We start from the raw sequence: 72,089 nt of genomic DNA on the forward strand, positions 1-72,089 counted from the left end.
ATTTAAATTTGTGTCATCTTGCTTGAAAATATTTTTAAATAATAAGATTATCTCTGAATAATTGTTTTGGTATTTATGAATAAGTTTGAGCTAAAATCAAACTATCCCTTTATGTCTTCTTCTAGTAAATTTATCTCTAATTATTTTCTGATTTTTGAGAATGAAGTCCTCAAAAACTAGAACGGAATTATCTTCACATTCATCTAACAGAATAATTTCATCATTATTTTGAATGAAAATAACAATTCTTTCATTAATTTTATCTTAATTTTTTTCGCACCTTTTTATAAATTCTTGATGTTTGGGTTGATTTAAACTTTCTGAATAAACATCCAAGTGCTTAATTTTATTCCAGTTCAATCATGCTGGAGACGGAATATAATTATCAATCATTAATATTGTTTTTCCCTAAACATTTCACCCTATGGTTGCACATCGAATAGTCTTGGTAGAAGCTTAACATGATTATTTTTTCATTTCTTTTCTGGAATTCTTATTTTTCGTTCCCAATTTGTCATTTATTTAAATAAATTTTTGTTAATATAAATGGAAGACCTATTTTAGTTGAGTGGTAAGTCATCGATTCTTTAAAAATGATTAACCATTCCAATAAGAGGAACATATAAAAATGTTTCACTAGTTGCATTGTATCCAGCTTTTTTAACTCCAAATATTATATGAGAAACAATAAATTATATTGTGAGAGAGAAACAATAGAAATTCCTGTAGGTCCGTATAGTTTAAAAAACTTAGAAAAAAATATTCATTCGAAAAATCCACATATTCAAATTAAAGTAGATGAAATTTAAAATCGAGTTGTTATTGAGAGTTATATGAAATTATACATGAATATGAAAGAAGATAATATAGCAAGTGTGCAAGAATTTAATAATCAAAGTATTGAAGTTAAAAAAGGCTGCTGCTCAAGATGTTCCTAAAATCATTCCAGTTGAATTAATAAGCATGTATTTTAATTTGGCTGATGGAATGTTTGTTAATCATACTGATCATTTTCATAAAGAAAGCAATATTATTACTTCAGTTAAACCAAATGCAGAATTTGCAAGACCAATAATTTATGAAACACTTTATCCTGTAGATATTCCTATTTTTGATCCTATTCAACGTTTAGAAATTACTATAACTATTAAAAATGACAATCTAATTGACTTTAATGGTACTTGTGTAACATTTGTTTTTAAAATTTTTTTAATAAATGTTATCATTAATAAATCATGGACAAAATCGAGGGTTATCAGTTTCACACATTCCCTGTGAATGAAATTAATAAATTACTTTAATGCACCGAACAAGGATACTGAGATTGAAATAAATATTGGTGATCAATGGCTTCATCCAAATCACACACAATTATGCATGAAGTTTAGAATTGTTACAGCAAATCTAGATGGAGCAGAATCAGATTCTCCAAGATATGATGGAAAATCCAACAAAAATTAATTGATGTGCGACAAAACTGTTTGATTTTGTGACCATAAAGAAAGGAAATAATATTTTATCTGGAATTACATTCTTTTATTTCATCAACAGCTAAGTTATATTTGACTCCATCTGTTACTGATGAAATAGGCTTAGAAAGATACATTCTTAACAATGGAAAAATAAGGAGTAAGAAAAATGAAGTGCTTTATCCATCATCAATGCTTGGTGAATTCTTTAAAGATTATGAAGAAATTATGTGTGAAGGACTTTTAAAAGTAATTTTTACTAGGTCTTCTAGTTCTGGAGATGCAATTCTTATATGGCCTGATTGTAATGATGCTGAGGTTGAAATGAAAAGTACGCTGCCTAAGGAAGAAAACATTGTTATAGAAGTGGTGGAAATTCGTGTATCAATTGTTAAATATGAAGCAACTTACGACTTAAAACAACGAGGAAGTATTCTGAAAAGTCCAAGAGTTCCAATATCGTTGTATGAACTACAAACTGTAGAAGTTGTAGGCTTGAGTGTAAGAAAAATTTCGAACTTCATATCACAAATTACTATAACTCCACAGAATGTAATATTCCATATTTCGTAGTTGGTATATTTCAGACAAATAGTAAAAATAATCAGTTACTTGACGCTTCATTATTCAGGCACATTAATCTGCAAAATATATACTTGAAAAATGGAAGAAACGAAATTTTCCCATAGGAAATGTGGAATATTAATCCACCAAATACTCTTCTCAAAGCATGTGATGCATTTCTCGATTTTAAATGAGTTGCACTTCTCTGATCAGACACTGCCATAACTCCATATAATTTCATAATGAAAGAATATTGTAAGTTCACAGAAAACGAGTATGAGTTTTTAATGAAAAAATGCCTGCAGATACTTTAGCATATGTAACAATGAATGGTAACAAAAATGTAACTTACGATGGGGAGCACAGAATACTTTCTGATAATTTTGAACTATAAATGAATAAAAAATTAGAAAAAGTTAAAGAAATCTTAACATAGTGTTTGCATTTCATTTTGATGCACTTTCAGAAAGAAAGAGAAAATAAAAACTGGAAAATTTAGTATGTCAATTAGAAAATGATACCCAATTGTCATTTTTATGAATAACTCTTTTATATAGATTATGTTAGCATTTTGAATTTTCAAAATTGGTTAATATTTGTGTGAGATTGATGAGACTTTACAAACTGTATCTATCCAGCAGCACTTTCTGTTAGTGCAAGCAAGGTTACACGTTGAGTGAACTTACATAAACATTCTCTCAAGCTGTTCTCGGCCTGACTTACATTAGAGATTCTCTCATGCTGAACTAAACAGTTGTAATGGCGCTGATGTACACTCCATTGAAAATAATAGGGGAACATGTTTCATGTTAAACACAAAGTAATGATTTTTTAAAGTTGTTTTCAGTATTCATACTAACTTTGAAATGTTATTTACATTTCACCACTTCAAATAAAATACGAAAATGTGAAGAAAGTAATTTATTTACATCTGAAATAACGTGATGAAAGTTGTGCTTTTAGAATGTCCATTGTCACTCGAATACCAACTACATATATAGTCTTCGAGCTTCTTTACTCTGTCAAACCTCTAAACTGAATACATAGAATAAAGTATTTTACTCATTATCTCATGAAGTCATCAAAGCGTCAGTGGTTGGAGGAGAGCTAGCCATTGACGAAACGTTTTCTGTCCTCACTTGTGTATGATTTATCACCATCCCACAGGCAGTTTTCGGACCTGTCCTAAAGAGTGGGTGGTGTGTTTAAGCCCAAAATAATGGAGTATCTGTAAGTTAGAGGCAAGTCTCCATGAAGGTCAGAGGCCAGAATCTCAGTCTACAGGATTAACCAAGTGGAAGGTGTTCAATAGTGAACACTATGCACTTTTTGAGAATAAATTTTATTTTTTCCTATTATATTTTATAATATTTATATGGACAGTACCAAATAGATAAAGTGATGTGGTGAATGTCTAGGGAAAGAGAATAATATCGAATTTCGTAACGATACGAATGGAAACGATTAATTTTGTTGGATTTGTGAAGAGTGTATCGAGACAACAGAAAATTAAAGTTCCACGCGAATGCGGTAGAACTGTTGGTAAAAAAAAGCACTAAAGAATCATGTACAATCATAGTTCATAAAAATCTTATGGCTACTCTAGAAGAGGGGAATTAGGAAAATTTTTGGCAAGGAATAGATTTCTTACATTCATCACTATACATTTTATTTATTTTTATGCGTACACTTTTTATAAAAAATATAAAATTTTATTTTCTTAGATTCACTTTTCCTGTGAAAAAAGAAGTTATTTTGAAAATTGGTGAATGTAATACGAAAAAATACTCATTTATATTGATTTTTCTAAGTAATTTAAATGAAATTAAGTGACTTACACCTGAAAGTAGGGTGTTTTGGTAGGTTCTAGGTAAGTTGTAATGAGCTAGGTGCGAGTTAGGTACTGAACTAGAACCAAAACGTTCTACTAACCTTTAATCCATTCTGCCCCCTTGCGATGGTCAATTGATGTTTTGCAAATCGATCAGTTCTCTAAAACACGCCCTAATCTCAATGATCTGAAGTTCACTTGACACTAGCGCGAATTCCTAAGTGTCAGATGCCACAGAACATTCAAAGTCCTGACTGGTTTGAAGACAGTTAAAGTTCAGTGACATTGTTTCAGAATCAGTCACCTAAATGTGGTGAAAATAATTGGAGTCCAACCTGACCGTACCAGAAATTAAGTCGTATTGGTATCTCAAAACACAGTTCGGAATGCCCAGAAATAAATAGTCCCACAGAAGCTCTTCAGCAGCTAAGTGTGCCAGCACTAGAATGGAGTCCCGCAGCTACTATTTTGCATCGATTGGAAACAGACTCCCACAGCTACGATTTTGCAGCAAAGTCCTGTTTGCATACAAAAACAATCACCAAAAGACACAACACGTGAAAAACACAAGTCGCTACTGCTTCCACACCGAAAATATTCGAAGTTCTGATTCTTCGTGAGTAATCGCGCATACGCGAAATTCGGCTAATTTCATCACTTCTCGAAACGCAAAAACTATCACCAAAGTGTCGCATCGAGCAACACGGTCCGAAGTCGCAGAACTCCTGGATCTTTGTGTCAGTTCTGCTTATAGTGCGTTTAAAATAAATTGTGAGTTTTGACAGTTCAGTAGGGAACCAGTAGAGGGCTGCGTAGTAGCCAGCGTGTGCTGGACGTGTCAGCTGGTGACCGCAGTATAATGCCAGGACTACTAGCTGCGGAACCTGTCAGTCTCCCTTGACACCGTGAACAGAAAATTGCGCAAGCCGACAGATCTGCGACCTTTCTCAAATGTGTATAAAAAAGAAACTATTCGGTAATAAACTCTAATTCTCGCACATCTTATACTTCAATTCGTCGGCTTCATGATGAACCAGCTATCATTCCGTTAATGGTCATAGTTATTGTGATACTTCGACAGTAGGTAAACTACTGCAGGAAATTCTTAGTTTGCGTGATAGGTTATATGGTGCTGTGTGTAAATGTGGATGATATATTGAATTATTCTTTAAACTTGTAAGGATATCGCCGTTTGTTTCAAATTTCGAGAAAATTTAATGTATTCAAAGCGCTCCATGACGAACTCGTGCATCAGTGAGTAAATTAGAATAAAATATTAATAAATTCCTCGTATCTCATAAAGGGTTTGAGATGTCGAAACAAGATTTTGTCAAATTATACCGCGCAAGGACGAGAGTGTTTTACCATATGATTAATATGCGAAACGTCCATGTCTACTGTGATAATCATATGACTACATATTTTTTTAATAAAATAATGTAATTATTGAGAGTCATCGATAGCTGGTGAAACGAGAACTGCTGTGGGTTTTGTGACAATATAAGTGAAGAAATTACAAGTTAATTTTTATACTAAGAATGGGATGTTTCATAAACTATTGACCTGACTAGCACTCAGTTTAATAATACACTATTTCAGGGTTCTGTCGCAGTTTCAAGTGCGTTGGAATGTTGGTGAGACGAATATTTCTGCACTCTGCTGTGTTTTGACAAAAGAAGCAGACTTTAACACACCAACAAGAGAAGTTACGTATGCATCCAAATTCGCCACAGTCCTTCATGAATCAATGTCTCCTGAACTGCATTCTTGATATGACTGACAAATCAATGCCAGTTCTGTCATGCAACATTTTCAGTGCCTCCTTTGCTCAGCATTTCATTCTCACTGAGCGTAAACTTCTTGTTGTTTGTTGCCACATTACTTTTAACCTAGATTAGATTTAAATAAGCATGATATGGAAGAAACCCGATAAAATTATTCTCTTTACCACTAGCCAGTTCGGCGACCCAGTAGCGTTAAGTTTTGGCTTGTATAGCACTACAAGTTCCATTACCTTCGCCTTATTCATTCTAGGTTCACCGTTATTTGATGGAACATTTCTTTGTACCCGCAAAAATCCTCATTCCTTCTGTGCATTGTTGGTGCTTTATGCATCACAACAGAGTGGTTATGTGTTTTGTCCATTACTGTCGTCGAATTCCGAACAATGTTTTGCAGCAGTCCAAATGATTTTCGTGTCACAACCTTCGCAGAATATAGCAATAGCTCCAAAAAAGAAAACTGAGCCTTATAGCTTTGTTACCATCTTGGCAATTTTATGTGAAGTATTAGAAAAAAAATGAATATTGCGTATGTAGACATCCGCGAGGGGCACCCCGTCTTGGAACCTGAGTACAGGCTTCCAGTCCACTACTGGTCTAGTAATCACTTTCTGCAATGTCACTGAGGGCAGAATCGATATTGCTGTGTGCAACTGTGATTTTAGCAATCACTATATACCTAGGGAACTACAACTTTTCCGTCTGGATTTACTTATCTACGATCATCATTGAGTCATTCTCAAACAATCAAGGGATATAAACACTTTTGTGAACATTTTCTAGTTATATTTCATAGTTCATTGGATATCCTCATTTAAATCACGTAAGGATATAAGATCAAATTGTTACATCAAAAAGGTGGCATCCATATGCATGGGAAAAATACAAAAAGTTCTACTGTGCATACAGTACTGAAATATGCTTACTATTTTAATTGTCAAATTCATAGTCCTAAAATATATTAGTTTGATACAACATAAGTTCAAAATAAATGGCTCTGAGCACTATGGGACTTAACATCTGAGGTCATCAGTACCCTAGAACTGAGAACTACTTAAACCTAAATAACCTAAGGACATCACACACATCCATGCCCGAGGCAGGATTCGAACCTGCGACCGTAGCGGACGTGCGGTTCCAGACTGAAGCACCTAGAGCCACTCGGCCACTCTGGCTGGCCAACGTAAGTTCTGTAGAGTTTTTCTCAAATTTGGGTTTTGGATCTCTACACATTGTTAGATGCACCTCATCAGTTACACAAATAAAGGCAATTTTAAAATGTTGCCACTCTTGGATACAGTTCTGTGGACGCCCATGACTGCAGTCTGAGAGTATAGATAGAGCAGCTGCCCACTCTTAGGGTAGGCGCTTTCAAACGCAGCTACCAGCAGAGAAACATTCAACAAACTGCTCGATAAAACTTTCGAAATTTGTCGAAAAGACGAGCCATCGACAGTGAAATACCAAACACGTGAATAAAAACTGTAAAAAAGCACTGTGGTGAGCTCTTTGAGGGTAACAAGCTGCTAGAGACAGCGGCTACACAGGTGCACAGTGACACTCGTTTACCCAATGACTGACAGCATTTATTCGCAGCTCAGTCCATAGTTTCGAGGGAAGGAGGACGTTGTAGATGCACACAGACCAATAAAATCTCGGTTTATATCTGCCACCTATGAGAAAGACTGGAAAAAGAAGCGCTTGAGTTACCTACGATATTTCCTGATGATGTTTCTCCTCCGTTTTCAGCCCAGCTGCTGTTTCTGAGAAATTCATTTAAAATAAAAATGTCCAAACTGTCTGGAGTGCAAAGTTCAGTGGTAAAACATACCACACTGGTAGTAACATACCATGACATCTGTGCAACCATCCTGGGGTACCTAACAGTACCTGTGACCACTTTCTTTTATTACAAATCTAAATACAGTAAAAATACTTACGTTCTCCAATGAGTCACCAAGGTCTGCTTGGACAGTAAAATCAATAGACAATAAAAAAATCACAAAAGATTTTTTCTAAAAAAAAAGACAATATTGTAGATATTAAAAATCAGGGGGGAAATTCTTTTAGTAGGACTACAACTAAGGTCACGAAACACAAATCTTTGATAATCAGTTTTCATTTTAATATATGTACTCATGTATTTGTTTCCTAATGTTTTTAACATTTTTGTTTTGTCTTACAACATATAAATTCAATTTTTTGTAACATCCTCATTTGTAATTAAATAATTTTTACTGTTTTCATTTGTAATGCAAGGAGGTTGAGTTACCACTTACTACACATTTTTCTAAAGAACGTTTTTTCTATATTTAACTATAGTCATAGAACTGGCGAAGAAAAGGAACATAGAGAAACGCTGACAAGTAGGTAGAGATGGGCAAAGCTGTTCTTTTCAGAGATGGGATAAGAACTGATCACTCACTGCAATGAACCAGTTCTCTCCCATGACTCACCACTCACCATTTGCTCACAAAACAAGTTAAAGGAAGGTACATTGCCGTTTTAATTTAGATCACTGAACCCATGTTTTTATCTGATTTAGTTCTATTTTGAAAAAATATATGAAGAGGCGCAATAACTTTGTCTTATGTCCCTAGTAATTTTCAGATACAAAAGTTTTAAATTTCTTCAACTGCAAAAGTTATAAATGATAAAAGAAAATCCTAAATACTTTTCATCAACTAGAAAAATTTTAAGAATGAAGACTAATTCTTGGTATATTTTGATATTTTTATTGGAAAAAGAATACAGTATAAGAGTTATAACAACTATAGCTGAAGTGCACCTGCAGTCATCATTTACAGTCGGTATTACCATATGTGTTCCCATAGAGGAAAAATGAATCAGTATTGTCATTTATGAATAAAATTTGACCCATTTTAATCGATGTGAGTCTCTTTCTCTTCTCAGCGCATATTTGTCCTGCTTTTCAAAATATTCGTTCGCAGGCCACTGATATTGCTATGATACACAATACTTTTAGAACTAATTGATACAACGGTGGCCACTGCAATTTCTTTGTTTCCCACCAGTTTATGGGGTCGCTGTTTCTAGGCAAATATTGCACCACTAAATATATGTCCAATTCGACAATTGCTGCATTTTCCAGGCTGTGACTTGCTAGAAGCTGACTAATAGTTCCACTGAACTCCTGCCAGATTGAAGAAGTCTCATGTGTAATGATGGTAACTGGTTGAGAAATGAGCTCTGGCCGGCCGTGGTGGCCGAGCGGTTCTAGGTGCTACAGTCTGGAACCGCACGACCGCTACGGTCGCAAGTTCGAATCCTGCCGTGGGCATGGATGTGTGTGATGACCTTAGGTTAGTTAGGTTTAAGTAGTTCTAGGTTCTAGGAGACTGATGACCTCAGAAGTTAAGTCCTATAGTGCTCAGAGCAATTTGAACCATGAGCTCTGTTTTTTTCTTATTGAACAATCAACGCTTTCATTTCTGCAACAGCCTTCATGTAGGAATCCTCAAATGTTTTGTCGTCTGAAAACCGTTACCTTTGAATCAGTGGTCTAGTAATGTTGCCTGACAAATCATTTCGTTGCTGGAGATAACACCAAACCACTCTGATAATTCTTTAAGAAAATTATCAACCAGTGACTTTGTTTCGTCAGGATATTATTTATTTTTGCCATTAAAAAGTTTTAGTTGCCACCCATTAAGCTTGGCATGATTTTCATTACTGAAACTGAGAATATTTTCTGTGAGGGCACCTCTTCGCTTACCGCATCAAAAACTTTCAAAATCTGTAAAGCCTGTTGCATTATCTCCCAGTCTCTATCTTTTATGGGAGGTAGGACGTCAAAGAGGCCGACTTGGAGCAGGAGAGGCACCACAGGACATTTTAATTTTCACTGTCTATAATTTTTCAAATAAGTTCATAAAACTTTGTCAGGATGACCAGGAAGGATTCAGGATTCACACTCATAGCAGTGAAAGTTCAAAAACATAGAAATTTAATATTTTTATATGTGAAACTTCATCATTTTTTCACTTACTGTTGGCTGCATTTGTTGCTATATGTACACTTTTCTTCATAAATAAGAGAGATTCTTCGATTAATTTTTCACAGCATACAAACCATACTTACTGGTGTATGAAACTGTAGAATATATTTAATTTATGAAAAAATGAATGAGATGTTACATTTTAGACTTCATTTTACAGTTAATTACCTCAATTTTTACCACAGTTTTTAATAGATTTGGAAAATTCTACAGTTTTGCATTAAGGAGTTTGTGCTTATTAAGCATACGAAGTTTGAAAGTAACAAGATATTTTTACATGCACCTAAATACAGAAATTTGTGTTTTGCGGAAAATGGCCATTAAAGTTTCTGCTTGTATTTGGCATCCTTTTAGAACTGTCCAGTACCATAAGCAGGGTGTTTTTCATTTTCTAAATCCGTTTTCTTCCTTTTCACACTCATATGATGCACTCTTCTTGATTTTGTCACCTCCAAAAATGATTTATCTGCTTTCACTACATGCTCTCTGTGTATCACACACAAAGCTTTGATGCCGTTCACTTGGGGCTTAATTACCATTTCCTCTAAAACATATTTCCTGCTTGACATTGGTTAAAACTTTCATTTGGGTTTTGGGTACCACCAGAAAGAAATTTCTTCAATAAGTTTTCACTTGCAACATATTGAATTAGTTTTGATTGCTTCTATTAGAGCTGTGGTAGAGAATTACTGTGATGATATTCTTGATATATATATATATTCTTTGCTTCATTGCTTCATATTTTTAAAGTTCCCTGTGTTCCTTCTTATTGTCAAGCCATAATATGTCTATAGCTTGTCAATTTCTGCATCTGTCAGTCGCCATCTCCCTTTTATTCCCTTCCTGACGAATCTTGTCTCAGCCTTCTAAGTCTAATGCAAACTCATTTCTGTACATGTCTCACACATTCTAACTTCTGCACTTCAGCTCCATATGGAGCACATTTTTGAACCTCAAGGAAAGCTTTACTATCATCATCACCAAGGTACTTTACATATCACAGGCCATGGGAGGCAACTTACACTCCTGGAAATGGAAAAAAGAACACATTGACACCGGTGTGTCAGACCCACCATACTTGCTCCGGACACTGTGAGAGGGCTGTACAAGCAATGATCACACGCACGGCACAGCGGACACACCAGGAACCGTGGTGTTGGCCGTCGAATGGCGCTAGCTGCGCAGCATTTGTGCACCGCCGCCGTCAGTGTCAGCCAGTTTGCCGTGGCATACGGAGCTCCATCGCAGTCTTTAACACTGGTAGCATGTCGCGACAGCGTGGACGTGAACCGTATGTGCAGTTGACGGACTTTGAGCGAGGGCGTATAGTGGGCATGCGGGAGGCCGGGTGGACGTACCGCCGAATTGCTCAACACGTGGGGCGTGAGGTCTCCACAGTACATCGATGTTGTCGCCAGTGGTCGGTGGAAGGTGCACGTGCCCGTCGACCTGGGACCGGACCGCAGCGACGCACGGATGCACGCCAAGACCGTAGGATCCTACGCAGTGCCGTAGGGGACCGCACCGCCACTTCCCAGCAAATTAGGGACACTGTTGCTCCTGGGGTATCGGCGAGGACCATTCGCAACCGTCTCCATGAAGCTGGGCTACAGTCCCGCACACCGTTAGGCCGTCTTCTGATCACGCCCCAACATCGTGCAGCCCGCCTCCAGTGGCGTCGCGACAGGCGTGAATGGAGGGACGAATGGAGACGTGTCGTCTTCAGCGATGAGAGTCGCTTCTGCCTTGGTGCCAATGATGGTCGTATGCGTGTTTGGCGCCGTCCAGGTGAGCGCCACAATCAGGACTGCATACGACCGAGGCACACAGGGCCAACACCCGGCATCATGGTGTGGGGAGCGATCTCCTACACTGGCCGTACACCACTGGTGATCGTCGAGGGGACACTGAGTAGTGCACGGTACATCCAAACCGTCATCGAACCCATCGTTCTACCATTCCTAGACCGGCAAGGGAACTTGCTGTTCCAACAGGACAATGCACGTCCGCATGTATCCCGTGCCACCCAACGTGCTCTAGAAGGTGTAAGTCAACTACCCTGGCCAGCAAGATCTCCGGATCTGTCCCCCATTGAGCATGTTTGGGACTGGATGAAGCGTCGTCTCACGCGGTCTGCACGTCCAGCACGAACGCTGGTCCAACTGAGGCGCCAGGTGGAAATGGCATGGCAAGCCGTTCCACAGGACTACATCCAGCATCTCTACGATCGTCTCCATGGGAGAATAGCAGCCTGCATTGCTGCGAAAGGTGGATATACACTGTACTAGTGCCGACATTGTGCATGCTCTGTTGCCTGTGTCTATGTGCCTGTGGTTCTGTCAGTGTGATCATGTGATGTATCTGACCCAAGGAATGTGTCAATTAAGTTTCCCCTTCCTGGGACAATGAATTCACGGTGTTCTTATTTCAATTTCCAGGAGTGTATTTGGTAAACAAGCTGACAACTCCCTGCACTTCCATACCTCCACCTGAGCCTTCATGGTTCATATTACATTCAAGATCTGGAATCCCTTTTACACAACTATGACAAAATTTACTCAACACTTCAACATCTAGTACTTTACCAGTGTCAACAGATGTTGTTGTAACAATGCCATTCAATGACATGTGCCCTCTTTTTTGCCAGGTACCATCAAAAGCGGCCACTATGTCACTGTCACCATTATTTTCGATAATAGATTCTTCTGCAACACTTTTCATTGATGATTCTGCAATTTCTTTTACATCCACAAGCAGTAAGCCATGTCATCTCTCAAACTTTGCTGGAGGAGGTGGAAGATTCATACTGCACAAAGTGTTCATGCTGCCTTGTGTCCCCTACCAATGCAGCATGTGCCATATGCTACCCTCAAATTCACATCATAACCTTTGTTTACGTTTAGATATCATACAAGACGCACCAACATTGCATTTGCTGCATATCACAGATAAGTTTGCAGACAGGCCTTTCCTGGTACTCTTATCTTCCACCACAGAAACACACTACACACCAAAGCAATGCTTGCACATATTGTCCAGTATTAACTGTGCCAGTATGTTAACATCAACAACAATATCACACGGACCTTCAGATCTATTGCCTCCAGTTTCATTAGCATCAAAAAGAAGTTTCCTTCTTTAGCCACTCGATTGTGGTTTGTTTACCGGCTCTGAGAGGTTGCAGTCTTGAGCAACTGGTGTAACATTTGTTGTAGCACCCTTTATTGTGTATGCGTTGCCCTGGTGACGTTGTTTACCGTTGAAGCAACGAATTCTAGGCATCTTGTGTGATAGCACGCCACAAACGAACGCAAAACAACACAGCCAAATGAAAATCGTTTCGAAATTCACAACACCACACTGCAAGCCTTTCAAAACAAAAAGCAGACAAAATCAGCGATCAAAACCATGCATGTCGATAGCAGCAGAGAAAGTATCGATATCAATAGACCTTTGGTCCACATATGGCAATGTCTGGTGCAAATATAAACATTCGAATTCTGCAGAGCGAAATACATACATATGAAAGGAGAATGCTATGCAAAGAGGTGTGGCCCTGCATCTTGGTACACATAAGACCAAATAATGTGCCTTATAATCTCTCAAATATATATGTTTTATACATCGAACTATTCAGAATGATGTATGCTACAAAATAGGTATAATTTTTAAAATCGAATTTTTTAAAATTTCTTACTTACTATCCCCCTTAAGTTTAAGGTGATCGATGTTGCGTGTAAAATATCAAGGTAAGAACTTATGGGAAACTTGTCAACATTTCATAAGCAGTTCCATCTGGTTGGGACATCTTGCTTCAATTTCAGCTACTCATTTTTAAAATTTTCTTGCATTTCAGCAAGTTTGCTTAAAACGAATGGTTTATCATTGAGAAACGCAACAACTTATTTGAACTCATCAACGGTTTTCTGCATGGACTTCTGAATTGCATGTTGTGCAGTGGGATTTAAAGAATGTGCAAAGCATGGGATATGTGGAAGTTTCAAATGCATGGCAGTTAATTTCGTATTTGATGCATGAGAGTGATTTTAAAAATGATATTGTATTTGGGATAACAGACTTTGCCCAGTTTGAGATGCTTCCTGCAATCTGTCTGTATTCGAATTGTGAGCACTCTAAAAGGTATGATTTTAGCTCACACTTCTCAGACTAATGTCACTTACACTTATCTATGCACCAGAAGTACCACAGACTGACTTTATGGTGGCCAAAAAGTTTTAATTTTTACTTCAAATCATTTTTAAAAGTTGTACATCTAATGGCATACATTTACATAATGTGAACGGCTTTATAATACAAAAAATAGTTATTTATTCTTGTAAATGAAAAGCAGTTGAGGGTGAGGCACCACAAAGGAGAAAAATCAGGACTTGGTCCAGAAACTGACAACACTGATGGACTGGATAGTGCTTGATACACAATTTGCCCTTTTGGAAGGATACCTTCACCTGAAGTGGAAGAACTGTTCAAAGGCATCACAGAAGTAACAGATGCGGAGTAGTTGGAGTAGTGGCATACAACACTTTGACTAGTTACCGACCATGCTACTCAAATCCAATACTAGTGAAGACAAACAAGACAAATATATGTTCGTAAATATCAAATTTCTTTAAAAAAATTGCCTAATGTGCGTCTTCTACAGACCTCCGAAAGTAGCTGGGATAGCTTAACTGACCTTCCAAAATTCGATTCGACTTAGGGATCATAGAGATAATGCTAGGAACACTAACATAAATGTTCTGCCCCTTCACTGTGAAATACAAGTCTGTGGTTTCTTCTTCAAATGCGAAAGTATTTTAGCTTGCATCCACCCATAATGCAGCTGTAGTCAGGCCCCTATACATATATTTGCCACGAAATCGACAAGCAAAGAAATTCGTACCTGGAATATCAGTTCACAACCTCATTACCAAACTAACTCTGTTCCATAATAAATATGCTCCCCCAAAGACTGGAAACCTGAAGGGATAACCTGCACCTTGGCTAGCGGAAGACCTAGAACAGTCCATGAATGTCGGACACTGCACATCAGACTCACAAACGACCTCCTACCTCTGAAAATAAAATTGATTACATGCAGAAATAAATCAAACTGAGAGAAACGATAACTCAGACATGCCAATTCATTCATCTAAAAATAAATATCAGATGCTCTGCGGAAAAGCTTGTGTGATCTAAGGAAGGATAGGCAAAGTAGAAGCTGCAGCTGATTCCCATATGATAACCAAGGAACTAAACCAGTACTTGACTTTAATAATAACCTTCACTGAACTGTAGACAAGACATAAACTTACTGATTATTTCGCGGAGGTAAATGACAGTAGTTGCGAAAAATTCTTTCTTGAGCTGACAACTCTGTGAAAAAATTCTTCAGCTCAGCATTTACTATACAGGACAGCATTGCAGTCCAAATACTCAAGCTCGTTGTTGATCTACTACTGTTCATAATAACTACTGCTCCCTAGATCTTGAATCTCTTTCAAGAACAACACAATAGAAACACTCGTTCCCATCGGAATACAAGCACTAGAGATCCTATTGCTAAGAAGAGTAGCTGGGTACATCCAGTCAGAAAAGAACTGAGAGTGAAAAACTTAAATGAGCAGATTAAAGAATACAGAAACGACTGGAAGGATTATGTCAAAAGAATGGATGATGACAGATTACCAAAATTGGTGATAATTATTACCCAGTGGTCAGAAGATGTTGAGGAAGCCCAAGGAAAATCAGCAGTCAAGATGGTGTAACAGACAAATGCCTACGATGTGCAAAGAGAAGAAGAAGATATATCATATTGAAAATATTATGATTTTTTAAGTAACTGTGATTTTAATAACTTTTGTAATCACATATAAAACTCTGGTCCAATGTATAAGGAGTCCTGAGGGCATTAATCTGTTCAGGTTAAACGAATAAATAAAAAATGAAACATAATATACAGGATGTACAAGGACAAATGGTCAATATTGAGGCATATGAAACAAGTGATCATTTGAAGCAAGAAACTTCAAATGGACATATGCACTCTTCTGAATGGTTTCCAAGATAGAACGTTAATTAGTACATTGTCATTGTTTACAATGTACCAAACTAGTGTAGAAGAACTCGAGACAAATAATTTGATATAGGACATGTGGTCTATGAAATCGAGAAATCCCTCAAACTTCAATTGCGCAAGAATTTCCATATTCTCTCGCTCTCTTCACGCAACTTAAAAGTCCTTGAGAAAAAATGAATAGGACCCTTTTAAAGGAAATTTAATGTAGTTTAATTTTGTACTGCAACAAGTTTTCGCTAGACACCGCAGATTTCATGTTATTCAAGAGAAACATACAAAATTAACTTTAAATATGTTTCGTCTCAGAAACCGTTTGGAACAGGGCATATGCTGACATTTACTTTTTTGCCTCTAATAATCGTTCCCGTTATATCTTTGAATATTGACCATTCCTCCTGAGACAATGTGTATACATGGACTATCAAGTATGTTAAAATAATCGTTACATTTAATATCGTATCCACCCAAAGTAATTAAAAGGTGCAACACACCAACAAAAGCAACTACAAATGCAACAGACATAGAAGAAGACATAATAGTACACTTAACTAAAACTCTCACACAACAATAAAGCAGAAGAGCAACAACAAAAGAAGATGACGATTAGAACAGATCAAATAATGGTACAAAGAATTAAGAGCCAAGCTCGGATGGAGATCTGCTCTGTCTCAAAAGCGAGTTTCAAGTTGTCTCACTGTGCCAAGAGCACAGAGGACAGAGTGACGCCTCGAGCTGCAAGTCGCTGTGTGCTCTGCTCCGTGCGATTTCGTCTGCAAGAGCTAGTTGCTTTGGTGAGGAGCAGTGACCTGGTTTGTAATCTGATCCTTAAGAATGATGAGGAGGAGTGAGCTGGTGAGTTATCTTCCAATCTGATCCCTGAGAGTGGTGGGGAGCAGTGAGCTAGCGAGACAGCCAACGATCCGAGCCGTGAGAGTGGTGGAGAGCGCTGAACTATTAGGAGGAGAGTGATGCCTGGATTGCTATGCGACATGCTTTGACCACGCAGTGGCTGAAGGCCGCAGCTTTTATGATTGCTGGTAACACCTTAAGAGTGCAATGCTAAGTCAAAGGATAAGCAATAACAACTCGCTCAAAAGCATGTGAACTTTTATTGAGCTTCTGAAATTTGAGATATTCTTTTGAAATCAAGACTGGAAACATGTGGGAAGTGTTTTCTGCATTTATGTATCGTTCTGAAGAGCTGGATTTTTCGTTTGCCTGGATAGCTGTGTAGTTAGCGCAGCAGATTCTGTCGCGAAGATTCTTGGGTCGATTCCCAACAAAGTCAAACTATTTTTTTTTCCACTCAGAGCCATTACTATTAAAATGACTGACTGGATACTGCCCGGTGGCCAATAAATTGGAAAGAAGACGGAGATTTCTTTATTTTCTATTTTCATGGACGAGGAAAGCTTTATGTACTAATAAGGATTGCAAATACACATGGTCTATAACACATTTTTGTAGCTTGGGAAACTTTTTCTTAAGGATGTGATGTGAGGCGCCATTGCAGCAGCCTAGTGCAGAATTTTCTTCCAGCTCATAACAGCCACCAGAAACGCATTTTGAAATCAGATGAGCTACCATTCATTTTTTCCGAATTATCCATTATCCACTCTTTCGAAAGATCTGGCTCTTTGAGTCGATGTAGGACCACAGTGCCAGATCTCTGCAAGGAGGGACAAGCAGGATGGTAGGAGATATGTTTAGCCGTCAGGGAACTAACTTCCCAATGAGCTAGAGATTTGAAGCTTCAAACATAGCTCAGAATTGGTTGAAAGTGCAGTATTAACTGTATCTCTTGTCCTGAGCTTGGCACTTTCTGTTCTTTTCAGTTACCAGACGCGAATGATTAGTGGGAAGAACGATTGTTGGTGAGTCCCCGTGTGGCTTCGCTTCTTTGTGGCATAGGCAGTGCAGAAATGCGACCACCCGACCACGCCAGTCGAGAGAGAGAGAGAGAGAGAGAGAGAGAAGAGAGAGAGAGACGGCAGTAAGAGTGTATGACGATGGTATCTGTTCTTTCGGACATGTGCGAAAGAACAGATACCATCTTCATACAGTTAAGGCTAACCGGCCATTGACCTTCTTCTGTGCTGGATGCACACGCATTTCCCGAACTCTTACAGGACTCGGTAAGATTGTCTGCCGTGAGTAATGAGTGTAATGGGAAGTTGCACTACGAATGTCGTGTGTGGACATCCCTGCAGTCCCACACTCCTCTGTGCCCTCGGTGGCGTAGATGGATAGTGCGTCTGCCATGTAAGTAGGAGACCCCGGGTTCGAGTCCCGGTCGGGGCACACATATTCAACTGTCCTCAGTGATGTATATCAACGCCTGTCGACAGCCTAGGGCCGTGATTTCATTACCATTTCGCAATAAGGGTGGCGTCTGTGCTGAGAAATGTGCACAGAAAAGCGAAAGTGACAATATTAGAGCAGTCCAGAGACTGTGACAAACTCGTTCCAGAAACTGAACGCGTTTAAACGGCTAGCTGGACAGAGAATGAGAAGCTTGTAAGTTTCGATATGGGTGTGTGGAGTGAAAAAGAAGCGTTTCAGCAGTTTACAGCTAGAATAAGCTGTCAGGCGATGACCTAAGCAAACACCAAAAACACCACCGTGGGACCGAGAAAGTGATCAACCTCTCCTTACATATGTGTCCGAGCACACCTTAAAGTATGGGGATACTGCAAGAAGGGGGTGGCCTATTTCGAGCTAACGAAAACAAGCGTGCAACTGTTTCGCTTGCCGAGTGTTCTCGCTATGCATGGATCTCTCGTAAGTCTGATTTGGCTCTAGGCTGCGACTGGGGATTATGCAGAGGCCGGAGAAAGCTAAAACGAGAAGTGGGGCCAATGATCAGTGGGGCAGCTGATCAGAAAATATAAACTTGTAATGGCGCAAATCAAAAAATACGCTAAACAGAAGTTCAGCGATGGAAAATCTTTTAGACTGAAACAGCGTAAGAAAAGGGCAGTATCGGAACGACTGTTACATCACGTAATCGAAGCGATTCTCTTTTCTCGCTGAAGGTTTAGCTTTGAGAGGTCATAGTCACTTAGTCGGAGATTGTAGAATAGGGCATCTTACGGTTTTGGCCAGCTTTGATCCACCTATAAAAGAGCATTTAAGAAAAACTGATGCGTCATAATAACGAAGGAAAATGCGTGGTTCATAATCTATCACACGATATCCAGGAAGAATTTATTGAAATAGCTGGAAAGTGTAAGCCAGACTCTCTTAACAGAGATAAAAAGTAGTGAATTCTTTTCTGTTATGGTGGATGCGACTCCCGGTGGAGCACAAACAGAGCAAAATGTTTTTTGTACTGAGCTACGTTACCCTCGATAAAAATATAGTATTAGAGAGCGTTTTCTCGACGTTGATGACTGACCGGAAGACGGGTCAGTCAGTCAGTAATGTGACTCGCTTTGAGCTGAGACGTTATTGTTTATAGCAAGGTTACAACAGCTGGAGCTGTATAAATGGCACCTAGCAGAGAGCTCAGGCGTTTGTACTGAAAGAAAACCCACTGACAACTTCTCTCCTCGTGCTGCTCAACATTAAATCTCTGTGGCGTCCATGTCACGGAAAGTTGCGCCGATGAAGTTACTATCTTCGGAATAATTTCAGAATCTATTATTTTCATTCTAGTCTCCAAAGATGAAAAGTTTTAAAATGAAATATTGGATCACCCGTTCGCGGGACGTCGGCAAAGAAATCGTCGGTGCGGATAGCTGCTATGCGTCCATTTGCTGAGCATTTTGCCAACATTACAAAGGGCAGCTGAACTTTACAATAACTTCGGCTGTGGGGGCGCACACTGAGATGAAAAGCGTTCAGAAGTATTTGAAATCATTTCAGTGTGTCTTGATGTCTTCAGTGTCGTACAAGTTTTTACCTGGAAGAAACATACGTAGCATTGTGCCTCAAGCGAGAGAACAGCAATATGTGACCTAATTTCAATTATTAAGATTATGATGGAAGTATTAAAGCAAATGGGAAAAGTTGCGATACTATTTACGTCGAAAGTTGGGAAGTAGCAGAATATATTGAAATAAAACCTGAATTGAATATAACGATTCACGACACAGAGAAACGGAAAGGCAAAAGGAAATTGCTTGTAAATGAGACACCAGAACAAGATTTAAACATGACCCCAAGAGACAGTTTTAAACTAAGTATTTAGATTGTATTATGCAGTTGCGTTTCCTACAACTATAAGGTATGCTGCCATAGACAACAAGGACAGGTTTGGATTCTTATGGAACTACATAAGTAAACACCTTTGTCCACTATCAGAGAACACAGAAAATTCAAAATCTTTATACAGCATAGATGTTAATATGCAGGATTTGAAAAAAGAAATTTTGCGGTTAAAAAAGATTCATGCAGCTAATTTTGGGTTTGAGTGACTTCTTCTTCTGTAACTTCTCAATGCTCTTCATAAGTGCAATTTTAATAACATACTGCAAAAAACAATAATGGTGAGCAGACAGGTCACTGAGTACTCTTGCAAGAGTTAAGAACGCTTACAGGACGACAGTGGGGCAAGAGCTGCTTGGTGGATCAGCTACGATCACAAAAGGGTCAGAGTTTGTCTGCTCGTTATGTTCACCAGGATTATAAAAGCGTTAGCTTATAAAAAAACTAGAGAGGAAGTACAAATTGGTAACATATCGAATTAAGGAAGTTCCTTAAAAAAAGGAGCTATTTGCATTAAAATTTTCTGACATTATCCAAATTAACAAAGTTTAAAATAAAAAATTTGTAGGAGGGGCCTAAGAACATTTACCCAGGGCCTAAAAAGTTTAGTGTCAGCTCTGGCTGTTGATACCTGTGTCGATATGGAACAGTTGCTATTTTTAAAAAATGCTGACGAATTATTAGAACTTAAGATCTGTTTGATTCCGAAGACAGTGACCTCATCGGCGCAACTCTCTGCAGCATGGGGGCCACAGAGATTTAATGGTGAGCACCACAACAAGAAAAGTTGCCAGCGGGTTATCTTACAGTATAATGCGTGAGCTCCCTGTCAGGTGCCGATCATACAGTTTCCACTGTTGCAATCCTGCTATAAACAATTACGCCTCAGCTCAACGCAAGTCAAATATCAGGGAATTGAGTGACATAATAGTAATTCAGTTGTCAGACATACACTGTTCACGACACTTATTACTCGACTGCTGACTCAATGCTAATATAATTTTATTACCTGCACTTCCATGACTTGCATTACGGTCTCAGCTGTATTATTCTGACTGATGAGTGTCGGGATTCGTGTGCGACATTGTGAAATTTGTTTTGTGGTCTTGTGTTGAAATTTGACCCTCAGTGTTCTGTTTCAAACAGAATTACAATTCCTTTGGTTGTTGTAGTTTTTTACATGCAGTACAGACAACAATAGTATAAGGACAGAATTTCCTTTACATTTCGTATGTAGTATCGTTAATTTCCAACTATTTTACTGTGTCTAGAGACTGTTTTCCGCTATAATCAAAACCCTTCTTTTGTGTTGTCGTAGATGAAATGTTCTACACTCAACTATCTGTAAATTTTGCAGCTACATTTCCTAAGTCTTAGCAGGTTTATATTATATTGCTGCTGTATGGGAGCCTCAAAGTTACGCTGTAGGGGCCATTTGGTACTCAGCTGTAATTTGGTGTTTAACCATTGGGACTGCTGGCCATATTGTTGCCTTATTTATTTTCACAAATTGTGAAGTTCTTTCTACGTGCATAGTCATTTCATGGAATAGAACTAACACCTTTGGTTTTCGTTCTTTAGTAGTGGAATAGAAGTGACATTCTGGTGTGGGTCACAGAGTCGGTGAGAGCCGTAGTTCCGCAGAGCAGACCGCCGTCTGGGGCAGTGAGCGGGCTGGCAGCAAAGGCGCAGCGGGTTGCGTGGCGGCCCCTGCAGCCGCTCAACCGATGCAGCGCCTGGCTGAGGGAAGTGCACTGCAGACCGACAGGGGGGAATGTGGAAAAAAGAGGGGAGGTTTCCTGTGTTATCCTGTAGTATCAGAGTGAAAATCCACATCATCTGATTGATGGTGATGCGTTTTGCAAGAGCAGCATTACAGCTGTGTAGGAATTGTAAGATATTAGATATTGCTTTGTTTCTCTTCAGTTAAATGTGGACTGGCTGTATAATTCCTGATGATAAGTGCTTGCTACTAAGTTCACACCATAATGAAACACAGGAAGTACAGTACTGTCAAATGTTTGCTCAATATACAGAAGTAAATTGAGTCTGATATCAGACATGAAAATTCTTCTGATAGAACTCATATAGCAGAGATCTCTGTATACTACTAATTACAATAGTCTGCTGTAACACCTTGTAGGCTGGTGTGAACTACTTTTGAGTCTTCAGATGTTATGAAGTAGTGGTATTTATTTGTAATGAACTGAGTTATTTTTCAGTTCTTGCTGACATTTGCAAAGTTTAATCTAGGAGTGTACTCGAGACATTTTTCTTGAGAGAAAGGTTGCATGTTGTTACTTGAATTAATTTACTCTTATCTAACATTGTTTCAAATTTACCACAGTGTTAGTATAGTATTTGTATATAGTACTCTACTAGAGGAGAGGTACAATTAGTGAGTGAGAATAGGATTGACGTTTTGAATTCTTTATTTAAAAAACATCAAGATGTGGAGAGCCTGTTTTAGTTTTATTGCAGAGGGAGTTTTTTGGACTGGCTGCCTGATGACAGCATCTCGATCAGCTGCCGCCTGTTACACTGCCTGGCGATGTCCAGGGCTGTGTCCCCATCATCATTTCTGGTTTCCTGGTCGGCCCCCGCCTCGAGCAGTGCAGCTGCCACTTCTGGGCTGCCACCTTGAGCTGCAAAGTGCAACGGCGTCCACCCATCCACATCCTTGAAGTTTGGGTCGGCGGAGGCCGATAGCAGCAGCTGCGTCACAGCTGCATGGCCCCTCTGTGCAGCACAGAACAGAGGCGTCCTCTTCAGACCGTCGTCCCAGGCGTCCACTGGCGCCCCGGCCTCCAGTAGGCACCTCGCCGTCTCCACATGTCCCTCCCATGCTGTCCAGTGCAGGGCGGTCCACCCACCTCCACCCATCGCCCCCACGTCCGCCCCCACTGCGAGCAGTGCCCTTAGCTCCCATACTGCCCCCTGCCGAGCCGCCTGGATCAGCCTCCATACTCTCTGCTCTCCAGAGAGGCTCCTGCACAAAACACAGACATGCCAACTCCCTACTCCAAACACCAACACACATATAATGAGGAAAACTGCGATACAAGAAAAAAGAACTGTTCTGAATACAGATCTGTCCTGGAACAAATCTAATACATCCCACTTCTACAATACAAAACAGTCTGGAACTCTGTGTGTATTAAGGTGCAGCAATTTTAGCCCACTTACAAAAAATCTTCATTCATCGTTCATTAAAAATTGCTGTATACAACCACTGAAGTAATTATGTTGTCACATTTTATCACATTGATTCCTGGAAGTCACCTTTGATCTCAGAATGCTGTAGCTAACCCATCACTCACATCCACTATAACACATGCTTCTTGCAAATAATACTAATTTTCTGTGAGCAGCTTAGCTGCCAGAGGTCATACATAAGAATAATCCCATCTCCCATTTTGCAGAGAACCACTTCCTTGATATGCAGCCAAAAAAATTTCAATATAATTATTGGCCAGTTTCTTGGCACAGCCTCACCAATACTGAAAGTTTCTTACACGCTGACGAAGATTTGGTCGAAACATTTCAGACATAACAAAGAGGGAGTTGACCATACCTCCGCCATAAAAAACTGTGTATGTGTGTGTGTGTGTGTGTGTGTGTGTGTGTGTGTGTGTGTGTGTATGTGTGTGTGTGTGTGTGTGTGTGTGTATGGTTGTATGTGTGTATGTGTGTTTGTGTGTGTGTGGATGGGTGTGTCTGATACCATATGCACATGTGTTTAACATGTTCTGTCAGGGTCAAAGTATCTGAAAGACCTGAATTGTATTTTGCCTGATTTGTATGCAAACCACAAAACACAGATCCTCTGCTCTCTCTTCAGTACAGTTGCTTACCTATTCAAAATGGCTACTGCAAGAGGGCACAAGAGACAACTGCTCTGCATGGCTATCAGTCTAGAAGCAAAGTAATACCACGAGAATGCAAATACCAGAAAACATGTTATTAGAGATTACGCAGCCATTACGTTAGTAAATTCAAATTTATTACTATAAATGCCATTGCAAAAGGAAATTTTCACCTTGAAATTATACGACGAAATTTTTTTTGCTGGGAATACAACTAAAAACAAAATATTTTAAATATGGTCACAAGTAACAAAGCATGTGCATGTTTAAACTTGAAATGAGGTGGCATGAAATTTGTGTTGACCGAATATTGGAACTGACCACTTAATCGAATGGTTAAATAAGCACAACCAAACGCCAGAAATGGTCATTTTTAAGCAGTAGCACGATGACAAAGTGCGAAGAGTATTGGTGTATCTAATGCACGACAGTAGATTTTACTTAAAAAAACTAGAAATGGGCGAGCAGAGCTCGTGCTCTGAGGGTTCTGTCAAAACTTAGATTATGTTCGCATATAATAGTAATAATATTATAATAAATAGTACTATTATTTATTCGGGAAGTTTATCTGTTTAACTTGGAATCCGAAGTCAAGACAAGATGAGACGGGAGACTGAAAAATCCGTGACCTGTCCAAGACCCGATCCGGTGACTTCTCTGTTTGCAGGCACGCACTTTGCAGCTTTTTTCCATATTGTGCGTCACTGTTCTCATAATTTTGTCTGTGTGGACACCACGCCACAAACCTTCAGCGGTCTAAGGCGCTGCAGTCATGGACTGTGCGGCTGATCCCGGCGGAGGTTCCAGTCCTCCCTCGGGCATGGGTGTGTGTGTTTGTCCTTAGGATAATTTAGGTTAAGTAGTGTGCAAGCTTAGGGACTGATGACCTTAGCAGTTAAGTCCCATAAGATATCAAACACATTCGAACATTTAAAACCTTCAACTTCATCGTTGAATACTTCAGCCATTTTCTTTTTTTACGGAGATCGGCCAGCCACCTGAGCAAGCACTCTGAGCTACCATGGAGACCCCCTAGGCCACCAACACCGACATCTATGTACACTACAGGCCATTAATATTGCTACAACACGAAGATGACGTGCTACAGACGCGAAATTTAACCGACAGGAAGAAGATGCTGTGATATGCAAATGATTAGATTTTCAGAGCATTCACACAAGGTTGGCGCCGGTGGCGACACCTACAACGTACTGACATGACGAAAGTTTCCAACCGATTTCTCATACACTAACAGCAGTTGACCGGCGTTGCCTGGTGAAACGTTGTTGTGATGCCTCGTGTAAGAAGGAGAAATGCGTACCATCACGTTTCCGACTTTGATAACGGTCGGACTGTAGCCTATCGAGATTGCGGTTTATCGTATCGCGACACTGCTGCTCGCGTTGGTCGAGATCCAATGATTGTTAGCAGAATATGGAATCGGTGGGTTCAGAAGGGTAATACGGAACGCCGTGCTGGATCCCAACGGTCTCGTATCACTAGCAGTTGAGACGACAGGCATCTTATCCGCATGGCCATAAAGGATCCTGCAGCCACGTCTCGATCTCTGAGTCAACAGATGGGGACGTTTACAAGACAACAACCATCAGCACGAATAGTTCGACGAAGTTTGCAGCAGCATGGACTATCAGCTCGGAGACCATGGCTGCGGTTAACCTTGACGCTGCATCACAGACAGGAACGCCTGCGATGGTATACTCAACGACGAACCTGGGTGCACGAATGGCAAAACGTCATTTTTTCAGATGAATACAGGTTCTGTTTACAGCATCATGATGGTCACATCCGTGTTTGGCGACAGCGCGGTGGACGCACATTGGAAGCGTGTATTCGTCATCGCCATACTGGCGTATCACTCGGCGTGATGGTATGGGGTGCCATTGGTTACACGTCTCGGTCACTTCTTGTTCGCATAGACGGCACTTTGAACAGTGGACGTTACATTTCAGATGTGTTACGACCCGTGGCTCTACCCTTCATTCGATCCCTGCGAAACCCTACATTTCAGTAGGATAATGCACGACCGCATGTTGCAGGTCCTGTACTGGCCTTTCTGGATACAGAAAATGTTCGACTGCTGCCCTTGCCAGCACATTCTCCAGATCTCTCACCAATTGAGAACGTCTGGTCAATGGTGGCCGAGCAACTGTCTCGTCACAACACGCCAGTCACTACTCTTGATGAACTGTGGTATGTGTTGAAGCTGCGTGGGCAGCTGTACCTGTACACGCCATCCAAGCTCTGTTTGACTCAATGCCCAGGTGTATCAAGGCCGTTATTACGGCCAAAGATGGTTGTTCTGGGTACTGATTTTTCATGATCTATGCACCCAAATTGCGTGAAAATGTAATCACATGTCAGTTCTAGTATAATATATTTGTCCAATGAATACCCGTTTATCATCTGCATTTTTTCTTCTTGGTGTAGCAATTTTAATGGCCAGTTGTGTAGCTCTCCATCTGTCGGATTGCATGACTGAGTTTTCGAGTGTCAAAATATGTGATAAATATGGCCGTATCATTTTATTGTATTGACTAAGAATCCTAAATTTTTGCACCACCAAAGACCGTAGAGATTAGTATTTGACTCAAATTTCAACTTGATACCTCTAGCAGTTCCTGATAACGTTCCTGAAAAAGAGATGTTAACAGACCGTCTGTCAGGCAGGCGAACTACAATTAAAGAAAGAGAAAGAAAATAACGGACAGCACTGTGATTTAACCTCATAAGAAGAAAATAATGTCTGGCGCCAATAAAAAAATCAGAAGTAGAGGCCAGTATGGGTCAATTAAAATGTAACGTTATGCATCTACTGGCGCAAATAAGACGTTTTGTGTAAGGAACTGCATCCCAGTGATATGTCCATCGTAGTTACGATCTGTCTCAACACCAGAGACGCCTTGCGGTCGCAAGATACGAAAAGCGACCAGGGAAACGGCAGGTGGTGTTGCTGCTGCACAGTAACGCCCGTCTACACTCTGCTGACTTCACAAAACAAAGTGTCCAGGAGTTTGGCTGGAAAGCAATCCACATCGCACTACTTCTTCAGGTTTAGCGCCCTCAGGAGTCAATCTTACTCGCTTGTTATCGAACAGTCATCAAGAACATTTCTTTGTGGACGAAAAAGTAGTTTAAACCTGGATTATCGACATCTAGATCTCAAAACCAGTAGCTCTCTACTGGTGAGAAATCCATAAACTGCATCACCATTGTCAAACTGTTATACTTAATGGGGAAGTTAGGAATATATTGTTGACGATTAGTTTATATCTTGTGTTTTTGTTTTGTTATAAACACAACAAGAAACGCTATAAAAATATGTTCTCCTCTAATACATATTAACTACAGCTTGCCAGAAGACGCTTATGGCCAAAGCCTAAGTTAATAAATCAGATAGTATCTGTAACACGAGCCTGCACAAAACAACACGCATTAGCAAGTTATTATGTACTTTTGTCCCCCATATGGCCTGCCCTGTGTCCTACCCAAGAAGCATTTCGCGATTACAACAAAAATATATAAACTTTGCAGTGAGAGTAAACCCAAAAAGAAACTCAGTTAATAAATTATTCAATGACACACGTAATCAACTAAATTGTGTATTCAAAAAATTGAGATTTATGTCGTTATCAGCAGGAAAATATAATTTTCGAAAAGGGTACAAGGTCACAATTTCTTAAATTTTTCACCTTTAGATCAAGGGGGTACTATACTTAAATTGCGATGACTCTTTAAGAAGGTGACGTTAATTCAGGCTTCTCGCGCGGATAGAACCTGGAGCCAATGCAGCGTTCCCCACACAAAGCATCCACGTTACCATTTCTTTCAATCTCATTTTGTTCGCTAATGTTCCTTACATTTGTTTGGGACAGACCTCCATATGACAACCAGTTTTTTGTATTACAGAGGGCACCTAACTCTCTGACCGAAATTTAGCTAGCGAGCCACTGCTGTTACTAGTGCGCTCTCACTGCGATATTCTTCAGTAATAGTGAGGCTTAAGTAACGTTAAATATGAGACCGTCGTTTATTCTGTATGGAATGACCTTTCTGGGATCACATCATAAATTTGACACCCCACTGATAAATCTTACGTGAGAATCAGTCAGATTATGTATCAAACGTGACAACAAAATATCAGGTGAATTTAACAGAACGATTCTGAACCACACCAGGAAGTAAAGAGACGATCACGTAGTTGCCAAATGTATTCTACAATGTTACCAATTCTGCATTAGATTAGCAACAGGGAGAATACGTTTGCTCAGCTGCTGTACTGAGCTGGCTAGCACTAGGGAAGCACGACTTTCGGAAACGCGGCAAAGCTGCTACCGCGTTACCGGCAATCGAAAGTTTTGAAACATAGCCCACGGTGTTTCATTCGCATTTATGAAACTTTGATTTCGACCTACACCACAGTTGCGAATAATATTCAGACTCAGCGACTGTAAATCAAACATCATAAATAAAGACCAGAGGGAATTATTTGGATGGTCCACCTCGTCAGTAAATTTAACTTTTGTACCTACTTCTGTTTTTGTGTCTTACGTGTACTGTAGACATACAGCTCATTCACCAGAAGTGGTTTTGGTTCGCTTTTTTTTTAGGGCTACCTGACACTGTTAATATTATGACTAAACAACATTCTTATTCACATTGTTCACTTGAAGCAGATTTCCTTAAGAATGATTTCATTGGCATCGCCTACATAATAACACCAATAAGAATACAGCGTAACACCGATTAGGAGACACCAACATCCATAAGAACTTTTCATACACTGCGAATAACGAACAGTTTCAAATCATAAAAGCAAGTAGTGCAAGGAAATCTTATGGAAGAGCAAAGGAAAAAACACTCAAAAAGCGGCGAAGAAAATGAAACAAGCGAATGAGTACGGTGCAAGTTCGATAATGTTAGATAACGCGAGAGACCATATTGCTGATGTAACGTATTTCTTATGTTTATCTGTCGCGTTCATTAAAACAACGAAAAAAACGCAATAAAGTGAACGCTGTACTAAAAGAAATGAATTGCAACTTATCTTGCCAACCTTACAACGAAAGTCCTCTACAATAAAATAAATTTCATATAACACAAACGCCCATAAATCGTCACGAATTGGCAAGATATTGTGCACTTTCTGTGTAAAAACAACTTTGACTATGTGTAGCCCACAGTCATAATGAAGTTGCGTTACAGGGCAACCACGAAAGTATGGAAAAGTAGCACTGTGTGCACACAAGTAACGAAATCAAGTTTTCAAATTATTCAGTACCCCAGTCAAGTCACTACATTTGATTCTGCATAGAAAACTAAAGAGTATCTCTATTAAAGCAGAAAAATCAGCAATAACAAGTTCGTATATCTGAAAGTTTTTCACTTATAGATCTACAATGCACTGAATCAAGGTAGGAAGAAAACTTATGTGGGAGAAAGATTTTTTGCTTACTGTCGATCTGCCTGAGGATAATTTTTCTCAGAAGTACAACTTTTGTTTCCAGCGAGATTTTAACCGACTGCTAGAACAGACGGCCCTTTGGAGGATTAACATTTCACCCCTGAGCTAGCGGACAACTGTCACGCGGAGCTCTTTCCTTGCCTCAATGATGGGCGAGTTGGATAATTTTCAGTGTAAAAGACGAAAGTGGTTGTAGTTTCAACTTGGAAAGAGCTTCCTGGTCTCGAAAACATACAAGTTCTAACCTGTACCACCCCTTACGGGATAACCACCCAGAATATTTAATCAAAATGACAGGAAAATATCAAGCGAATGTATCAGGATTATTATCTGCCACTACAGGAACTAAGTCGAAGGTCAGTGTTGCCAAAAGTATTGTGGGATGTTGTCACGTCTATATTTAGTGGCAGGAAAAACGTTTCCTCGCTTAGATGTATACTGAGCGTCTTCTACTTCCTTTTCAAAGACACAGAACAGGAACGAACTTTATTTGCATTTCTGTAAATAGAGATCGAAGCTAAATCGTAAATATGAATACTTTCCGGATTCACCGACGGCAGCCTAAACGCCATAGATCATGATCGGTGGGAATTATTTGAATGACCCAAATCTTCAGTAGCTGTTGTAATTCATTTTTTGTCTTATGCGTGCTACAGACTGTAAAGTTCATTTGCGGATCACAATTCAACAGCAGCTGTTTGTTGCCTCGTTATAGATCATACTTAATCTGTCACAGGAAAAAATTTGCTCAGCTGTATGTTAAATTCGTCGACACCTTAGGTCCCACAAGCTGTACAGTCAATCCATCATGGTTGGTAAATGCATGTGTACAACTTTATAGCTGTTATAACGGTAGAAGACAGTCAACTGATAAGGATCAGTGACATTTTACGACTGAAAAAGTCTTGATTACCACCTCAAGCCGCTAATGAAATTTTTAATTTAACAATCAGTTTTCGAATTTTTACGAGCTGTGGGGCAGCACTTCTCGAAAACATTTAAAGAAATTTGGTTTACCATGTACAATCAGCACTCAAGTGTATTTCCTGGGACCTGTTCTTTAATTAGCAGCTCTTTCATTAGCAGCTTCTATTCCCTGAGGGAGAGACCTCCTGCACCATTCCAACACATGTTCTGGATGGCAGATTTGCTGCAAGTGTACACCCTGTACATTCGTATGACTCTTTCCGTGTCTGAGTGTTTTCGGCTTTTAAGAGGGGAGGCAGAAGTACTTGGTGAAGACGATTCCAACTGGAGTACATCACGACGAGACATACATTCTGAAATCACATACTGAATTGTAAAGCGTACGCAGGAAAGGATGTAGAGTCAGGTCACAGTTTAGTTATGATGATGAGTAAAGCGAAGCTTAAAAGAAGGTTTACGAGGAATCAATGTGTAAATAAATTGGATACTGAAGTACTGAGAAATAGAATGGGAGTTTTCAGAGACGTCAACCGCTGTTTGGTTGAACTTCCAACTAAGGCATTCATTTCCGCATTATCTACAGCCTCATAGTAGTAGGCCAACAACCAAAGTTTGACAGACAAATGTCGGTACCTGGAAAGGATTTCTGAAGAACCCTTGGCAAACGGAAAAAGTAGTTAAACTGTTTAAAGAAAAGAAAAATTATAAAAATATTTTGAAAAAGATAGAAATTCAGCATTGCGGCTCACTAAAGAATGAAATCAATCGGAAGTTTGAGGGAAATAAAAGTAGAAGGACTGCAGGAAGAATTAAAAGAAATCGAAAAAGGAATTATCATAGACAGGTAGGACACATTCACCTTCAGTGAAATCAAATACAAAGATGTCAACAAGGGTTCGAAAGGAATTCCACTGTTAAACGCGGAGGAGAGAGTAAATGGTAGAAAACAATACATTAAAGACCTCTAAGAATGGGAGGAAGTAGCAGATGATGTGATAGAAGAAGAAATGGAAGCCTAATTGGAAAATGTAGGTGACTGACCATTAGACTCAGAATTTAACAAAGCTTTGCAAAACTTGCACACAAACAAGGCAGAATGGTTAGATAACATTCCTTCGGAACTTTCATGATCGTTGGGGAGGGTGACAATCAAATGACTATTCAGGTTTGCCTGTAGAATCCATGAGAAGGGAGTCATAACAACAGACTATCAGAAAAAGGTCACCCAGACATTCTGGAAGCGAAAAAGGGCTAATAAGCTTCCGCTCAACAAGCTAAACAGTTCATGAATCCAAATTACTGACAAGAATAAAATAATGTGCAGAAGAATTTAAGACACAGCTGAGGACCTGTTAGAGGACGCTAAATTTCGAGTTAAGGATCCAGAGAGGCTGATCCGACCTTCGACTTGATAGTGGAAATAATGTGTAAGAAAAATAAAAAGAATATTGGATTTGTCGTATTTAAATGGCTTTTGACAACGTGAAACAGTGAAAAAGTACGAAATTTTAAAAATTAGGTATCAGACCTAGAGAACAGCAGATAACATAGAATATGTACATTAACCAATAGTATTCTGATCAACAACAAAAAAAAATAATAAAATAAAAATAAAAAAAGATTGTCGTGTGGCGAGGGCCTCCCGTTGGGTGGGCCGGTCGCCTGGTGCAAGTCTTCACAACTCCCAGTCCCCACGTGGAGAAAATCACCACTGACCTAGGCGGGAATCGAACCCGGGCCCCTCTCATGGCATTCTCTGCACTGACCACTCAGCTATGGAGGCGGATACTCTGTTCAATCATGATGCAGGCTAGGGAGGTAGGTAGTGTGCACATGTTATGGCGTAAAGTCAGCCCCGGCACGCCAGTCGGGAATACAGGAAAAAGAAGGCTATGAGAAGAAGTCAGCCAATCGCACGCTGACTGACCTCCCTCCAGGACGACAACGCTACAGCAGCGGCCCTTACGTGAAGACAACATAAGCGCGGCGCCCGACTGGTGGGAGCCCTCTTGGATAGCAGTTTCAGTGTTAGCCATTTGCCGGCCGTTGTGACCGAGCGGTTCTAGGCGCTTCAGTGTGGAACCACGCGCCTGCTACGGTCGCAGGTTCGAATCCTGCCTCGGGCATGGATGTGGTGATGTCCTTAGGTTAGTTAGGTTTAAGTTGTTTCTAAGTGTAGGGGACTGATGACCTCAGATGTTAAGTCCCATAGTGCTTAGAGCCATTTGAACATTTTTGTTAGCCATTTCGTTAGCACTCTCTATGTAGCACAGAGTTGTGTTCGTCTATTATGAAGAAGACTGATTATTCTGTATGTCACACTTTGCTCACGACACATATCAAAGTGAAGTTGTTGTAATTGTCTTTTGATGTAAAACTTATTAATACGAGTTGTTTGATCGTTTGTCTAGCAACTCGAGTATGCAGGATCCCTATACACAACAGCAGAAATATTCAAACTGAACACCAAAGAATCGTTGATGGAGCTCAAGAAACTTCCTAGATATTATTAAAATTTCGGGTGAAAAGGATTTCATTGACGCAATTCGTTGGTGGTATTGCTATGCTCACTGAACGCGAGAAAGAATTACTGGAGTCGCTGAATGTAATAAACTGTCGAACGAGCACCGAATTAAGAATTATGAACAGAAGAAAGAGGAAAGTATTCAGTAGTAGCACATATAACGTTGGTAGCAAACTTAACATCAAAATTAGGGACCACGAAGAAGACGAATTATAGGGATTCTGGTACCTGTGAAGCCAATTTACACTGAGGGACAAAGCGAGGTTTTGTAAGGAATAATGCCACAGAGAGAAAAGTGGATACACTCGCAAAACAAGACTACCGGTAACAAAGGCGGGCCTTAATTTGGGGCAGAAATATCTGAATGTACGTTTGGAGCTCAGTACTGTATGGATTATGAGAGGAACTGTGGACGAGCTCTGCAGAATAATTGAGGATGGCGATATATGTAAAACTGTGACAAGAAGAAGGGGCAGAATAATAGGCTATATGTGAAGACATCAGGGAATAATTGTCACAGTACTAGAGGGAGCTGTAGAGGGTTAAAAGTATAGGGCAAGACAGAGATAGGAATGCATACCACAAACAATTGAGGACTTTGGGCGCTCTTGGCACTCTAAATCTGTTTTTCAGACAGACAGAAACATCATCTACAGTAGGCAGAGGTTTTGCTTTGCCTCTGTGTGGTTACTGAGATTGGCTGTTACGCCAAACTATGGCTGTGCAACCAATGTGGTCCACACCCTTACAACTGAGCCTCTGCTGACAAATGCTTCTGTTTAGATTCTAGGTGAGTGTGTTTCACGTTACTAGCAGAAATTTAATGCTGAATTCTAGGATTCCTTCTCCTCTCTAATTACTACTAACTACCCCAAATGGTTTCATAAACATGTGTTTATCTGACCGCTACTAGACTATTCCAATAGTCCACGAGTATTAGAAGTTCGTCTCTTTTTACTTAGAGAGTTACACATACACAGACATACTCTCTGTGGTGTCACCGCCAGACACCACACTTGCTAGGTGGTAGCCTTTAAATCGGCCGCGGTCCATTAGTATACGCCGGACCCGCGTGTCGCCACTGTCAGTGATAGCAGACCGAGCGCCACCGCACGGCAGGTCTAGAGAGACGTACTAGCACTCGCCCAGTTGTACAGCCGACGTTCATAGCAATGGTTCACTGACAAATACCCTCTCATTTGCCTAGACGATAGTTAGCATAGCCTTCAGCTACATTTGCTACGACCTAGCAAGGCGCCGTATTCAATTGATATTTATTATGTGAAGCATGTATCATCAAGAGCGATGTTCTACAATTGTGGATTAAAGTTAAGTATTATATCAACTACGTACTTTATTTGCAATTCTCAGGATATTGTCCTGTTCCAGACCTCACGCCAGTCAGCGTGTAATTAAACGCGTGCATTTCGGCCTCCTCTAGAAAAACAGTGTTGGCTCTTCTACCAACACTACAGTCTCTGTCACTAGAGTTTCTGTGTATGACATCGGCTTAAATGCCTGAATTACTTATCACATTAATTTGCTGATTTTGGTGAGACTAAATCACTAAACTTACTCAATAACTCGCTACCTACTTACCTGTTCTTAATTAACCTTTCTCTCCTGATACAATGTCCTCATCCTGTGGTGTCACCGCCAGACACCACACTTGCTAGGTGGTAGCTTTTAAATCGGCCGCGGTCCGGTAGTATAAGTCGGACCCGCGTGTCGCCACTGTCAGTGATCGCAGACCGAGCACCACCACACGGCAGGTCTAGAGAGACGTACTAGCACTCGCCCCAGTTGTACAGCCGACTTTGCTAGCGACGCCACACTGACAAATACGCTCTCATTTGCCGAGACGATAGTTAGCATAGCCTTCAGCTAAGTCAATTGCTACGACCTAGCAAGGCGCCATCACCAAGATATATTGAAATGATAATACTGTATCTACAAGACCAATGTTCACCAATTGTGGATTAAAGTTAAGTATTCCAGCAGCTACGTACTTTTCTTTATAGCATTCATTACGTATCCTGTTTCAGACCTCACGCCAGCCTGCGTGAGTTTAAGCGCGTGCCTTTCGGCTTCCTCTCATTGTGTCTAGGCTGTCTTGCCTAGACGCAACACATCCTATGGTTCCAACCTCATTATTCATCTGACAATATGTCCTGCTTTTGTTTCCAATTCACTTTGCTGACCCTCATTGAATCTAGGTTGAGCCTTTACATTTCCTGTTTCAATTTTTCTACCTTCTCTGCAACACAATAGTAATATGTGTGTGTGTGTGTGTGTGTGTGTGTGTGTGTGTGTGTGTGTGTGTGCGTGCGTGTGTGTGTGTGGTGTGGTGTGTGTGTATGTGTGTAGCTAGGGAACTCACCGCATCCGAGAGACAGTGCCTTCATGAGGTGGAGGAGTCGTGGGCGGTGCAGCTGCAGCTGCAGCAAGAGTCTGGTGGGCTGTGACGGCAGAGGTCGTGGCGGTGGTGGCGGTGTTGGTGATGGCGGCTGTGTTGGCGGTGGTGGCGGCCATGCCGGTGGTGATGGTGGCGGTGGTGGCAGTGGTGTGCCTAAGCTGTGTAGCGGCTGGTAATCTGCACACGCAAAGAGAGAGGCGCAATGTGAGTGGCTCATTGCAGCCGGTACTGCTGAGGGGCTGTCCACACAAAGGTAGAATATACGCCGACAATGAGAGTAGGGATCCAGTTAATGCAAACGACTGACCACCTGAGTTCCCCACAGCAGTTGCTCACTACATCATCATTATCATCATCATCATCATCAAGTACAAAGAAAGGTACACACAATTCCCAACACTTATGTAAAACTTAATTACAGAATTACTGGACAGAGCAGCTCAGGTACTATTAACCTCATAAGTATCCAGAACACCTGAATTCTGTTCTGCCAGATTTGCTTGCAACCCACATTACGTATGCGTCTTGCAGTTTGCTCTCATTTCGGTACAGTCATTTGGTTATACAAAACGATTACTACAAGAGACCACTTGTGAAAACCATTTGTTACAATAAATTTCATTTCAGAACTCTCTAAGTCAAAATCACAAAACTCACCAGGTGGCCATGTGCATCTCTGCTTGCTCGTCATCAAATGGCTCGTAAACCACACCCACCATTCCTAGCCTGTTCATGGGAAATGGTCTCATTATTTTATCATAATGCAAAGAAAGGAATCGTTGAGCCAAAATAGAGCAGAAACTCCCTCTACAAAGAAGAGTGTGCATCCACAAAATATAATGTTATGCATCTGGTGGAACAGTGACGGTGTGGTATACTACGACTTGCTTCGCTGGAGTGTAACCGCCACTGCTGACATTTATTTTCAACAACCGAGACGTAATCCAAGAACAACGACCAGGGAGTGTACGTAAAATGATGCTACTCCACAACAACGGCCGACTGACAAAGAACACTACACAGGAGCTGGGTAGGGTAATCTTTCCGTAACCACCTTATTCATCTCCCTCGCATTTTCACCTTCTCTATCGAACAACCTCCAAGGAACTACATTTCCAGATGAAAATGCTCTCCGAACAGGGGTCGACGAATTCTTCGTCTTGAAACCACGTGATTTCCACGGTCGCGTAATCGAAAAGTGGCCCCAGAAGTTGCAGACTGTTGTAAACAGTGAAGGGGAATATTTTATTGATGAATAAAGTCTCTGTTTTAGGTATCTGTTGTGTTTATTAAACTTATGGAAAAACGCTACGAACGTGTACACCAACCCAATAGTTTTGCCTTACTGCGTCTCGAACTGTGCACCTAATGCAATTTTTTTTCTAGCCTCAAATACGTATTAAATATTGGTTTATTTCACCAGTAGCGAGATGTGTACATTTATGAACTGGATATAACGCGATGAAAAGTTATCTGCTGACTGGGACTCGAACCCTGTATTTACAATTGACCACACACAAAGAGACATTGACTACTGAATACTTTTTCGCCAGTAACCAGTGAAGAATTTATGTAGCTGAAATGATGTGAAAAATTCTGTGCCTGAAGGAGTCGAGACCGGCACAGATAGGTATTGCTGACAACACACACAAGGACGCTAAAAATCATAATTGCTTTTCTCGTTTCGTTTGGCGTGCGTATGCTACAATTTGGAAGGACACGACAAAATTTTTTGTACACAACCTCTGAACAATAGATGCCAACCGCTATGGACACACCCTTTGGGTGCATTTCTTAACACAAAACACATTCTTCGTGCCACCAGAGATGTAACTTTATATATAAGAAATCATACTGGCCTTTGCTTAAGATATTTTTTTATCATGTCCAACCACTATTTTCTTATTCTGAAGTTAATGCACAGTGGTTCAAACCCCTGCCTGACCATCCTAGTTGGGGTTTCCCATTTTTTCGTTAAATCTTCTCATCCTTGCCAGTCGTAGCTCCTGCTTTGTCTCTGAAGGTGTTGCAGTCGATGGAACTTCCAACCCTACGTTGTTTATTTCTTTCTTCCCCCAACATTGCCCATTGAATGCAAGAGTCTCATAAAGGTTAAATGGTCACAGCTCATCAGACTGATTGGGTCTTATTGGCAAACAGTCAGATAGAAACAAACCTACTCTAAACGAGAAAACTATTTATGTGTCTTGCAGGGATCAGCGTGAGGCTGCTACAGTGAGACTAATGGACAGGGAGCGGTAAGTCGGAAGTTTGGGTTGGCCCTGAAGACTGGTTGTGTAGCCGAAGCGCTTAAGGCGACTGCTCATGTAAGCGGGAGACCTGGATTCAGCCATAAGTTTTCACTTGTCACCGCCGAATTTTATTTCGATGGCTAATTGTGGCTAATGTCGGAATTTCAATTTCGTCATCAAACTATTTTATGGCGTTACTTCTTCAGTGCACTTACCACGTAGACGGTACGTATGTTTCGACCTGCCTCCACCTCCTGCAACCCTCCAATATGTTCAAAGAGGAAAACCGTCAGAAATATTAGAATTTTTCTGTTTCACGCTCCATTTCCTAATGCTAAAACAATTCTCCTAACCTTCAATGTACAACATTCACTAACTAACGGAAAGAACAATACAGAAGCTCAAATAAAAAGATACGATTGATAAATTACTTACAGCAATACGTTTGACAACACGCCAAAGAAATCTCAAACTCAGTTTTTCTCTGATAGGTTACATAGACCAATATAATGTGCCACGTGAGAAGAAGTCACTATGCACTTGCTTACGCGATTATATAATGCCAAATGTGGTTCAAAAAGTGTTATCGATGTCTGGCCTTTGTGTATACTCTGCACCACATTCAAAGTTAGATTCTCTTTATTTTTTTTAAAAAAAAGGAGAGGAAAAAAGCTTCTTTCCACCCCTATAGCACCGTCTTGTTAATGTTTTCATCATCTCAAGCATGCAGTCTTTGGTAAATCTTTCCTCGTGCAATTCATAAAAAAGGCAAGCCTCGTTTTGGCCAAGGTAAACGATGTTAATTATAACAAAAGAATTAATAGTAATGAATTACCTCTTCAAAAAACTATTATACTGGATAAATAAAGTTTCTTTGTAAATTAGTAACACTTTATCATAAAAAATAAAAGTCTTCCTTAAATTATGATAAAAGAACAAAACTTCCAGAATGACATCGAACCCGTTCTAAGAAAACGGTAATTACTGTCTATGAATGGCGATCCTTATAAACTAAACGCGTTTCTTCTTAGAATAAAATTACAAGTCTCTGGCACAAAAATAAAACCCTACAAAATAATAAACAGCTCTTGAGACAACGGCAACCTACTGCAATTATAAATCCGCCAACACTATCTGGAGAAAGTTCTGGAAATTTGTTCGATACTTGTTGCCGAATCTGTTTTGTCTGATCCAGCGTCGTTGGTGTAACTATAGACTCGTACAAAATCGCAGCACCTCAGTTGGAAGACAATACCTACCGCAGGAATTTCGAAATACTACCCAATTGGCACCTTTGTGAAGCTGTCTGTTGCGTGATTTTATTTCAGTGATTACAAAATCAAGTCGAATGAATGTTTTGAGCAGGCTGAAATCAACCTCCAGAGAATCAGAATGCTCATCCAATGTGAAGCATCACTAATTACTACAAAACAATGACCAAGTACTGGGTGTAGTTCGGGGATCTGCTTCCGTCTTTGCTTAAGGTCCGTGTTCGAGTCACACATCAGGCAGACACTTTTAACAAGCACAAACAGACTCTCTTCACTTCTGGTAACGACAGTTCAATATCGTGGGATTGCACCTTGTTTCCAAATCTACGTTAAACGTGATGTCCCTTCGCTGTCCACAGGAGAAGTGCCGGTGCAGGTTGTGTCATGACAGAGGCAGAAGTCACGGCAAGTAGAAACTCTGCCACCAGTAAGCTTTGTTACACCAGAAATCTTATTTTAATAATGAACTAATCCTCATGTAAGGTCACAGCGCACTTATATCTTACTGTATTTGAACTTTATATGTTGAAAAACATTCGTCATGGAGTGTGATTGGAACTCAGATATCTGTTTTCACCGGTTTAGGCACTTTTGGAAAGACAGAGTTTCATCGTTTCGTTGTTTCCCCAACATTACAAACTCCTCAAGATTTCCATGAAAGGCGTATGTCTGGTTTCGAACAGCCTCGTTTCAGCAAACCATAGATGAAAAGCAATTATGATTTTTAACATTTCCGCATGATTTGTCAACAATGATTGGTACTGGTTTCAAGTCTCACTCAGGCACAGAACTTTTTATGATATCATTCAGGTCCATACATTCAGCTTGTAGTTAATGGTGAAAAAATTCGATAGTCAACGTCTCTTTGTATATAGTTGACAGTGATACTATGTACTGGGTTCGAGTCCCAGTAAGCACAAAAGTTTTCGTCACTTAACGTCCAGTTCAGATACGGCCACATCTCGCTACTGGTGAAATAAATAGATACTCAAGATCTATTCCTGGCTGGAAAACAAGGACGATAAGTGCTGGGTTCGAATCTCTGCACAAAATAAAACTTTAGGCCACGGCATATCAAGTTTAAACTTGAGCAAAGTTGGGTTCTTGTGGCTGAAATGATAGTTAACATCTCTCGTGGCTAGTTAGCAGAGACAATAGTGACGGGATTGGAGCCCTGTGTCCCAGTCCAATACAGAAGCATGTAATCTGAACCTGAAACTTGAAAAGGGTTTCCTGATATTTACGTTATCGTGGTATTAGTTTTTATCTGGACTGGTAGCCTTAGAGAGCAGTTTTCTTTATTGGTCTCTTGTAGTAATAATTTTATATAGTGAAACGACTGTACCAGAAAGAGAGCAGACAAACTGCAAGGCAGTTATGTTACGTGGGTCGCACACAAACCAGACGGAATGTGGTTCAGGTTTTTGGCTACTTTTGAGCATGACCCTTGATTTGCGCCATAGGGTGGTGGGGTTTCGGGTTCCGCTGAATAGGTCAGGAGTTCACTACACTCATCTGATGGCTACACGGGTAGCGGAGGCTGTGTGGTGTGGACTGGGCGGTTTTTTAGGTTAGAAGGCCTCGGGAAAGTACGGGGTGGGCTGCAATCTCAAAGGGTGCATGGCAAATACAGGACGTGCTTGGATCAAGGAACAGTCGGAATTGTAGTTGTAAATTGTTGTAGTTGTGCTGGGAAAGTCCCTGAGCTTCAAGCGCTAATAGAAAGCACAGAAGCTGAAATCGTTATACGTACAGAAAGCTGGCTAAAGCCTGAAATAAGTTCTGCAGAAATTTTTACGAAGTCTCAGACGGTGTTCAGAAAAGATAGATTAGGCAGAATTGGTGGTGGAGTGTTTGTGTCTGTCAGTAGTGGTTTACCTTGTAGTGAAGTCGAAGTAGACACTCTGTGCGAATTGGTATGGGTGGAGGTTATACTTAACAGCCGAACTAAGTTAATGATTGGCTCCTTCTACCGACCCCCAGACTCCGATGATATAGTTGCTGAACAGTTCAGAGAAAATTTGAGTCTCGTAACAAATAAATACCCCACTCATACGGTTATAGTTGGTGGGGACTTCAACCTTCCCTCGATATGTTGGCGAAAATACTTGTTCAAAACCGGTGGTAGGCAGAAAATATCTTCCGAGATTGTCCTAAATGCTTTCTCCGAAAATTATTTCGAGCAGTTAGTCCACGAACCCACGCGAATTGTAAATGGTTGCGAAAACACACTTGTCCTCTTAGCCACAAACAATTCAGAGCTAATAGAGAGCATCATGACTGATACAGGGATTAGTGATCACAAGGTCGTTGTAGCTAGGCTCAATACCGTTTCTTCCAAATCCACCAGAAACAAACGCAAAATAATTTTATTTAAAAAAGCGGATAAGGTGTCACTAGAAGCATTCCTAAGAGACAATCTCCATTCCTTCCGAACTGACTATGCAAATGTAGACGAGATGTGGCTCAAATTCAAAGATATAGTAGCAACAGCAATTGAGAGATTCATACTTCATAAATTGATAAGAGATGGAACTGATCCCCCGTGGTACACAAAACAGGTCCGAACGGTGTTGCAGAGGCAACGGAAAAAGCATGCGAAGTTCAGAAGAACGCGAAATCCCGAAGATTGGCTAAAATTTACAGACGAGCGAAATTTGGCACGGACTTCAATGCGAGATGCCTTTAATAGGTTCGACAACGAAACATTGTCTCGAAATTTGGTACAAAATCCGAAGAAATTCTGGTCGTATGTGAAGTACACAAGCGGCAAGACGCAGTAAATACCTTCGCTGCGCAGTGCCGATGTTACTGTTACCGACGACTGTGCCACTAAAGCGGAGTTATTGAACGCAGTTTTCCGAAATTCCTTCACCAGGGAAGACGAATGGTATATTCCAGAATTTGAAACACGAACAGCTGCTAGCATGAGTTTCTTAGAAGTAGATACCTTAGGGGCTGCGAAGCAACTCAAATCGCTTGATGCGGGCAAGTCTTCAGGTCCAGATTATATACCGATTAGGTTCCTTTCAGATTACGCTGATACTATAGCTCTCTACTTAGCAATCATATACAACCGCTCGCTCACCGATAGATCTGTACCTACAGATTGGAAAATTGCGCAGGTCGCAGGGTAGTAGGAGTAATCCATCGAACTACAGACCTATATCATTTACGTCGGTTTGCAGTAGGGTTTTGGAGCATATACTGTATTCAAGCATTATGAATCACCTCGAAGGGGACGATCTATTGATACGTAACCAGCATGGTTTCAGAAAACATCGTTCTTGTGCAATCTTTATTCGCACGAAGTAATGGCCGCTATCGACAGGGGATCTCAAGTTGATTCCGTATTTATAGATTTCCGGAAAGCTTTTGACACCGTTCCTTACAAGCGACTTCTAATCAAGCTGCGGGCTTATGGGGTATCGTCTCAGTTGTGCGACTGTATTCGTGATTTCCTGTCAGGAAGGTCGCAGTTCGTAGTAATAGACGGCAAATCATCGAGTAAAACTGAAGTGATATCAGGTGTTCCCCAGGGAAGCGTCCTGGGACCTCTGCAGTTCCTGATCTATATAAATGACCTGGGTGACAATCTGAGCAGTTCTCTTAGGTTGTTCGCGGATGATGCTGTAATTTACCGTCTAGTAAGGTCATCCGAAGACCAGTATCAGTTGCAAAGCGATTTAGAAAAGATTGGTGTATGGTGTGGCAGGTGGCAGTTGACGCTAAATAACGAAAAGTGTGAGATGATCCATATGAGTTCCAAAAGAAATCTGTTGGAATTCGATTACTCGATAAATAGTACAATTCTCAAGGCTGTCAATTCAACTAAGTACCTGGGTGTTAAAATTACGAACAACTGCAGTTGGAAAGACCACATAGATAATATTGTGGCGAAGGCGAGCCAAAGGTTGCGTTTCATTGGCAGGACACTTAGAAGATGCAACAAGTCCACTGAAGAGACAGTTTACACTACACTCGTTCGTCCTCTGTTAGAATATTGCTGCGCGGTGTGGGATCCTTACCAGGTGGGATTGAGGGAGGACATCGAAAGGGTGCAAAAAAGGCAGCTCGTTTTGTACTATCGCGTAATAGGGGAGAGAGTGTGGCAGATGTGATACGCGAATTGGGATGGAAGTCATTAAAGCAAAGACGTTTTTCGTCACGGTGAGATCTATTTACGAAATTTCAGCCACCAACTTTCTCTTCCGAATGTGAAAATATTTTGTTGAGCCCAACCTACATAGGCAGGAATGATCATCAAACTAAAATAAGAGAAATCAGAGCTCGAACAGAAAGGTTTAGGTGTTCTTTTTTCCCGCGTGCTGTTCGGGAATGGAATGGTAGAGAGATAGTATGATTGTGGTTCGATGAACCCTCTGCCAAGTACTTAAATGTGAATTGCAGAGTAGTCATGTAGATGTAGATCACAGAATCAACAAATGTATATGAATTGGACAGGCAGTCATCTGGTTGTGAAATTTTTTTAAATTAGATTAACATGATAATTCGATCATCAATCAGCGTTCAAAAAAATGGTTCAAATGGCTCTGAGCACTATGGGACTCAACTGCTGAGGTCATTAGTCCCCTAGAACTTAGAACTAGTTAAACCTAACTAACCTAAGGACATCACAAACATCCATGCCCGAGGCAGGATTCGAACCTGCGACCGTAGCGGTCTTGCGGTTCCAGACTGCAGCGCCTTTAACCGCACGGCCACTTCGGCCGGCGAGCATGTATTAATGACTGGGTTTTGGAAGGTACAGATAACGTAATGGTCGACAGCGTGTTTTGAAATGAGTTTGAGAAGCAATTCAGGGCATCGAGGGGTGCAGCAAGGTGGAAATCGTGATTTACTGAGAAAGAGGGGCTATGTTAGTGTGTAATTTACTTAGCATAAAAAAAAATCTTATGTAAATCTAAATTTCACGCAGTAAACTTATAGTTGACAGTATTTTTCAAATGAACGTTCCCAATTTGTAAGCAAACATGAAACCATGAAATGGTTAAAGTAAGCTGTGTCATTTGCGATTCAGCTGTGTGTGTGTATGTGTGTGTGTGTGTGTGTGTGTGAGTGTGTGTGTGTGTGTGTGTGTGTGTGTGTGAGTGAGGCAGTGATGAGCATGAGCAGTAATTGCGATTTCTGATACTGTAGTCTGTAAGTTGTTCTCTGAACTTCTTCCTGAAACAACATGAAACTCGTTCGTCACACACAGGAGGTATTAATGGTAAACTCTCTGAGGAATTGTGGGTTAAGAAGTCAGACAAGTTAATCTGGAGTGGATGAAAGGTGAGAGAGCGATTCATGTAGGTCATTAGGCACCTTCCCAAAAAAATGCAAAAGCATTGTATTAACCACTGATGTAAGCAATTGTTACGCCTATATGCAAACATTTTATCAATCTTATTTTTTTAATTATTAAAATCCTAGGCGTCTGTGACACGTTAAATGCTGGTGTGACGTTAAGTAACATTTTGATGGAGGCGGAGGACGTGGAACAAGTGTAAGATCGTGTCAGCCCCAGAATTGAAAGCTGGATATGCGATACCCAGGAGTCTGAACTGTGAGGCAGGGAACAAGTTGATGCTCAAGAATTACGACAAGGATCTGAGGTATAACATCAAAAGCATTTGCAAAATGTACAGGAGGATTTGAAAATAGCTGTTAATAAAAACTTTTTCGAGCTTAACAGCCTGCATCATTACCCACAGTCTGCAGAACGAGTTTGGAGTAATTCAGACAAAAATATTTATGTATGATGTATTAAAAGCAACAAATCCTTCTTCCAAGAAAGTGCATAACAATAGTAATATGTTCCTTGTTTCAAGCATGAATTTTCGTGTTAATCTTCAATGAACAAAAGAGAAAAACAATGAATGATTTATAATAAAGGATATAAGCTGAGTAGAAATGGTCGAAGAAATCCAGGCAGTTTTATTTCATATATGAGGTTTCCACTATATCAAATATCACATAAAATATTCCATAAATACACTCCTGGAAATGGAAAAAAGAACACATTGACACCGGTGTGCCAGACCCACCATACTTGCTCCGGACACTGCGAGAGGGCTGTACAAGCAATGATCACACGCACGGCACAGCGGACACACCAGGAACCGCGGTGTTGGCCGTCGAATGGCGCTAGCTGCGCAGCATTTGTGCACTGCCGCCGTCAGTGTCAGCCAGTTTGCCGTGGCATACGGAGCTCCATCGCAGTCTTTAACACTGGTAGCATGCCGCGACAGCGTGGACGTGAACCGTATGTGCAGTTGACGGACTTTGAGCGAGGGCGTATAGTGGGCATGCGGGAGGCCGGGTGGACGTACCGCCGAATTGCTCAACACGTGGGGCGTGAGGTCTCCACAGTACATCGATGTTGTCGCCAGTGGTCGGCGGAAGGTGCACGTGCCCGTCGTCCTGGGACCGGACCGCAGCGACGCACGGATGCACGCCAAGACCGTAGAATCCTACGCAGTGCCGTAGGGGACCGCACCGCCACTTCCCAGCAAATTAGGGACACTGTTGCTCCTGGGGTATCGGCGAGGACCATTCGCAACCGTCTCCATGAAGCTGGGCTACGGTCCCGCACACCGTTAGGCCGTCTTCCGCTCACGCCCCAACATCGTGCAGCCCGCCTCCAGTGGTGTCGCGACAGGCGTGAATGGAGGGACGAATGGAGACGTGTCGTCTTCAGCGATGAGAGTCGCTTCTGCCTTGGTGCCAATGATGGTCGTATGTGTGTTTGGCGCCGTGCAGGTGAGCGCCACAATCAGGACTGCATACGACCGAGGCACACAGGGCCAACACCCGGCATCATGGTGTGGGGAGCGATCTCCTACACTGGCCGTACACCACTGGTGATCGTCGAGGGGACACTGAATAGTGCACGGTACATCCAAACCGTCATCGAACCCATCGTTCTACCATTCCTAGACCGGCAAGGGAACTTGCTATTCCAACAGGATAATGCACGTCTGCATGTATCCCGTGCCACCCAACGTGCTCTAGAAGGTGTAAGTCAACTACCATGGCCAGCAAGATCTCCGGATCTGTCCCCCATTGAGCATGTTTGGGACTGGATGAAGCGTCGTCTCACGCGGTCTGCACGTCCAGCACGAACGCTGGTCCAACTGAGGCGTCAGGTGGAAATGGCATGGCAAGCTGTTCCACAGGACTACATCCAGCATCTCTACAATCGTCTCCATGGGAGAATAGCAGCCTGCATTGCTGCGAAAGGTGGATATACACTGTACTAGTGCCGACATTGTGCATGCTCTGTTGCCTGTGTCTATGTGCCTGTGGTTCTGTCAGTGTGATCATGTGATGTATCTGACCCCAGGAATGTGTCAATAAAGTTTCCCCTTCCTGGGACAATGAATTCACGGTGTTCTTATTTCAATTTCCAGGAGTGTATTTAAATCTAGCTGAAAACTAAATGAAGATTTATCAGTGTTATTGGCTACCCGACTTGCAGGGGGCATATGTAAGACGGTGCAGTACAAAAGAAATTTCAATCTCAACGACTCTTTACTGTCCAGGTTATCAGAGATGGAACAGCATCAGAGATAGATGGGGTAGATGTATTCATAAGTATGCTATTCTGTGTGTCACAGAGGGGAATGTGTTCAAGTATGTGTGTGCTCTGAACAGAGAGGGGAAGATGTCGTGGAGAGACCCAGCATTGTGTGGGTCCGGCCAGCCGCCAAGAACTGCTGTGACGAGACGACAACTTAGTGCGAACTTCACCAGGTCTTCTGCACATCTTCCATATGAGCCCAGACTGAAAAACGTATTAGTCTTTCGTATAATCTGTTTTAAAAGTAATTCAAAATCTATGCTTCGGAGGCTTGTCTGCCCTGTAAAGTAGGATAGACGGTGATCTGTGACATCTCTGCTGAAAGAGCACAACGCTGGTGCGCGTTGATCTCACATAGTCGAACACGGAGCTCCGCAGCAGACCACCCCTACATGCTAACATTTTGACCTAACGACACCGTTAACTACGATTGTAGTATTGATGGGGCCATGGAGATTGGGCCGCCCACCAATGGAAAGGTGTCGGCTCTTCTGGTAAATCATATTTTTGCTACAGTAGGTCGATGGTCGTCTCCACAAACTCCGTCATTGTGGTGAACGGCGGCTCGAAACGTGCAGCGCGCCACGGACACAGGCTGGCGGGAGCGGTATGATGCTATGGGAGACATTCTCCTACGCTTGCATGGGACCTGCGTAGTAATCGAAGACAGGCTGACAGCTGCGAACCACTTGCATCTTCGTTCTTCATGTCTTCCCCGACGGCGATGTTATCTGTTAGCAGTATAACTGTCCATATTTCTGAGCCAGGACTGTGCTACAGTGCTTTGAGGAGCATTATAGTGAACATAGGTTGATTTCACTGCAACTAAATTCGCCTGATGTAAGCCCTTTGGAACCCGTCCAGATCGCTATCGGGCGGCATCACCGCATATGCAACTAAGCGGATCGTTATTTAAGCGAATTACATGGCCTGTGTGTAGAGCCACATTCCTCCATAAACCTACCAATGAACTTTCTGATCCTTGATATGCACAATCAGTGACGTGTTGCGTTCCAAAGACGGACAAAATAAGCTATTAAGCACGTGATCATAATATTGTATCACCTCAGTGTGTAGGAAATAAAGTGAAACACAACTGTGCAATACAGAAATCTGTAATACTGAGGTGTGAATAGCGATTGCTCTAACAGTCTGCTTTACTATACAAAAAGAATTCCCCAGGCCAATATTTCTAACATGAGTAATCACAAACTGTAATTATGTTGCTTCCCTCCTTCAACTATGCTGTAGCGTTCTCGCTTCCCACGCCCGGGTTCCCGGGTTCCATTCCCGGCGGGGTCAGGGATTTTCTCTACCTCGTGATGGCTGGGTGTTGTGTGATGTCCTTAGGTTAGTTAGGTCTAAGTAGTTCTAAGTTCTAGGGGACTGATGACCATAGATGTTAAGTCCCATAGTGCTCAGAGCCATTTGAACCATTTCAACTATGCTGCAGTATGCTACATTGTTGAAGGTTTTGGCTATGAGTGACTCACTCAGTCCTCATCTTATCAACTCTTTATGCAGCGCGACACTATTTAAAGGTATCTCACTGACAACAGCTGTAGACACACTAACCAACTGTGACGTTGTTTTATGTAATGAGGCTTACAGCGACCTGCGCAAGAACAGAGTGAGGTACGATGCATAGCTAGTCCTAACTGCGGACTACACAAGTCACTGTGTCTGATTCTGTGCTGAGAAAAGCAGTTTTGTGTCCACAGCAGAATGGCTCATGCTGTATACGCACAATGGGGTGCAACCTTTGCCCAGACACTTGATGCCAAAACGTATAGAACTATTTATTGTACAAATGATATTTAACACTATTAGTGATCACAAATAAGGATGGACTGCTTAAAGGTGAAACCAATTAACGATGCTATCAAAAATTTGTTTCTTCGATAATTTTTGTTAGCTACCGTATACAGGGTGGTCCATTGATAGTGACCGGGCCAAATATCTCACGAAATAAGCATCAAACGAAAAAACTAGAAAGAACGAAACTCCTCTAGCTTGAAGGGGGAAACCAGATGGCGCTGCCATAGGTCAAACGGATATCAACTGCGTTTCTTTAAATAGACACCCCCATTTTTTATTACGTTTTCGTGTAGTACGTAAAGAAATATGAATGTTTCAGTTGGACCACTTTTTTCGCTTTGTGATAGATGGCGCTGTAATAGCCACAAATGTGTAAGTGCGTGGTATCACGTAACATTCCGCCAGTGCGGACGGTATTTGCTTCGTGATGCATTACCCGTGTTAAAATGGACCGTTTGCCAATTGCGGAAAAGGTCTATATCGTGTAGATGTATGGCTATTGTGATCAAAATGACCAACGTGCGTGTGCTATGTATGCTGGTCGGTATCCTGGACGACATCATCCAAGTGTCCGGACCGTTCGCCGGATAGTTACGTTATTTAAGGAAACAGGAAGTGTTCAGCCGCATGTGAAACGTCAACAACGACCTGCAACAAATGATGATGCCCAAGTAGGTGTTTTAGCTGCTGTCGCGGCTAATCCGTACATCAGTAGCAGACAAATTGCGCGAGAATCGGGAATCTCAAAAACGTCGGCGTTGAGAATGCTACATCAACATCGAGTGCACCCGTACCGTATCTCTATGCACCAGTAATTGCATGGCGGCGACTTTGAAGGTCGCGTACAGTTCTGCCACTGGGTACAAGAGAAATTACCGGACGATGATAGATTTTTTGCACGGGTTCTATTTAGCGACGAAGCGTCATTCACCAACAGTGGTAACGTAAACCAGCATAATATGCGCTATTGGGCAACGGAAAATCCACGATGGCTGCGACAAGTGGAACATCAGCGACCTTGGCGGGTTAATGTATGGTGCGGCATTATGGGAGGAAGGATAATTGGCCCCCATTTTATCGATGACATTCTATATGGTGCAATGTATGCTGATTTCCTACGGAATGTTCTACCGATGTCACTACAAGATGCGTCACTGCATGACAGAATGGCTTAGTACTTCCAACATGATGGATGTCCGGCACATAGCTCGCGTGCAGTTGCAGGGGTATTGAATAGCATATTTCATGACAGGTGGATTGGTCGTCGAAGCACCATACCATGGCCCGCACGTTCACCGGATCTGACGTCCCCGGATTTCTTTCTGTGGGGAAAGTTGAAGGATATTTGCTATAGTGATCTACCGACAACGCCTGACAAGATGCGTCAGCGCATTGTCAATGCATGTGCGAACATTACGGAAGGCGAACTTCTTTTTGAGTATTTATTGCATTAATGTGGTATTTACAGGTAATCACGCTGTAACAGCATGCGTTCTCAGAAATGGTAAGTTCACAAAGGTACATGTGTCACATTGGAACAACCGAAATACAGTGTTCAAACGTACTTACGTTCTGTATTTTAATTTAAAAAACCTACCTGTTACCAAGAGTTCGTCTAAAATTGTGAGCCATATGTTTGTGACTATTACAGCGCCATCTATCACAAAGCGAAAAAAGTGGTCCAACTAAAACATTCATATTTCTTTACATACTACACGAAAATGTAATAAAAAATGGGGGTTCCTATTTAAAAAAAAACGCTGTTGATATCCGTTTGACCTATGGCAGGGGAGTCTAGCCGGCCAACCATAGCGCCATCTGGTTTCCTCCTTCAAGCTAGACGAGTTTCGTTCTTTGTAGATTTTTCGTTTGACGCTTATTTCTGAGATATTTGGACCGGTGACGATCAATGGACCACCGTGTATAATAATGAACAGAGTTCATTTTTGCGGGTCAGTGAGCATGTTATAAGAGGACAACGACAGCAATATGCCGGTTACTGTGGCCGAGCGGTTCTAGGCGCTTCAGCGCGGAACCGCGCTGTTGCTGCGGTCGCAGGGTCGAATCCTGCCGCGGGCATGGATGTGTGTGAGGTCCTTAGGTTAGTTAGGTTTAAGTAGTTCTAGGGGACTGATGACCTCATATGTTAAGTACCATAGTGCTCAGAGCCATTTGACAGCATTATGAGCTATCAGGAAATCACTGTCTATGATGGTGTATATGGCAAAGACACATCTAAGGAAACTGGCAAAAATTGTAGGCTCGGAAATTCACACACACGTGTAGAACTGAGAAACGCAAGTGACTGGGTTGTCTCATACTTACCTGGTCTGTGGTGTTGGCTCACATAGCAGTCGACTGACTTCGATCAACTCTTCTGGTCTTTCGCGCACCGCATCCTCCCAGCCCTTTGTCGCCACCACCTCGTGGGTGCGTGCCTTAATGAACGCCAGTGTGGCCCGCTTGAGGCTGCCTCAGGAGGGCCCGAATGCGAGGACCGCTGTTGAGGCCGCGGTCTCCACAGTCAGCTGAGCTGCCACCTGCCGCACACCTCCGCCTTTAGGCGTGACACGCCGTACCTATCTGCTGCGACCAGCAGCTGGGGGCCACGCCGGGCAGCTGGGGGGCCACGCCAGGGAGCTGGGGGGCCACACCGGGCAGCTGGGGGGCTTGCGGGGTGTACAGGTAGGAGACCAGTCGGCGCAGCACCGGGCCCCCCACACCTGCGATGCTGATCTCGCCAGCGCTGGTCTTCAGCATGTCGCGCCTTAACGTGGTGGCGAACACAGGACTCCTGGCTGCCAGGACGGCCCTGTGCGCCGCCAGCCGGTTGTCGCCTGCCACCGGCGTCACCACGGCGCCGTCCCCAGCGTCCAGAAGGGCGCCCACGTCCACGGCTGTCATCTTCTTACTATCCCTAACTGAGTCCCTACTGGACGATTCTGAAACACGGCATCACTGAGCAGCCCTTTCAGCTTACAGGTGACTCTCGATACCTCTACGAGCTACAGGCAGACCTGCGTCAAGCAACAGTTGATAAATATGGTCCCATCATCAGTCAATTCCAGCCCCGTGATATCCTTGCCATGTCAGACTGGTGGCATTGGTGAATAACTGCAAATCTTCAATAATACCGTTTTAAAGAGTTACCTTTTTGTTTCAGCAAATTTCATTTGCACAACAAGCTTCAGAAAAGATGAACACCTCATTTTGATAATTTCTTTCTATGGCTCAATGTTACTTGAACTGGAAATTATTCGAAATACTAAAAAAGCCGTGATGATCTCCTCTTATTCAAGAAAACAACTTTGTTTTATGACTGGAATCCATATTATTCACACATTAACCAATAGTCGTGCATGTAGTCTTGTTGGAGTTGTTTCACACAGGGACTCAAATAGTTCAAATGGCTCTGAGCACTATCGGACTTAACTTCTGAGGTCATCAGTCACCTAGAACCTAGAACTACTTAAACCTTACTAACATAAGGACATCAGACACATCCATGCCCGAGGCAGGATTCGAACCTGCGACCATAGTGGTCGCGTGGTTCCAGTCTGTAGCGCCTAGAACCGCTCGGCCACTTCGGCCGGCCACAGGGGATCAACCATCTACTAAAACCTAAGGGGGGGGTGGTGCTTTTGAGAAACATTGCGAGTGTGAAGCAGGCCTACTCAGCCTGCAACTCATTGTCAACATTTCTCAAATAGTCCAACAGGACGACATACAACAACCACGCATAGTGCGGTACGTCAGTGCCACTCACAGAGAACATCCTTTCCCTTCAACTAACGTATGTACAATTGTTCTGTAGCTGATGTCACGGTACCACTGCATTGCCGATGCTACTTATAAAAGCAGAGACCGTTCGCTGATACCGTTTCTCAACTAAAAGGTCTAATTTTTGCTGAAGTGTGACATAAGCGAACAAGGAAACCTGCCCACAGATCTTCAGACAAACCTTTAAATTTCCATGAAGAATGGCTTAAAAAGGGAACAATTCAAAACACGTAAGCTAACTGTGCTTGCATCAGAAATACCAATTTCATCTTCTCAAAAAGTGGAGCCACATTCTCAAAAACAGTTTGGCTTAAAAAAAAAAGAGAAGTGAAAAAAGGAGAAACGCGACTGTTAGTGTTTACGCATGCCACACATCACGCTACTGTCGCGCCACTTAGACAATAGCTGAGTATCTGCAGACGGAATGACAGTGGGCTCAACATATGCAGACAGAGGCCGGTGCTAGTGGCCACGTCCTCAAAACAGCCAAAATTGTTCATCTGTGACTCCTTAAACCTCGACAGAAGCAGAGAACTGGGGGGAGGAAACGTGGCCATAGTGATAGTGATAGTGATAGTGAGTCTACACCCACACCTAAATAATCGCAGTGCTAGAGGCTACGAAGCAGCGCAACAAGGAGACTTGTTCAGTTAGCTGAATAACTGTCATTTCAACAGGGAATGATAAGTACATCTACATCTACATTTATACTCCGCAAGCCACCCAACGGTGTGTGGCGGAGGGCACTTTACGTGCCACTGTCATTACCTCCCTTTCCTGTTCCAGTCGCGTATGGTTCGCGGGAAGAACGACTGCCAGAAAGCCTCCGTGCGCGCTCTAATCTCTCTAATTTTACATTCGTGATCTCCTCGGGAGGTATAAGTAGGGGGAAGCAATATATTCGATACCTCATCCAGAAACGCACCCTCTCGAAACCTGGCGAGCAAGCTACACCGCGATGCAGAGCGCCTCTCTTGCAGAGTCTGCCATTTGAGTTTGTTAAACATCTCCGTAATGCTATCACGGTTACCAAATAACCCTGTGACGAAACGCGCCGCTCTTCTTTGGATCTTCTCTATCTCCTCCGTCAACCCGATCTGGTACGGATCCCACACTGATGAGCAATACTCAAGTATAGGCCGAACGAGTGTTTTGTAAGCCACCTCCTTTGTTGATGGACTACATTTTCTAAGGACTCTACCAATGAATCTCAACCTGGTACCCACCTTAGCAACAATTAATTTTATTTGATCATTCCACTTCAAATCGTTCCGCACGCATACTCCCAGATATTTTACAGAAGTAACTGCTACCAGTGTTTGGTCCGCTATCATATAATCATACAATAAGGGATCCTTCTTTCTATGTATTCGCAATACATTACATTTGTCTATGTTAAGGGTCAGTTACCACTCCCTGCACCAAGTGCCTATCCGCTGCAGATCTTCCTGCATTTCGCTACAATTTTCTAATGCTGCAACTTCTCTGTATACTACAGCATCATCCGCGAAAAGCCGCATAGAACTTCCGACACTATCTACTAGGTCATTTATATATATTGTGAAAAGCAGTGGTCCCATAACACTTCCCTGTGGCACGCCAGAGGTTACTCCAACGTCTGTAGACGTCTCTCCATTGATAACAACATGCTGTGTTCTGTTTGCTAAAAACTCTTCAATCCAGCCACACAGCTGGTCTGATATTCCGTAGGCTCTTACTTTGTTTATCAGGCGACGGTGCGGAACTGTATCGAACGCCTTCCGGAAGTCAAGAAAAATAGCATCTGCCTGGGAGCCTGTATCTAATATTTTCTGGGTCTCATGAACAAATAAAGCGAGTTGAGTCTCACACGATCGCTGTTTCCGGAATCCATGTTGATTCCTACATAGTAGATTCTGGGTTTCCAAAAACGACATGATACTCGAGCAAAAAACATGTTCTAAAATTCTACAAGAAATCGACGTCAGAGATATAGGTCTATAGTTTTGCGCATCTGCTCGACGACCCTTCTTGAAGACTGGGACTACCTGTGCTCTTTTCCAATCATTTGGAACCTTCCGTTCCTCTACAGAATTGCGGTACACCGCTGTTAGAAGGGGGGCAAGTTCTTTCGCGTACTCTGTGTAGAATCGAATTGGTATCCCGTCAGGGATGTTGGTACCTCTGTCAGCTTTGCTACTGTAACACTGTAAATAATAGTCTGTGAATTTTATCCATTCAACTGTATGTCTTTGTGTCTGTAGTTTAAAAGGTTGACTTTGTAACCACCTCCAACTGCGGACAAAACAGAGTCTGAGAAGGAACGTTAATTTGGTTATCTGTTTAGCCACAATGGGCTCCTGAAAACAGTAACAGACGAAACTGTCAACGGAGACAGAACCAGAGTGATGCCACGACTGGAGTACATCATTCAAACTATAAAAGATGTTGGTCATAGCTCTGTAATGGAAATGAGGGAGGCAGACAGACGTGAAACTGGAGATCTACTGCCAAACAATCGCTCTACTGTACACTAATGAAGAAGAAGAACTCGCTGAATGCATAATTATAGGGGAACTATGTAGCTGACACTTCGGTATTTTACCTCTGTCAGTACTCCACACAAACTTTACGTATGACACCTCGCTGCTTCAAAATGTCTGGGGCGTGTCGTGTTAACACTGCTGGTCGGCTTGTTTCCAGCAGCCGCACTGACCTTTATCGCGCACCACTCTGTCTTTTAGTTCAACAGTTCCCTCTTATTGCATCATTATCAGTGACTGCACACATGTGATTTTAACCTTCCACAGCAGGTATGATGTCTTCAAACGAAGAACATGTTTGGGGACACTGTATGTGGTGGGCACCTCGACACCCTCAAGGATTGTGTTCAGTGGGACTAGGGTATAATGTAAGTGATTCATTTGCCACAGTCATCGGCGATTAGATGGCGCTCTGGAGGTCTGTCTGTGTGCCCTTTGTTTCGACAGACCACTGAGCGAGATGGTGGTTAGCACACTGGACTCGCATTTAGGGGGATGACATTTCAAACCCACGGCTGGCCATCCCTTTTAGGTTTTCCGTGATTTCCATAAATGGCTCCAGGCAAATGCTGGTTCCTTTGAAAGGGCAAGGCCCAAATCCTTTCCCATCCTTGACAGAACCTGAGCTTGTGCACCATCTCTAATGACCTCGATGTCGGGACGTTAAACCAAATCTTCCTTTCCTCCTTTCTGTTTTGACTCTGCAGGCAGTAACTGTGCTGAGGTTGGATGTGAACACTGTGCAAAACATTCATTCTATGATACAACCGTGTCCCACCGACGAGTGTGTACTCCTGTTGAACAACTTCAGCCATTTGAACTGGTCACATTGCTCGTCTGTGGGCAGGTGGAAGGACATATCGATGAGTTGCTGCACGTGTTGGGCACAATGTCTTGGTGGTGAGTCGCTGCTGTCAGCAACGATTTGTGGAGCACAGCCATACCCACAGACCGTGTTATGGACGTCTGCGTACTATTGACCCACGTCGAAATCGACACACTGTGAGAGCAACAGTGGCCGACCGAACATCATCAAAGGACGAAATATGAGCACAGGTCGCATCTAATACGTCTCTTAGGGTCATTGAAAGCCACATACTGGCAGCAGGACAAAGATCATCTGTGTCTCTGCCCAGGTGGCAACTGCCACCAATAAGCCGCCAAGCACAGCTTCCCTGGCGTCGTGAAAGAGTCGACTGTAGGGTGGAATGCTGCTCTGTTGTCTTCAGTGACAAGGGCAGGTTCTGTCTGTATGCCAGTGATAGACGCACACGTTAATGCCACAGACCTGATGCGCTGCCTATTCCAGAGTGCATTCACCCACGGTAATCAGGTCCCACCACAGACTTCAAGGTGTGGGGAGCCATCAGTTACATCTCGCAGTCACTTTGGTGCTCCTTCAAGGTAAAGTGTCCAGTGCCCCCTTCATTAAACAGGTGGTTATCCTTGTGCTGCGGGCATTTATGCGTCGGGACGGTGATGCAAGCTTGCAGGACATGGCAACAAAAGGCGGCAGACGCTATGGTCACCCCATCGTAGAATGCCAATCACCATTCCCAAAATCACATGCATGTGAGGACACCCACAACCTCACGAAAGCCCACTATAACCATTGACAAATTGCAACAAATGGGGGCAGGCGCCATGGTCACTCCATCGTAGGATGCCAACTGCCACCCTGAAAATCGCATGCATGTGAGGATACATGACTGTGTTGCCAGGGGGAGTGGGGGTATGCGCACACTGTGCACTGATGCAGCACACTGTGCACTGATGCAGCTGTCTGGCCACCCTTTACTGTGACATGTGTCCTCCATTTGCTCTGAATTTGCTATCGTATACTGCTTCAATTATTACCTACCTCTCAATAACTTGTCAATAAAATGCCCTTGATGAGGGTGTTACATTTTACTGACAGTATCTATATACCTTAGTGTTAAATGGACGTTGATTTCATCTTGCAAAAGTTTTGCTCCGTGATTTCCATGTAGGTAATTTATGTAACATAAAAAATGATAAACGTAGCAACTTATTTTCATCTCACTGTCAGAGGCCTCGTTCTTAGACTCCCAACTGATGAGAATTTTCTGCTTCAGTAGCTCACAATTTGCTGTGATTTGTTATGCCTGATCAGCAGCACCATTCCTCTAATGCGGAATTCAGTTCTCAACGTGATGTTTAGTGGACTGGAGGTAACAACGCCTCTCCACTAGAACGGAGCCTATTTATTTCATGCTGTGTTGCACATACGATTCTGCCAGATAAGCATTACACACAAACGAAAGTACTTCTGACGGGTGATTAGCAGATATTATACCGGTTTATAACTTTGTAGTCAATCAAATATGACTTCCTTCATGGTACCAAAGTCACAGTACTTGAAGAGTTTGCTTACGTTAAACATTTTCTTATTTTTCTATGTTTGTACAACTAATCTAGGATTCTAGTTACACCAAGACATGCTGCATCTGTGTCCAAAACACTGGAATTTTTGTAATGGAGTAAACTGATAAACTGATTGTGAGTTCTTTTATTGTTTTGGTGTTACGTTTTGACTCTCCTATAGAGTGAGTCATTCTATAGCTCAGATCTATTTTAACAATGTGTGTGAGACACAGTAGGTAATGCGACACCCAGCATCTGATCTCTGTGTAGTTAAGAGAGGGTTTCGGCCAGCTGTCCTGCACTTACTTTTCTGAACGACAACGGCTTAAATCGGTGCACTACTCAAGTGAACTCAAAATCTTATAATGAAAGATTATGCATATTAGATCCCAAATAAAGAACCTAGCTATTACCTGATGTATAGCCTACACTTGCGACAGTTTATTACACTGACCTCTTTTAGCTGAAGCAAACATACTTTTCCACCGTTGAAAGCTGAAACAAGTGGTCGAATACAAAGCAGACACAAAGACATAATGCAACAGGTGCAGCACAGGGAGCAGTGGGAGTGCTGCAGAACTGGGACCCACGACCACGCTGGTGGGGACAGCCGCCCCTACTGTGGCCCTGCAGTGGGTCACCCTGCTGTTTGCGGAGTTGAGCTGACACACACACACACGCAGACCTCACTGAAAGGGGGACTGCCCTGCGCACCATCACCGATCTCGTCGGTATCTCTGCTACGTGCAGGGCTTGGCCGGAAATGACAGTGACCGAAGTAGAAGCTCCATATGGTGAAACGAACTGGAAAAATAGCATGTTTGGCGTAAGTCGGTCGACCGACAAGTTATTTTTGTTAAAATGTTTCCCAGCCGGCAGTCAACGCAGAAGGGAAGAGTTTAGAACGATAATCTCAGGACTGTAGGTCCGAGTCCCTGTGTGGAAACTTTTTAATTTTCCTTATTTTCAAATAACTTGAATACACGGTACTGGTCTTCCACAGTATTGTGGAACATTAATACTGTGTATCCAGGTGTTTAATATGTCTGTGTTTCTCCAAGAACAGGCGGAGTATTCCATAAATATTTTTATTTTCAATCTGGACTATACTTAAACTGCAAATAAACCAAAATAATGCTCAATACTTCGTATATGTTAACATTTTCATAAAACGGGAGGACAAACAAATTCACATGTATACCACGAGATTTTTCAAGGTAAAGAACTGCCATCGTGCATTTTTTGAAAGTGATTATTCCCGAAACGCAGTCCGCTATCGTCAGGTACAGAAGCTTCACAGCCGTTCTGATCTCATTAAGACAAAAAGAAATCACATCCGAAGAAGGCTGCGTCAGAATACTTTCCATCTGTTTCTCTAGGGAATCTTTAAAACAACCAGTAACTGTAAATTTCAGCGTTTATAGCATGTGCGAGACGCCGAGAATATTACTGCCTTGTTTGCATGATAAGTACCACCCCAGCACTTGTAAATATCAACCGTAGAACGGTAAAAGTACCTAATTATACATATGACGTCCTCGTGCATGCCTTACAAACACTTTCAGGAAATTTGCGACGCTGTGCCGAAAAGAAGCGGCTTCGAATTTTTTAAACTGTTCTCGATATCGACTGATGTATTACACATTGTACGTCTTACTCAGTCGACTTTTCCGCTTCGCTGACGCATGTTACAACCTTCTGCCGCTAGATGGTTCTGATTTCTAGCGTGCAACATGGCGCTGTGCGCTGTAACCATGTTAGTGCGTGAGGGACAGTGTGCTGTAAGTCAGTTTCTAAATTCAGACGAATTTGTTCACACATGGAGCACTTTCTCCTTCAGCGTTAGAATGCCACACCTCACACGAGCGGTGAGACATGTGCAAGAATCCGACCGCCATCCGGTTTTCGTCTGTTCACGAAACTTGAAAAAAAGCCTTCGAGGACTTCACTCTGATAGTGGAGAAGTAGTTCAAGGAGAGGTGAGGTACTGGATTCGTCAACAAACATTTCGCAACGACGGTATCGAGGAAATTCTTGTAGGGGGAAATGTGTTTGACGCAAGGGTGGCTATGTTGATTAATAGATGCATAAACATGAAGGACAAAAATGTAGAATGTTAAGAAATTTTGCTTTATTTAATGCATCTTAAGAGTTTTCAGATAAAAAATTTGGAGGCATTACTTTTCAAAAAATGGTTCAAATGGCTCTGAGCACTATGGGACTAAACTTCTGAGGTCATCAGTCCCCTAGGACTTAGAACTACTTAAACCTAACTAAGCGCGGTTCCAGACTGTGGCTCCTAAAACCGCTCGGCCACTCCGGCCGGCCATTACTTTAAAGCTAGCCCTCATATTTTCAATCTCAGATTTTAGTTTGCCTTTCGTTTTCATGGCTTTTATTAAAATATTAATGAATGTAATGTCTAGAGTATTATTTCGGTTTATTTGCGGTGTAAGAGACATACAAAATGAAAATGAAAAAAATAAAAAGATTTCATGTAGCGACTCAACCCTCCGACGCCCGGATTACCCCTCTGAACTCTTTCTTGTGCGCCAGCAACTGGCTGGGAGGAATGCTGACATAAATGGCTCATTTCTCGTCCAACCTGCGTCAGTGAACCTAATGTCTGCAATACACTTGGCTATCTGGAGCCCCCATTTCCGTCACTTTCATTTCTGGCCGAGCCAAGCGCAGACTATAATTTTTTTTTCTTTATTGTCATTTGTTCACCTGACGGGCTGGCAGCGGATTACATCTACTCCGCTCTTCAGCCACAAGCATGAAACTAATAGAGAAAAAGGAGACAGAAAAGTAACAAATCGGTGGTTAAAAAACAGGACATACAATAAAAAGAAATAAAAAACATGAAGCTGTTCACACTCGACGAAAACACACGAAAAACTGTCGGCACTGCACACAAACACTGACGAATGAGACGGTACAAGTGCACGAGGAGCCTGGCGGCGAAAAACACTAAATCACAATCACGACGGCACAGACACTAAACTGATGGCGATGATCTCCGGCGCGTGAATGTCCACTTAGCGTGTGCGAGTCCGGGGACCTGCCAAGAGAGGAGGAACGTGGTGGAGGGGGGAGAGCAGAGATGCTAATGGCAGGGGAGTTGGGGGGAGGAAGGAAGGTAGGAGGGGGTTGAGGAAGCCCGGGGGAGGAGGGGGGGGGAGGAAGGGAGGATGGAGGGAAGGAGAGAGAGGGGTGAGAGGAAAGGACATAGGAAGTGGGGGAGGATCAAAGTTGATAGGAGGGGTAGATGGAGGAGGGCATCAGGGAGGGGGAGCTGGCGGAAGCCACCTTGGGAGAGGGTATGGAGAGTGGAGAGATGGAGAGCAGGTGGTACATGGAAATACAGGCACGGCAGCGGATGGGGGTGGGAGAGGATGGGAGAGACAAGTGGGTGAGGAGGATCTAGTTTACAGGAGGTGTATAGGATCCGTATCCATTCGAGGAAGAGGAGGAGGTGGGGGAACGAAATAAGATCGTACAGGATCCGCATGGGGGAGGGGAGACAGATACAATAGGCGAGGCGGAGAGCATGGCATTCAAGGATTTGAAGGGATTTGTGAAAGGTGGGAGGAGCGGAGATCCAGGCAGGATGGGCGTAGCAGAGGATAGGGCAGATGAGGGATTTATAGGTGTGGAGGATGGTGGAGGGGTCCAGACCCCACGTACGGCCAGAAAGGAGCTCGAGGAGACGGAGCCGGGAGCGTGCCTCGGCTTGGATTGTCCGGAGATGGGGAGTCCAGGAGAGGCGACAGTCGAGGGTGACGCCAAGGTACTTAAGGGTGGGGTGAGGGCGATAGGACGGCCATAGATGGTGATATAGAAATCGAGGAGGCGGAAGGAAGGGGTGGTTTTGCCTATAATGATCGCCTGGGTTTTGGAAGGATTGACCTTAAGCAACCACTGGTTGCACCAAGTGGTGAACCGGTCAAGATGGGAGTGGAGAAGGTGTTGGGAGCGCTGCAGGGTGGGGACAAGGGCAAGGAAGGCGGTGTCATCGGCGTACTGGAGAAGGTGGACGGGGGTTGAAGGCGGCAGCATGTCCGTCGTATACAAAAGGTACAGAAGAGGGGAGAGGACGTAACCTTGGGGCACACAGGCGGAGGGGAAAACGGTGTAGGAATCCGTGTTGTGGATGGTGACGTAGGAAGGACGTTGGGAAAGAAAGGAGCCGATCAGATGGACGTAGTTAATAGGAAGGGCGAAGGTTTGGAGCTCGAAGAGGAGACCGCGATCATAGGCTCGTTCAAGGTCAAGGGAGAGGAAGATAGCGGAGCGACGGGAATTAAGCTGTTCGGAGAGGAGATGAGTGAGGTGAAGGAGAAGGTCATCGGAAGAGAAGGACGGCCGAAAGCCACACTGGGTAACGGGAAGGAGGCGGTGCTGGCGGAGATGCTGGTGGATGCGTCGTGCAGACTATAAATTTGGAGGGAGTCTGTGTTGACGAGCAGTTGGCGTCACATTGTGAGTGTAAAGCTGGGAGAGGCAGAGCAGACAGCTCCTCCCTACCGAGCATAGAGACCGCTGGAGCAGAAAGAGGAAGCGCCGCCACTCACCCTGTAGGCACAGTAGACTGACGTCACGCGGCAGAGCGCCGCCGGCAGTGCAGGTGGGGCCAGCCGCGCCCCGCCGGCGCTCTTTTTATACACCTGCTGCGCCCACGTGACGCCACCTCGCGCGATCGTAAGCTTATCAGCTTATCTTTCGCATCGCACAACACGAGAGTGCTGTGGCGCGTGAGTTGGCTCGGGTAATCCGCCTATCGATTCGCATACCTTCACTTTATTCCCCTGAACGTGAAATGTCACAATGCACTCAGTAACTGATTTAAACTCGACACTCCACGATCGAAAATTTTGTCGCGGTTTCGGTTATAACAAAATCAAACAGTATCTTTCGGCAATGCGTGTAAAATGGTCGTGGTGTACCACAAATGATTATTAGTGGGTTCTGTTTGATTCCAGTTGCTATCCTGACATGCAACGGATTAAACAGGCCACAGATGTACTCTGCAAATAATTTGTATTTCTTTTCACATAAAATTAAATACTTCCAAACGACGGAGAATGGAAAATTACTGGCCCAATTGCGCAAGTGTCGATATCCGATAACGGTGACCAGCTTATCAGGTTAGCACAGTTTGGAGTGTTGACTGCTAGGTGCCCACTTACGGTTGTAGATAAGCGTCGCTAAACTTGGGATCGAAGTCTCTGACACTTGCAAAGAATGCCTCTCTCTTTCCGTGCAATTAATGTGGAATTCTTTAACATTAAGTTCGATAACTTCCAGATTTACAGGTTTATTGTTGCATTTCAGCCTACCCTTTTATCACACTTTTAGAATAGCCCTTGTTTTTAGAAATGCCAAATATCAGAACACTTTTACTGTCTGTTTTAGACGTGGCACTGCATGATTGAACATCCCAGCTCTCTCTGAATGTGAACAACAATAGCCGCTCAGCTGCGGCGTCGACTGCACGACTGCTGTGCTGGCAATTTTGACGTGACACGAATTCCGCTTGACATCTCAAAATACTCTGGTATGAAATTGACACAACAGGCCACACTTTTTCTACAAATAACGTACAGTTTTCTTACACTGAATTCGAAGGTTTGAAAAATTATAGGTGTTCTATAGGAGCGTTATGGTGCGAGAGTTTTGCGAAAAAATCCACTTCTTCTGATTGCACTTCTAACGACTTTAAATTTGCTCCTTGAAATGATCGAGAGGCAAAATTCGGAAGATCAAATACTAGAAAGTGCTACGCTTTCTCACGTCTGTTAGTTTCGTTACAAAATCAGATACGTAGCTCACGGCATAGTGATATGAACCGGTTGCATTACGCAGCTTGACCCCCGACAGCAACAGGTGAATGCAATTTCACGTTCTACTCCGCCTCTGGCTCCGACAGCTGCGAGACGGGGTTTTTAGTTCTGGCGCAGGTCGAGGCCCAGAGTGTGAACCCGCGACTTGAGGGAGCAGATCACGTGAACAGAGACCGCACAGCCCGCGCTGTATCGGCCCACCTCAGGGAATGCCGCAGCTCCCAGGTGTGTCCAGGGCAGGGGGAGGAGGGAGGCTGGGCAGCGGGATACTATCCTTCTGTAGCGGAGGCTGTTTATTCCTGTATTTATGAAACATCGCTTACAGTTCGACACCTGCTACATGGACTCTAATGTCGTGTTTTCACATAGCTACAGAAAGCGTCTTACAACTGAAATTTTCTCTCGCTTCAAAATTTGTCATACAGTTGAAGCATTTTCAATAATTAGTGAAATTAAATATGAAAGAAATAAGAACTTCATAATGCATTAAATGAAAATGAGAACTCCTGAAACACGTAAACCATGTGATACTACCTTTGTTGACCATCTACACCACCATCGCAGCAAATGGCTTACTGGCAGTTCCCAGTTCAAAAAATGGTTCAAATGGCTCTGAGCACTATGGGACTTAACATCTGAGGTCATCAGTCCCCTAGAACTTAGAACTACTTAAACCTAACTAACCTAAGGACATCACACACATCCATGCCCGAGGTAGGATTCGAACCTGCGGCCGTAGCAGTCGCGCGGTTCCGGACTACAGCGCCTACAACAGCATGGCCACCGAGGCCGGCCAGTTCCCAGTATTAACCACTGGGAGACGTGAGGGTTGAGGAAGGTGTATTCTTCATGTAGCCCCAGTTGCAGGATTTTCGACATGCTTGACCTATGCTAACATCATTACTTCTATGCCAAGTGAGCACTGATTGTTGCGGACAGCATGCTTAATGTCTAGAAGTGTGTTTCTAGGAAACCCATACCATCCCCAAACAGTGTAGATTTCACCCCCACCCCCTCTGAACTGGCGCCAAAGGTGAGCTACTGCTGTTGTCCACAGTGGCGCCAGTGGGGTCAACCAGCAGTGCCTGACAGACCCACCACACCAGTCTCACGCCACTTGCCCTTGCTGAAAGACCCACCTAACTCACATGTAAGTTTCCATTCAGTCTGCTGGTTCTGACACAGCTGCCATGTTGTTGGTCACATATCCAGTGCTTCTGGTCGTCCAATGTGTGGACATTAATTCTGGCGTCGATAATAATCACCACAGTCAGAGCAGTCGCTTCACACTATCACATACATTAGGATTTCTTCTTACAGTGCCTTCACTTGGTAAACATTATCTAAGTTCCCTTTTTCTCTAAAAATTTCACTTAGTGTGCCAATTCATGTCATACGAGACCGCAAATGTTTGTAGGTGAAGCAGTCTAGTACGATATGGTCTGGTGTATCAATGTCGCCACGTGCACATGTATTTGTCAGACTTTTTTTATACTGCATAAATAGAGTACGGACCGTGACTGTCAGGCAGTGAATGTTGTCTCTAGATGGAGTTACATGGCTCATAAGCATCCTCTCGTTAATGCTTAGTAACATGCCATATAGTCTCCAACCTGTTACGGTGTTGACCCCATCTCTTTATTATTGTTATGCTTCTCATAATTTTAGCTCCCGTTAACTCGGTATTTCCGTGCTTGCAGTTTCTGTCACCTTGAGAAGACTCCCATTGTCAAGTCACTACAGTGACCCTCCGTATCTGACAGTAACGTCTATTGGGCACACGGCCAATGCGGCTACCACTGCTTACATCGGTGTTGTCGCAGGGACTGCTGTGAGCCTCAGCAGCACGTTACTCTACGTACACCTCAGGACTGAGTTAAGGTATGGTCGTGTCTGATAGTTATTTCATGGTATTTATGCCACACAGAAATCATCTCCAGTGAAGAACAGTGACGTGTGTCAACGCATCTATACCGAGAGACGTAATCACTGTTTATTTGCAAGTTCAAGCTTGTCCGACAAATATCACAGTAGTCGGCTGTTCGTCTGCTTTTCTGGCACTGAGTAGTAAGTGTCGAGTGAATATTGGTGACAAAAAAGAATGGTTAAAAGTTGAAGTTGAAGAATTAATAAACCTGAAGACTCAATAAACCTGGACTATGGGGCGTTCATGCAAAACTTACAAAACCAAATTGAAGAAACGTAATACTTTGACAGAAATGATGGGAGAATTTAATATGACTGTAGAAGAGATTAAAAGAAAACTTCATAACTTAGGAAATCAGTTTAAGAGTGAACATTTTTAAAACATCGCAGAGACATAATCCGTCCAGGACGCTCTGATTTATTGTTGTTTCTGCAAGGCGGCTGAGCGCACGTACCGGCAGCAGGTAGTTTTAATGCTGAAAAGGAAGTTTGTGCTAAGGTCTTATGGGACCAAACTGCTGAGGTCATCGGTCCCTAAACCTACACTCTACTTAATCTAACTTAAACTAACTTACGCTATGGATAACACACACACACATGCCCGAGGGAGGACTCGAGGCTCCTGCAGGTGGGGGGGGGGGGGGGGGGGGGGCACGGACCGTGACAAGGCGCCTCAGACCGCGAGGCTACCCCGCGCGGCTTTAATGCTGAGGCACTTCACACTTCAGGAACACCTAAGATTACAGCACACTTTACTGTTCGGAATAAATAACTCAGACGTGCACATGAATCGTCTGTAAACATTGTTGTTGTTGTGGTCTTCAGTCCTGAGACTGGTTTGATGCAGCCCTCCATGCCGCCGGCCGGGGTGGCCGAGCGGTTCTAGGCGCTACAGTCTGGAACCGCGCGACCGATACGATCGCAGGTTCGAATCCTGCCTCGGGCGTGGATGTGTGTGATGTCCTTAGGTTTAAGTAGTTCTAAGCTCTAAGGGACTGATGACCTCAGAAGTTAAGTCCCATAGTGCTCAGAGCCATTTGAACCAGCCATCCATGCTACTCTATCCTGTGCAAGCGTCTTCATCTCCCAGTATCTACTGCAACCTACATCCTTCTGAATCTGCTTAGAGTATTCATCTCTTGGTCTCCCTCTACGATTTTTACCCTCCACGCTGCCCTCCAATACTAAATTGGTGATCCCTTGATGCCTCAGAACATGTCCTACCAACCGATCCCGTCTTCTAGTCAAGTTGTGCCACAAACTTCTCTTCTCCCCAATCCTATTCAGTACTTCCTCATTAGTTACGTGACCTACCCATCTAATCTTCAGCATTCTTCTGTAGCACCACATTTCGAAAGCTTCTATTCTCTTCTTGTCCAAACTATTTGTCGTCCATGTTTCACTTCCATACATGGCTACACTCCATACAAATACTTTCAGAAACGACTTCCTGACACTTAAATCTATACTCGATGTTAACAAATTTCTCTTCTTCAGAAATGCTTTCCTTGCCATTGCCAGTCTACATTTTATATCCTCTCTATTTCGACCATCGTTAGTTATTTTGATCCCCAAATAGTAAAACTCCTTTACTACTTTAAGTGTCTCATTTCCTAATCTAATTCCCTCAGCATCACCCGACTTAATTCGACTACATTCCATTATCCTCGTTTTGCTTTTGTTGATGTTCATCTTATACCATCCTTTCAAGACAATGTCCATTCCGTTCAACTGCTCCTCCAAGTCCTTTGCTGTCTCTGACAGAATTACGATGTCATCGGCGAATCTCAAAGTTTTTATTTCTTCTCCATGGATTTTAATACCTACTTCGAATTTTTCTTTTGTTTCCTTCACTGCTTGCTCAATATAGAGATTGAATAATACCTGTAAACATATAATGTTCAATATCAAACAATACGTTTCGATAAACGTTTGATGATGAACTTAAATATGAGGGACAGTCAAATTAAAACTAGACATCTGGGAAAAAATAAGTAAACTATTATTTCAAAAGTAATCGCCATAACTGTTAACACATTTATCCCTCTGTGAGATAATATGGTCAGTACGTTCATGGAAAAACGTTTGCGGTTGCCTACGGAGACATTATTGTACCCAAGTGCATAGTGCATACCTCTTCGTCCGAAGCAACATACACTCCTGGAAATGGAAAAAAGAACACATTGACACCGGTGTGTCAGACCCACCATACTTGCTCCGGACACTGCGAGAGGACTGTACAAGCAATGATCACACGCACGGCACAGCGGACACACCAGGAACCGCGGTGTTGGCCGTCGAATGGCGCTAGCTGCGCAGCATTTGTGCACCGCCACCGTCAGTGTCAGCCAGTTTGCCGTGGCATACGGAGCTCCATCGCAGTCTTTAACACTGGTAGCATGCCGCGACAGCGTGGACGTGAACCGTATGTGCAGTTGACGGACTTTGAGCGAGGGCGTATAGTGGGCATGCGGGAGGCCGGGTGGACGTACCGCCGAATTCCTCAACACGTGAGGCGTGAGGTCTCCACAGTACATCGATGTTGTCGCCAGTGGTCGGCGGAAGGTGCACGTGCCCGTCGACCTGGGACCGGACCGCAGCGACGCACGGATGCACGCCAAGACCGTAGGATCCTACGCAGTGCCGTAGGGGACCGCACCGCCACTTCCCAGCAAATTAGGGACACTGTTGCTCCTGGGGTATCAGCGAGGACCATTCGCAACCGTCTCCATGAAGCTCGGCTACGGTCCCGCACACCGTTAGGCCGTCTTCCGCTCACGCCCCAACATCGTGCAGCCCGCCTCCAGTGGTGTCGCGACAGGCGTGAATGGAGGGACGAATGGAGACGTGTCGTCTTCAGCGATGAGAGTCGCTTCTGCCTTGGTGCCAATGATGGTCGTATGCGTGTTTGGCGCCGTGCAGGTGAGCGCCACAATCAGGACTGCATACGACCGAGGCACACAGGGCCAACACCCGGCATCATGGTGTGGGGAGCGATCTCCTACACTGGCCGTACACCACTGGTGATCGTCGAGGGGACACTGAATAGTGCACGGTACATCCAAACCGTCATCGAACCCATCGTTCTACCATTCCTAGACCGGCAAGGGAACTTGCTATTCCAACAGGACAATGCACGTCCGCATGTATCCCGTGCCACCCAACGTGCTCTAGAAGGTGTAAGTCAACTACCCTGGCCAGCAAGATCTCCGGATCTGTCCCCCATTGAGCATGTTTGGGACTGGATGAAGCGTCGTCTCACGCGGTCTGCACGTCCAGCACGAACGCTGGTCCAACTGAGGCGCCAGGTGGAAATGGCATGGCAAGCCGTTCCGCAGGACTACATCCAGCATCTCTACGATCGTCTCCATGGGAGAATAGCAGCCTGCATTGCTGCGAAAGGTGGATATACACTGTACTAGTGCCGACATTGTGCATGCTCTGTTGCCTGTGTCTATGTGCCTGTGGTTCTGTCAGTGTGATCATGTGATGTATCTGACCCCAGGAATGTGTCAATAAAGTTTCCCCTTCCTGGGACAATGAATTCACGGTGTTCTTATTTCAATTTCCAGGAGTGTATTAACGGGCCTACATGTTGCCAAGAACGCTTCGACTGCTCTGCAGAAGTTTCTCTCGGAAGCCTTCGCACATCCTCCACACAGTCCCAATGCCTCCCCACACGATTTCCCTATTTTTGGAGCCCAGAAGAGTGATATTCGTGGCCATCGATTTGCTTCGGGCGGAGAATTGTATGCCTGGGAAGAACATGCCGTGAAGGCACTGACCATCTTCTCTCACTGTGGGAGTAATGTTGTGACAGTTATGACGATCACTTTTAAAATAATAAAGAGTTTACTAACATTTATCCCTTCTTCATCTGATTGCTCCCTTACACGAGTAATACAACATATTCTTCTCTCAGTCAATTTCAGTTGAAAAAATGCGGAATTTGTTGTGGAACATCATGGTATATGCCCGCTTCAGCCACCCTCTATAACGGAGAACAGCGTCCGGCATGTCGAAATTCGAAATACCTTAGATGAAAGCTTTCAGGTGGATGCTATAGGTGGGAAAAGTTTCAGTCAGCCACAGCGTGAAGGCTTCCGCTGCACAGTGTGTCAGACTGTGCGTAGTTTATCGGACACTCCCGAGGCTGAAAAGTAAGCATAGTGATAAATTATAAGACAAGTGCGATTTGGAGATGCTTCAGTTAAGGCAACGGTAATACTGAAAACTTCTCCAAGAAAATATATTCAGGTACAGGAGTTACAACTACTACTTTGAGATGATATGTAGAATCTGTAGACGCTGCTGGATATGAAGAACCAGAAGCTCAAACATGAAACCACACTTCACCATCCTCCAAATGAGCCGCGCTATTGGAAATAAAGAACTGATATATTTCATTACGTTCTTCTACGAGAAATGAAGAGTAGTATACGATGAACTTAAATCAAAATATGTTGACTACCTTGTTTTTGAAGTAACTGCCCTTAATTTTGTGAAAAATCTCGGTTTCTAACGCTTAATACAATTAATGACGCCATAACATCACTTTACAGCACACCATTCGTTTTTATTTTGCGTTATACCTTACAATCGTCAGTTACATAAATAGGTTAGTATAAAACTAAATTTTGTTATTTAAATAAATAACCAGAGTATTTCATATACTGGCTATGTTAATCAGAAGTGATAATTATGTAATCTTCATTCCAGCAGAATTATTGGGCGACTTCCGACACCAACTTTGGTTCCCGTAAAACCTCCTCCGCCACATATCCGTAGAAATCTGCAGGCTGCTGGTAAACAGAAGCGGTAAATGGCCAGTGTCTGTGACATACGATCGCTTTTAATGAAAGGATACTCAGTTTGAATCCCACTGTGGCTACTTGTTATCTTGTTATTACTTTTCCCGTTTCTTCCAGTTACATGTCGGACGCATATTACCTTCAGAGAACTAATACTGACACTTCAACCACGTAATTAATTGTCTCATTTTATGACTTTAAAAACAGCAGTTTGTTGCAGGTCAAAAAGTACCTACGATTATCATTCTAATAATTCTCACGAGAAAGCTTAAATCGCTCCTATGTTGTATACAATACTAGGTTCTTTTGGGAAGAACGATAAATTCTGAAACTTCCTAGCAGATTAAAACTATGAGCCAGGCCGAGACTCGAACTCGGGACCTCTGCCCTTTTTTTCATTCGAACCCGAGATCGTCTACTTAGGTAAGCTTTTCTTTTTTAGGGAACCTTCCCGGTGCCCAAAGGGAGAGGTGGGGGCGAAGTTGGCAGGGCTCGCACCCTCCAGGAACCAAGGAGGGCGTAGGGAATGTTGGGTAGAGGTAAAGTGAACATCGTTTATTTCTTTATCTTCTCTTTTTTTTTTCTTAACATCAATAACAACGAGAATAGCAGGAAACTGGAGTCGCGAGGAGGAGGGCGCAGCAAGACGTCATAGTTTTTCCGAGAAGAACATTCCGATGATCAGAAAATATATCGGTTCAACGTGTGAAAGAGGCGGGGAACAACTCTTCGTGATAGGAACACCCCAGCTCTGAGGAAGACACTGCAAAGGAAATTGGAGAAAAATTATCTGTATTTAGGACTGCGGAGAACTGCACAATGGCGTTCAGTAAGGAGCTGCCAAAAATCAAGAATAGTTTTCTTGCCATCAGCGAACAAGTAGTGAGCTGCATGCCCACAAAACCATCTCACAGAGTTCATCTTCCCTTGCGGAAAATATCCCGCATCCGCAAAGAGGAGCAGTTGAGTGGGTATCTGATGATGAGTCGTATGGGTAATTAGGGCCAGACTTCAGCAGCCTGCAACCTACTGACAATATCGTGGGAGATGTAAACATGATCGTGTCGGCCGGAAGAATGGCTAATGCAATGCGAAAACCCAGACGGTCGCCATGAAAATGCCCCCAGAAACCACTAGTCTGAGGTGCTGGAGAGTTGACACTAATGCCGCGCACGGAGAGTGACGTAATAGCTGGACTTTGGGTGCCTGGGTGCAGTTGAAATCAGCTCCTATGACCAAAGCATCCTGCCGACCCAGGAAGAGAGGCGTGATTGAGAAGAAGGTGGAATCTTCACGGCGGTGACCTGAACCAGACGGCGCACAGACAATGCCGAGTCTGACGCTACGAAACGTGAGAGCCTTATCTTTGGCATCAGGGAGACAGACAACTGCAGCAGCTAGGATACTGTCACGTAAGAGGAGCGCCACCCAACTACCAGTAGAGGAAGCATGAGAGACATATGCTGTAAAACCATAGGGAGCACAGAAAGTTGCCGGCCGGAGTGGCCGAGCGGTTAAAGGCGCTACAGTCTGGAACCGCACGACCGCTACGGTCGCAGGTTCGAATCCTGCCTCGGGCATGGATGTGTGTGATGTCCTTAGGTTAGTTAGGTTTAAGTAGCTCTAAGTTCTAGGGGACTTATGACCACAGCAGTTGAGTCCCATAGTGCTCAGAGCCATTTGAACCACAGAAAGTTGCAACATGTAGCTCCTGAAAGAGAGCAACGTCAACGTCCGCGTCATACAGTATGCCGTGGAGTAAAACCAGTTTGTGACACATGTGAATGCTGTTCACATTGACCATGGATATCCGATATGTCTCGAAAGCTGCCATCGCCAGGAGGATGGTCGATTCAGACACAGGGAAAGCACAGGGAACTCTCTGTTAGGCCCCCAAGGAAGGGCACATCACTATGATGGGTAGGGATCCGACCTCACCAAAGGGGGGTCCATCACTCTGTACACCTCCAGAATGTTCACCCTCAGCATCGTCAGTAGTGGGACAAACAGAAACAGTGTCACCCTACTCTGCATTGTTACCAAGTTTATTCAAGATGGCGGGTGCAGAATGGCAGCCATGTATGTGCCAACATCGCAGTGATGTCATGGCGGGAAGTTCAAATTTTAGCGAGAAAATAGGTGAATTGGGATACCTCTACTAACCTAACACCCCTCCTCTCCCCCTCTCCCCTTCCCCTCCCCTTCACCTCTCCCCTTCCCCTCCCTCCCCCTCACCCCTCCTCCCCTCCCCCACCTGGAAGTTGGTGGAAAAAGGACGCAGTGCTGGGCTACCAGGTAGGATGCATGCATTGTTTATATAAACAATTTGAGTTGTCATAGGCAGTAGTTCCATCAAGTGCGTTCACCATGAGGTCCAGAGTCCAACTGACCTAGTTCACAGCACCGCCACCAGAGGGCGCTATCGTCCCTCCCCCTCTCCCCTCCCATAATGTAATCGGATATGGCGGTCTGGAGAAAAATGTGGGGAAATGGACCCAGTCTGTATCTAGCTGCTGGGCTGGGAGGACGGCGGGCCGGGGTGGCCGAGCGGTTCTAGGCGCTACAGTCTGGAATCGTGCGACCGCTACGGTCGCAGGTTCGAATCCTGCCTCGGGCATGGATGTTTGTGATGTCCTTAGATGAGTTAGGTTTAAGTAGTTCTAAGTTCTAGGGGACAGATGACCTCAGAAGTTAAGTCCCATAGTGCTCAGAGCCATTTGGACCATTTTT

At 43.0% G+C, this 72,089-nt stretch overlaps 1 protein-coding gene across 1 annotated transcript; it reads right to left on the reverse strand.

Annotated features, from left to right (window-relative positions):
• Positions 1-22,420: 22,420 nt before the first annotated feature.
• Positions 22,421-50,993, reverse strand: LOC126482228 (poly [ADP-ribose] polymerase tankyrase-1-like). The gene is made up of 4 exons (XM_050106206.1): positions 50,669-50,993; positions 50,415-50,562; positions 35,128-35,340; positions 22,421-22,937 (listed from the first exon to the last, which is right to left on the reverse strand). The coding sequence occupies exons 1-4, from the start codon at positions 50,991-50,993 to the stop codon at positions 22,421-22,423; spliced, it is 1,203 nt and encodes a 400-aa protein (XP_049962163.1).
• Positions 50,994-72,089: the final 21,096 nt, after the last annotated feature.

Source organism: Schistocerca serialis, chromosome 5, assembly GCF_023864345.2.
Source record: "Schistocerca serialis cubense isolate TAMUIC-IGC-003099 chromosome 5, iqSchSeri2.2, whole genome shotgun sequence".
Classification (NCBI taxonomy): domain Eukaryota; kingdom Metazoa; phylum Arthropoda; class Insecta; order Orthoptera; family Acrididae; genus Schistocerca; species Schistocerca serialis.

What these genes read in the sequence shown, in the direction of transcription:
- LOC126482228 (XM_050106206.1), bottom strand. Translation starts at nt 50,993, where the DNA reads ATGACAGCCGTGGACGTGGGCGCCCTTCTGGACGCTGGGGACGGCGCC. An exon ending in CTGCTGGTCGCAGCAGATAG is followed by an intron (nt 50,563 to 50,668) that starts GTACGGCGTGTC and finishes GGCCCTCCTGAG; the next exon opens with GCAGCCTCAAGCGGGCCACA. An exon ending in GGCACTGTCTCTCGGATGCG is followed by an intron (nt 22,938 to 35,127) that starts GTGAGTTCCCTA and finishes TGTTTTGTGCAG; the next exon opens with GAGCCTCTCTGGAGAGCAGA.